Source organism: Festucalex cinctus, chromosome 11, assembly GCF_051991245.1.
Source record: "Festucalex cinctus isolate MCC-2025b chromosome 11, RoL_Fcin_1.0, whole genome shotgun sequence".
In the NCBI taxonomy this organism is placed as follows: Eukaryota; Metazoa; Chordata; class Actinopteri; order Syngnathiformes; family Syngnathidae; genus Festucalex; species Festucalex cinctus.
Window position 1 is genome coordinate 16,978,367 of NC_135421.1, and position 66,424 is coordinate 17,044,790.

Here is a 66,424-nt window from a genome sequence, read left to right on the forward strand (position 1 = left end):
AGCTCATAGGAAGTTAGAAAGGCCAGAGGCGGGGTCGGGGGTTTGTGCCGGAGTGGTCACTATTTTTTAACAAGTATTTCGATACTGTAAATGTATCGGATCGTATGCTGAGAAACGTTTCTTGGGAGGAGCAATATGGCAGCCTCGCGACCTCAAAAGTCTTGGCCTATCGTCTATCCAGTCATATAAATATAGATCAGTGGTTATAACCTATTCAAACTATCGCAACGTCACGGTGCTCAGCTTATTCACGAAATCTTGGCAACGAGGATATTTACTCCATTCACGCATTTTGACAATGAAATTCACGGATTAAAATATTCTACATTGAATCTCTTCCTTTGACATTTCTTAACCAGTTCAAGTCTTTTCTACTCCAATATACTTCAGCTCTTTTTCTTTCACAGCTTCCATAACTGAACACCTAAATTCATGGATGGATTTTTTTGTTTTGTTTTTTTAGCTCCATGTTCTCCTTCTTCATCTTACTCAACTGATAGCAAAGCTGACGCGATTGTCAAGCAGCACATCGTCTGCCTTTGTCCTCCGCGAGTGACCCGACAGCTTCTGCAGTGGTCTTGTCCGTCTGTCACTTAGCTCTCCTGCCCGGAGCGCTCTTGTCAGACAGATATTGCAAAAGTGCCGGCTGGCCGGCCGCTTCTGCTGCTGGCTCACTCATTAACGGTGTCCATTTTCACTCAGCCAGACCCTGAAGACACACCACTGCGTATTGACAAAATGGCTACCGTGCTACATTCCGACTCGTTCTTATTCACTGAATGTATGCGTGCATATAGCAACGTTTGTTCACACTTCTCTTATCTTCACACTTCATGTTCATGCATAGCTGGCTGTCATAAATGGTGCTGTGTACAGTAATGTGATTTTTTTTTTTAAGTTACATTTATAGGGACCAAGATGCTCTTGGAATTGCTGTTTATTTATTTTTCAAATAAATTAATCACCTTTTGGGGGGGCTCGACATGCCAGCATAATTTTTGCAAATACATGTATCATGGAGAAAATGTGCCAGAATTAACTCAGTTATTATAGTTTGGGAATTTTTCATATATTAGTTTTGATTTCATTTTGAGTTGTTTTTTTTTTAGTTAAGTTATTTTTAATTAGTTTTCAGGTTGGTTCTATTATTTTTTTTATTAATTTTAGTTATTTAATAAATGCTTCGTTTTAGTTTAGCTTTAGTTAGTTTCAGTATTAGTTTTAGTTTAAAAACAATCTGTATTACTTGTGCACAATATTTTAAAAAAAACTTTGGGAGCGACGTCATCTGAAGGTGCTTTTCTATTGGCTGCTTCTAGATGGCGTCACTTCTATGTGACACATTTTCAGTCGTCCTTATTCCAGTTAATATCATTCAAAATAAATCTACTGTACTTAAAATTAATTTAAAATCATCCCCAAAGGCTCATGCAATAACTTAATTACCAAGTACTAAAACAAAGGACATTTTTGCTATAATTATGGTTATAGTTTTGTAAACATAAAATGTAGTTTCAGTTTGTTTTTTGTTTTTTAAAGCATTTTCGTTTTTATTTTATTTCGTTAACGATATTGTTTTTTTTTTTATTTTAATTTTAGTTTTTTTGTTAGTTTTAGTTGCTCAAAATTGAAGTGAATCGTGATTCATTTGTGCACATTTTAGAGCTTGTACTAAAAAGGTAATAAAAAATGCTAATAATTAGGACTTTGAGGACTTTGAACTTGAGTGAACTACGCATCCTGGTTGTGGGCGATTGGTAAACGCTCAAGAAACGATCAGGGTTTCGGGTCAAGGTCAGTCTGGGACCTTTATGAATAAACGATGATAGCTTTTCGAGGTGCGAGAACGGCTACATGTGAAGAAGACGGTCTGTCAGTTTTCTTTGACCTAAAGGTCTACCTACCAAAATAACACAATACGCTCTTGCAAAGCTTATAGCAAGGTATCCATGAATCTCATTATGAAACATACTGGACTATTTTTTTTTTCCCCCAAAAATGAGGCTTAAAAAAAAAATAAAAAATAAAATAAAAAAAAAGAGACTTCAAGCAGTTTCCTGCCACTCCAAATTGAAGTTTACCTTTAAAACTAGACATAAAGCAGTTAAAGTTATGTTTTTTCTTTTTTCAAACCACTGTACCACTGACACATCTTTGCTCTGTTTAGCCTAATGCTAACAAACAACGCAAAACTCCATAAATGTCTGAGTGGAGTCAAAATATAAAATAAAATAAAATAAAAATAAGCAATGAAGGCCCAATTCAAACAACTTTCTCAATCTGATATAGTAACGAGGCACCTGCAAAAATAATAATAAGTCCAAGAGTTCTGGGTGCCAAGTGGCGAGGTGTGGCGTTTATCACACAAATGATGGTGCAGAGACGTCAAGTGGCGTCGTAAAAATGACACTCACGCCGCATGCTTGGCTGCAGTTCAAGCAGCCGTGATTTATCTTGGGGCAAGCGGGGGAAGTTGGGGGGAAAAAAAAAGATTCACAAAACTAGCATCAGGGTAATTAAACCTTCAAACAATGTTTGTTTGTTTAAATGGTTATTTGGTTTGTTAAAAGCAGAAAAACAATTACATTTTAATTTAAATTAAAATATTGGGCAAATGGTGCTGCAAAGTATTAAAAAAATGTTACAAAAAAATTATTGGTGCTTTTTCAGGAGCTGAAACGGATTAATGGAATTCCCCATTTCCATTCTTCACAATAGGGTAGGATCATTTGTGAATGTGAACATGCCTATCCCTCATGATTGTCGTGTTTACGGTGTCGTAGTGGACCCAAATGCAGGACGGGAAGCAGGATGAGAAGGCAGAGGTGAAGTGTTAAAAAAAAGGAAGTTTATTAAACAAAACGAATGCAAACTCCAAAAGACAAACGTAGCACAACATGGGGCAAAAAACTGTCAGCATGACGTGAGGAAAACAACAAATCGACAGAGGGGGAGAGGGGAGACAAGAGACTAAACACACACAATAATTGACACATTGAGACACATCTGGGCAAGACACAGGTGGCAGAGGGTTCTGATAGGTTGACACACGAGGAAGTCAGGCAAACATAAGTGGGCAGGACAATGCTTGATGAGACAATGGGAGACACACAAGGAAAGCAGAACATAACAGATCATAACAGAAACTTAAAGGAACATGATGACAAACTCAAACTCACTCCCACTCGAAACTATAGAGCCCTGACAAAAGCAAAATATAAAAAACAAACCAAAACCCAACCCAAACCATGACAATAATTGATTTGAGAAGCTAAGAATCACCACCTAATCTTTATTTTCTACTTTATCTTCGACTGTGTTGTATTCAAATCCAGGCGTTCAATCCAAATCCAAGAGATGCAATGCCGCCATCTACAGCGATCTGTCAGTCATTACAAAGTTTCACAGGCAAGCTGTGTGAGGGTTTAATAAGGTTCTAAACGCTTCCGTCACCAGACTGGAGAAAGCCTTCAATCATGTTAACAGACAGCATGCAGCCGTTGCTTTGAGTGACCTCCTTGGAATGCTTGTAAATGAGCAAATTATGAAACACTGCAGTATTGACGTGCTTTCAAAGCGGATACCGTGGTAGCACATTTTACTGTATTGGCGTCTTCGCATTCCGCGCGCATGCTGTTTTGTTTCCTCGGACGTCAATATGAGGTTTGGCGAACTAATGGAGCTGATTCAAGTGTTTATAGCTGCAAAGCTTGGATATTGACTGCTCGTCATAAGCAGCTGGGAATTGTGGACCAACTGAGCTTCTGTGCTTAAATAACAATAAATACAAATATCGGCAAACATTATTGGGAGGTTGTGCGTGGGAATATGGAATACTCACGAGTTCCACCAAAAATCGTTTCTATGGTCAATGGGTACGAGTGGCAAAAGTACTTAGAGTAAAAAGTTAAAAGGTACAAACTAAAATGTACGTAGAATGATACCCTGTCAATTAGGCCACAATATGCTCCCAATTTGATAGCTTGGGCCATCATGGAAGAAAAAAATTCTCTTCTAGTTGATCATACTGAGCAAAAAAGGGGGGGGGGGAGGTATATATTGTGATATTGTAAGAGCTAGCTAGCATTAGCTCAATTTGTACGCTATCAGAATGTGTTCCCATATCTTTGCTAACTACATCGACTTGCAAAAATACTACAAAAAGCTAACTAAGCTAACTAAGCGTTAGCTTGCCTTTTATGCTATCAAAACGTTTTCCCATAGCTTTGCTAACTAACATCAATTGACTAACTAAAAAACTACATAAAGCTAACTTGCCTTTTATGCTATCAAAACGTGTTCCATAGCTTTGCTAACTACATCAATTGACTAACTAAATATACTACAAAACGCTAACTAGCGCTAGCTAGCCTTTTATGCTATCTAAAATTGTGGATAAAGCTCTGCTTGCGATACGATTTAAGCTTTTAACCTCGGCTGGCCCGATGGTGTTACAACAGCCTCCTGGTCAGGCAGTGTCACTGCTGCTGAAGTTTCTCGTCAGTGTTGAACCAGTGCATGTCAAGCCTCCAAACTAGATCGTTCATTTATTCAGAGCTCCGCTGGCATCCTCAAAATGTCCCCGTCTCTCTGCGTCAAGCTCAAAAGACACTCGGGGCGTCCTGTGATGTGGAGCAGAATGCTGATGTCAGCTTGCTTGAGGTAATCCGAATAGTTTAGCATGCGGGCTACCTTTTTAGTAACTCTGCGGATAGCTTGAATCTTTTTCCAGCTTCCTTTTCCTGTCACTGCCATTCCATCCATCTTTTACACTCAATCCACATTTGTCTTACATGGTTAATGATGCAAAGACGCAGTGCTTATTTGAGGTCACATCACCAGGCAGTGCCAAGGCCCTCTTGGGATCGTTTACTGATATTCGCTTGACTCAATGGGGGGCTTAGTAGTGTGCCTGAAAACTCAGGGTTTTTTTGTTTTTTTTTCTCGATGTAATGTATTATATCTCTGCGTCCACTTCCCAGTAGCGCTCATCTGAAAGTTTGAAAGAAAATCAGTTCTTCCGTTTTGCAGCAATTAGCATTAGAATATAGTTTCATCATTATTCACAAATCTATTTTGAATTGTGAGTAATAGAGCTTCTTTTTTTTTTCTCAACATGGCCCTTGTTGATCGCTTATACTCTGCTGCCACCTGCTGGCCGTTTTCAGAATAACTACCATTTCTTCAACCGTTCTTTGCAGTTGAGAGGCTGCATCAAAGCCTTCTTGTATGATCTAGCATAAAAAAAAAATATGTATAAACACGTCTTTGGGACTTAAAACATTTAAAACAGAACGTATTTATGTGTTTTTGCAGCAAATTAGTTAATATTAATTGGTTGTGTGTTGGCAGCCCTAATCATGATGTCCAGGACATTAACACATGATGTTTTGTATGTGAATGATTATTTGACTAAAACAATTTTAAATGAACTTTTAAACTTGTCCAGGGTGTACCCGCCTACTGCCCATAGCCAGCTGAGATAGGCTCCAGCACCCCCCGCGACCCTTGTGAGGAGCAAGCCGTTCAGAAAATGGATGGATGGATGGATGGATGAATGGATTTTAAACTAGTATGTTTTTTTTCCATCAGTACCTTTAATATCGATATCTTGAAGCTGATGTAATCTAGCTAGCATTAGCTCAATTTGTATGCTATCAGAATGTGTTTCCATGTCTTTGCTAACTACATCAATTGACTAACAAAAATACGACAAAATACGACTTTTATGCTATCAGAACGTGTTCCCATAGCTTTACTAACTAGATGAACTAAAAATACTACATAAAACTAACTTGTGTTAGCAAGCCATTTTATGCTATCTTTTTTTTTTTTTTTTTTTTTTAATTGACAAAATTGTAATCAAAAGCCAAACACGTCAAATACAACACAAAAAAAAACATCACACAAACAGTAAAGAAAAAGAGAAAAAAGAAAAAACAATAAAATAAAAGATGCCAGGGGTCTTAAACTAAGAAATATTAGAAATACCAAAATGAGAACATAAAATCAAAGTCTTGACAGCCTTCTTATTTTTGGAAGTAGAAATGGACTGAAAATATACATCAATCTCTTTCATAAACAAAAAAAAAATAGGTTTCGATTTTGCACATTTACATTTATGAATATAAAACTTAGCAAGATAAATTAACAGATTAATCAAATAATATTCTTTTTCAAATGAACTGTCATAGTTGAAAAACCCCAAAAAAACATTCGGCAAAGAAAGCACAAAATTACAATAGATATTGTCCAAAATAAATTTACAAGTGTCTTGCCAAAGCTTGCGAGCATAAGTACATTTCCAGAATAGGTGCACAAGAGTCTCTGATTGGGAGTCACAGAAGGAGCAGTGCAGATCCATATCATAACCAAATTTAACAAAAAATGATTTCACAGGATAACAACGATGAATCATTTTAAAAGACACCTCCTTCACTTTGTTGACCAAGAAGAATTTCTGAGGCAGGGTCCAAATTTTTTTCCAATATAAATTCTTTACACGAGAGTTCCAGTACGATATTACAGGTGACACAGACACAATATCAGATTGGAAAAGGGCACGAACTTTGCAATTGTTTCTATGACTAGAAGGATTAAAACATAATCTACCAATTGGTGATTCAGTAATATCAGCGATTGGAGTGTCAGTTGCAACACCACCTTTTATGCTATCCAAACGTAGTCCCATAGCTTTGCTAACATTTGCTGACATGCCTCCCGTATCGAATATCGGTATAATTGGATGTGACCCAGTGCACTGCATCATCAAGTGAAAAGTATCTACAGCCAATTTACAAAATTTTCAGGTCCTATATCTTTAGCACCAAAAAAAAGACTTAATCCAATTTCAGTTGAACTTGATACAATTTTAATATTCCCGTGATATAACGCCCCCCCCCTCGTGAGCAATTCAAAAGAGGAATTTGTTTGCAAGCACGAGTGGCTAAAAGGTCCTCGCTAATTTCAGCTCCGAGCAAGCAAAAGGCACACACACTATATTTATTCCAAATCTCTCCGCCCTTTTGGCCTCCGCATCAGTATGCAAACGACGGGCGGAGGACCGCAAAAGTTGACGGAGTGCTCAATAAATATTCACTTTACAGCGGCATGAAGGCGTAATCAGACCGTGATTGGATGGCAATGCGGGTATGCGGGGGAGAGGGAGGAAATGGTATTGTTTATTCAAAAAAAAACAAAAAAAAACACAATCACCCATATAGCACGTCTTTGTGATCCACACACTCAATATGCATTCAGGCTGCCGCCTCACACTTGCACTGATATGAAATGAAGGCAGCTGAGCCGCAGAAGTGAAATAATTAAGCCTTTTCCTTGTTAGTTTTCAGATTATTATTTATTTTTAGTTTTTTTTTTGACAGGAAGTGAGGAGGTCAGCTAAATGTGGTTGGCATCTTGCACCGCAAGCAGATTCCCACTTCAATACAATTTTGACTGAATTTAGATAAAGGGCGAAAAACGCATACGACTTGTAAATAATCGTCTTTTCCTTGGACTTGCTATCGTGACCTTGCGTGAATCGCAAATTTTCATACACAAGGTCAGGCAACACTTAAAACAGAAATGTTGCCGATCTACACAAGATGAAGGCTTTGTGTGCGCATAAAACGACATGTGGGCCTAACAGCCACACGCTTGAATGTCTTCAAAAGAATGACTTTCAGAAGTTTTGCGTGACATAACAATCAGACCGCTGAGAATGCGGTCGTAAGAACCTCAAGGCTGGAACAATTGCCAATTGTCATAAAGACGGGAAAAAAATCAATGCATGTAACAGAATAATGGATTCTGTATAGTAGTATAGTGAATAATACAATCCACATTGAAAACTGAATATCAACGAAGGCAACAATTAAGGCACCCGTTCGCTCAGCCACATCGTCAAAAAGTTGTTTTGACTTCATTAAATGCGAAACGCAAACATGTACCTCAATGAAAGCTGGTGAAATTTCATCTTGAAAACTTGCTACATGTCCTTCGAGATCCATTGCATATTGTGGGAATGCTTCAGCATTCCCACATATGTTATTGAGATTTTTATTGTCCACACTTTTTTGCCGCCTAACAACTCCCACATAATACTTCCAATTTACATTGTTCAAATTTCAACTAGCTTAAAAAATTAGCGCCTCCCAGGGTATATATCGTGTGATTCCACATTACTTACAGTATTTGCACAATTTAACATTTAATATCAACTTTTCCCCATTCATTTTCAATGGGAGAGGCATTTTCACATTTAACCTTTTATAAGTGTCACTTTCCACGCCCACTTCCATATATATAACTTATCATCATTACCAGGCGTGGCACAGTTGGTAAAGCACATTGACCAGTAACCAGGAGGTTATAATTTCAGAATTTATCTCTCAATTTGCTTTCAGAATTCCCACGCAATTTCTCCAGAAATCTAGTTTATTAGTATTATCCATCCATCCATTTTCTTGACCACTTATTCCTCACAAAGGTCGCGGGGGGTACTGGAGCCTATCCCAGCTGGCTCTGGGCAGTAGCCGGGGTACACCCTAAACTGGTTGCCAGACAATCACAGGGCACATAGACGAACAACCATCCACACTCACAAGCACACCTAGGGACAATTCGGAGCGCCCAATTAACCTGCCATGAATGTCTTTGAAATGTGGGAGGAGACCGGAGTACCCGGAGAAGACCCACGTGGGCACGGGGAGAATATGCAAACTCCACCCAGGAAGGCCGGAGCCTGGACTCGAACCCGAGTCATCAGAACTGGGAGGCGGATGTGCTAACCAGTTATTCACCGTGCCGCCCTGATTCGTATTATTATTATTATTATTATTATTATTATTATTATTATTATTATTATTATTATTATTATTTTAATTACTTCTCCTCTGCTTTTAACAGTATCACGCCAAATATTTCATGGCTGAAACTCCAAGGTTTTCAACTATATTTGAATTTGTCGCACTAGATTTTAATTTTGACGAGCCTCAGAAGGTCATAGGAAGACTGGATTTACAATTCCATTTTTTTTTTTTTGACCTTGACTGGGCAAATCTGATATCCCCCAATGAGTGTAGTGCAAATCCTGAGATCAAATACAAAGGGAGAAAACGTCACTATCAGCATCCCCTGACATCAACCCTATTGAGAACAAGTGGAATTGCGTTTCCGCTAACGCACACTAATCAACAACTAAATGGCCGAGTTATTACCTGGGTGGAAGAAAACAAATAATCCAATAGAAATTGTGATATTAAAGAGGGACTCGTCTCTTATCATTTCACTCCAAAGACCTGTTAGATGTCCAGGGTTATGCGGTTGAAAAGAAATTCGTTCTTTTCATGTACAGTCGAGCTGCAAAATGAAGGTGAAGGACAAGGAGGCCCTTGAGGCACTTGAAAACGCCGGACTTCAACACACACACAGCAACTGATGATAATCCCGCGCTGAAGACAAATCAATCTAGAGACAGACAATGGAGCAGACAGTCAAAGCCTACGGTGATAAACGGCAGACGGAAATCCCAGTCGGGGAAAAAAACGGGCAAATAAGGTCAACAGCAGAGTTCGGCAGCTTCCAAATTTAAAGGAGTTATTCTTTTGTTTTGTTTTTGCAATTAGGTGTCTAATAAATGCCTGACACGCTGTAGTCAAAACATTCTGTGGTTTGTGTGTGTTTTTGAAAGCCAATCCTCGGAAAGTGGTTTATTTTTCATGGTAAGATAAAATGAGTTGATATGAAAGTGCTTTGGGATGATGGTTTGTGCTATATTTGCAGATTAAAGCAGGTAGTTATTGTTTCCCTCATGACTGTGAAAATCATAAATACATAATCACCAATCATCCTACTTAGAGACACAATTGCCTCTTTTTTTATGTTATTGTTCTTATTTGTGAACAAAACAAAGTGAATTTATCATCAAAACTCATGGGAAAAATATAGAAGCCATCATTTAAAGACTTTTGTTTCAATTTGTAGAAAAGTCTCTTTAAAGTTAAAATAAATGTTTTCTAAATTTGACAAGCCACAGATGAAAGTCGTGTTAACAAACCTGCCTGAAATTGTTAAAACAAAACAAAACAAAATCTCCATATATTAACTGAGACTTCAAAATCAGGAAAAAAAAAATCAAGCGTGGTTTTTCTATGCCATGACAACAAGGCGCTCTAAAGCAACCATGCCAGTGTGAAGTCTCTGTCCACACAATGTCTGTCACATCGGACTTTTATTGATTTTCCCCCTCAGTCTTCTGCCTCATGCACTCATGGCCAACAATGAGGCACTCTAAAGTGGTCATGCCAGCAGACTATCTACAGGTACTATACATTTTTTTGTGGTGTAGGTTTAGCGAGGTAGCTAACTACTGGTTGCAAATGTGCTGATGCAAACTATGGCACTTCGATTCGTATATGGTGGCTAGTGGGGAAGTTGTGACTCATGTTAGGGTCCAAGTGCCTCACTGGGCCTCATTGTAGCTAAGCCCATGAGCAATCTGTTGTCGAGACAGTCTCGATTTGAGCCTTGAGACCCGTGTCCTGGTGGATTTCGCCAACGCCATTGTTTTTGTCCCTATAACCCGATATTAGCCTACACAGTAGGGGTGTTAAAAAAAATTGATTCGGCAATAAAATCGCAATATTACGGCGCGCAATTTTCGTACCGATTCAATATGCAGCCGAATCGACGTTTAAACATCAATTTTTGATTGGAAATTAAATATAAACGTCTTACTTAGGGTTCACACTTTAAGCGTGGAAGAATGTTATATTAATGGAGCATTAAGCCTTAATATTTTTATTTCAATGCTGCTGAAACCTGAAACAGATTGCAAGCTTTTTAATACATTGTCTCACAGCCTGAAGTACATTTTCATACAAATCTTACAGTGTACATGTATAAGTTTACTGAGAGTTTAAAAAAAAATCACAATAATAGACATATGGCTTCGTATCAGGATTAATCGGTATTGACTCGAATCGACCTATAAATCGTGATACGGATGGAATTGACAGATACTATAGCCAATTCACACCCCTTTGTCCTGCAGGAACTAAAACTGCTTCCTGCTTCCGTGTCTAAGAATGGGAAATTGAGTCCTCCTGCTGTGGTCACTGGTCAGAGCCAACTCAAGCTTCTTTTTCTGGCGGGATGTTTCCGATGTGGGACCTGGTGCGAGGTAAACGACACTGCTTCCAGCCTGCTTCCAATAGCTCCTGGAACTGAGCAAAAAAGGTCAGATAATGATGAGTGCATTGACTTGTTTAGTGCTCTTGAACTGTCAACTAAGATAGCATTTAGCATTAGCTAAAAATAATACCCCAGCCAGCTCAGCAAATAGACCCTTGTCACTGCTTAGCTCCTGCTCCGCCTCCTGGGAGGCAACCCTCCCATAACAAATGAATGTAGAGAGCTTGATTTTCGGCGTATGTTTTGGTTAAAAGGTGGGAAATACGTCAAGTGTCACAAAAAAACGTCCCAAGTACGACAATACACTCTGCGACTCATTGAAACCAGCTGTTTGGAGCCACTCGCTACAAAGACGTTTGTTTGTTTGTTAAATTAACTTGGTTTGCTCGTGCCCGAGAAGTCGCGCACGCTCATGCCCGTGTGCGCGTCGCTGGGGTCCATTCCACGTTTCGCCAGAGGTTGATCACTACTTTCATGGTGTAAATTGTCATTAAATCGTTTGTGTCCGGATATACTCATCTTGCTGGATATGGAAGTTTTCAAGCTATCTTAGCTTGCTAGCTGCTAACAAACAGACCCCACGTTTACAACACATTCCTCAGCAGAGATCACACCTGAGTTAAAGTGTTAATTGTGATAATTGTGTTAAATCGTTAACTTTTTGTTCAAAGTTACTTGAATACGTATGCAAAAAAGGTATGAATAATGGTTTCACTCAAGATAATATGGTACATTCATCACGTCTGCCTGGAATATACAATCAGAGGTTAATGTTACGAGCCACTGTATATGAAGAACAGAAAAACTAACGATATAAAATGATCTGAGGATATCCTCGTACTTTTTGTGGGTGCAAAGCAGTTGCGTCGTAGTTTGGCGCTAGCCACCGTGCTCGTCTTTCACTCCTTACTGTCTTCCGCCTGGTTTAGAATCACTGCCGGCAGCTGAAAGAATGATCTCATCTCTCTTCGAGCCATTAGAGCATCCGTCGGCCGCGCACAAGTTCACCATAGCGTTGATCGTTGATTTATCAACTGTTTGATCTGTTTTCTAGCTCACACTGATTGTTTTCTAATTCACTTGCATTGACGCCCTGCCCTCCACCACAAGGGGCGCACTTCAATGTGACGTCATACTAGAAGGGTGTATACCCAAGCTAGCTAAGCTAATTTACTGTATAGCATCCCAGTTTTTAATTAAGAAAGAAATCTAGTCAGGGCTTAATTGAAGTGTCCATGACAAACATTGATCAAAAAGCTGGCTAAAATATGCCCTTGTTGGGGGGGTAGTCATAAGCTCAATTGGATTCCCATTCATTTGAGCCAGGCTAAGATACGGCTTCATGTCATCGTTGTAATGGAAATGTTTACAGTGCTGTTAAACACTGGCGCGCCGTGCATTTAATTAGCCGCTGTTTGAACTCCATCACGGTGGCGTGGCGTCGAGCGGGTGCTTTGCAGGAGATACAAACAGCGAGCGCAGAGCATCAGCCAGGGCTCCGATAATTGGCCTGATTGTAGCGCACAGAGCCAAAAAGGTGATTAATAAACACAATCTCATTTAGTCTGCAATGAAATCATCAGTCAAGCGAAGCGGCTGCAAAAGGATTCTTCTGCATACATAATACACTCGTCTGAAGCTGTATCGTTTTCTTTGTGACACTTTTGTCGCATAAGTACAAGAAGATAATGATGATATCTATCAAGGAAATTTTTTTGGTTGGCTTTTGTTAACATTTGACGACATTTTGCACTTTTTGTCATTTCTGCTGCATTCATTGAAAATGCTGCCAAAGATATGCAGAAGGCACAGCGTGTAGATGAACTATCTTACAGGGATGGGCAACTGAAATGCCTTCCTTCCTCACCACTATGACAAAAATACCATTATAGACAAAATATGTGTTTTGTATTCAATTTTTCACAATACATTTCTCACTGTATATCAAAGCGTCACTATCCGAACACAACAACAAACGGTTTGAACTGAAGCAAACAACAAACTGATGTTTTTCCCCAATGCATAAAAAATGACTATTCAAGGATGGCACAAAACTGATAAACAGCAAATCAAAATTAAGTGCATGAATTAATTTTGAGCATTTTTTCCCCTACAAAAATCAATTCACTCAAAATTGTATTATTGTGGAACTGTGTTTGTCCTGCGTGTTTTTCCTTTTTTATTTTTTTATTTTGGTGGGGTTTATATTGATTGTTTTAGCAGCATTTGTTGAAGTTCTTTGGGGATACATTAAAAAAAAGTTAAAATAATAATTCAAATATTTTTATTTTGTTTATTTATTTATTTTTTATTTATTTATTTATTTATTTATTTATTTATATTTAATCATTTGCAACCCCGGGCCGCTAGTTGGCCCTCTCTGCCTTATTTTGAACAACAACATATTTTAATTGAAGGCCAACAACCTCGCATACTAAATATTACATTTTGTCATTATATTTATATTTACAGAGTCAAAATTAGGTGGCTCAATGAATCATTTAAATTTGAATTATGCAGACCTTTTTAATACCGTGATGACATTGTGAGCTTATGTTGTTTTACCTTGAGCATTTTCAATCCAGCCAATTTCTAATCTTTACTTAGCGTTTGCCCTCATTAGGGTTACATGTGAGCTGACTTTTATTTTGGCTTTATGTTTGAGGTTACTCGAGGTCGGAGATACTATATTGGGGTTCTCCGAATTTTTTGGGTGCAGGGTAATTTTTTTTCCAAGGACTCCTATATAATCATAGCACCAATTAGCTGTTTGTTTTTTTTTAATTTTAGACATGCTAACTTATTGCATACCGCCAAGCTACATCTTGCGGACGCCAGTTTGAGGACAACTCACTTAAAAGCATCACACAATCCGAAATGATCGCAATCCTGGACTGCAGTGTTAATTTCGTCAACAAAAACTAAACAAAAATAATTTTCATCAACACACATTTTTCACAAGACTAAAACTAGACTAAAACTCTCATTAATAAATAATGACTGGGACTAAATCATAATGCATTTTTGTTAACTAATGAAGACGAGACGAAAATGTACTTCACTTAATAAAAACTGAACTAAAATCTTTGGACATTTTAGTTCATGAACAAAAATGAGACAAAAATTATGATTTTGTAAAATCTTGTCTGTGCTAATCTGTCACGTCTGTGACACTGTCATGTGACACAGAGCACAAACACATGGGACAGACAGGAGGTGGATTCACAGTGAAAGGTTAAAAAAGTAAATTATAGTTATAACTTAGCATTAATCCAACGGCTATAAACGTTCCAACAATAATGTCAATGCTAGGTAATGCTGGCTAACTTGCTAGCTTATAGCATGGAGCCATAGTAGCCACTGTAATTGTGTGTCAAGTTGTTTTTCATCAAAAAGATGAGAGAATGTTATGTGAAATAGTTTTAGAGATGAAAAGATTCAATATAATCTGTTGGCAAAAAAAATATGCAGGGGTAAAATGGCTGTCCTGACTAAAACCAGACTAAAATGTTGACAGTTTTTGTTGACTAAAACTAAACTAAAACTAGACAAATTAAATTTGCTTTGACTAAAATAAAGACAAAAATGCTTGATTTATAGTCGACTAAAAATGGACTAAATAAATAAAAACGGGATGAGGTTGACTAACTGTGATTAAAAAAAAAAAAATTAAATAAAATAAAAACTAACAAGAGTGACTGAAATTGGACTAAAACTGAGACTCAATTTCAAAATGGCAGACAAAATTAACACTACTGGACTGCTAAAGCATTTACTACTGATGTTGAATCAGTGCTGCCGGTGCCTAAAAAGCAGGTTAAAAGAGACAAGAGCAAAATCCATCCGTCACCTTCATGGAGGTCATCGCTCTATCACAAAACACAGCAGACGAAAATGGCGCAATTTCCCATTATCATCCAAACATTCAAAGTCACGCACGCGCGCGTGTGCGCGCGTCTCTGTGGTCTGTCAATGTCATTTTGGCATTTCAGACTCCATCTTTTCATTTCAAATCGGCCCCCTCTGTCCCTCGTCTGGCGCGCTGACAGATGCAGGTGCGCCCGTTGATCCGAGGTGACAGGTGGCCTCAGAGCTGCTTGGCTCCGCTCCACGCCGAGCCGAGCCGAGCCGCACAACACCCAGACCAGGGACTGGGCAAAATTGGCTCCCGGGTGGCGTGAACTCCAGGGCGGGTCAATTTCAATTTCAGTCTGTGTCGTGAAATCATTTGTGAGTGAGAAGTCAGGACAGGACGTATAGGAGCCAAAAGAAAAGGAGGGGCTGATATTTATGGGACTTGAACACAAACGGACGTGTGATGTGACAAATTGGATGTGTGTCGATTCGTTTCTGCTTGCTGACGCTGTCAACATTGCGTTGACTTTGGGATTTTGAACCTTTCTGGTGTGATCTTGTGGAAAAAATGACACCACAAGTGTCCATTTTCTATTTAGTCTGCAATTAACATCAGGAGCGTGCATAGTGGTGCCTTGACAAGAACAATTAAAACTAAAATTATCTCCATACTAATGTCAAGAATTAAACTTTGTTTATCATTACTTTTTGTGGAATCCTCCTGGTGTGCTCATGTTGACCACTAGTAGTGTGACGATATAATCGATATCGTTATAAATCATGATACTTTGTCTCCCGATAGATTATCGATACGCCTACGCAAGTATCGCGATATTTGTAATTAATATACAGCTACTATAACGGCTGCATTGTTAATTACTTATTGAGCAATTGCTTGGCGGGCCACAAGGGGCAGCGTCTCATAAGAGTGGTGGGGAAATGGACACAAGTCTTCAGATGAAGAAGACTCATCAGCTTACTTTGACTTGTGCAAGACATTTATCTGTCCAGCAACTGCCTTACTTTTGCATACATTTCTATGAAAAATGTGGATTATATACCTTTAATTTTAACATTTTAAAACATTTTACATTTGGACTTCTCGAAGCACACAATTTCTAAGGAATATTAATACTGATTAAATTGGATTTAACATTTAAGTCATTTTATTTATTTACTTTTGCAACGTTACACAAAAAAAAAAAGTGTCACGGTTTACAAAATGTAACAATTGACTATGTAACGGACTGACATGTTGCATGACAATAATGTTTAACTTATGTGCTCCCAAAAACGCATAAAAATGTTTTATTTTAAATATTGCCATGCTCCCAAAAAGTTTGTTTATGTTTTTATTTTTTTTATTATTATTTTTTTAAATGCTATTTCATACAGAAGGATTTGATGCAACCTCTGATGTGAAGAGGTCGCTTAAAGCAGTGTTAGTTGTTACAAAAAGCGGTCAGCAGGTGGCAGCAGTGTAGACGAGATCAACCAGGGCCATGTTGCAAGAAACTCTTTTCCCCGGTGCTTTCAACAGATTTGTGAATAATGATGAAATTTAACTATATTGTAACGCTAATTGCTGCAACGGAAACCAGATAAAAATATGCTTTTTTTTAGACTCTAATCTTTCTTTTGGTAGGTTCCAAGTTTTTATAGCAATGGACCACAATATTATGTGGGCCTTGCAAAATCAGTCAAAATCCAGTAAAACAGCCGGGAGTGAAGGGGGTTGCTTAAGTCGAAATGGCTACCAGTCAATGAGTTAAGACACCAATTTGTTGACAGAAAGTGGTCTCTGTTAAGAAGACAATCGCATTTGTTTAAAAAAAAAAAAAAATACACTAAAAGTACTCTTGTGAAGAAGACACCAGTTTTGATATTGTGTTTCTCATTGAAAAAACATCAGTTTATGTCTTGAGTAGTTTTATCGTAGATTAACATGGACTTATTACCTGACCGATATATCAGCAATTGTGGTATTGTCATATCGTGAGATTGTTGTTATCGTGAGCCTTGTATCGCATATCGTATCGTATCGTGAGGTACCCAGAGGTTGGCCACCAGTGGGCAGTATAATACACACTGTACATACAAGAAGAAGACAGTCACAATTGTAAGCTGCAGATTGGTCATGTTTGGAGAGGATAAGGCATGTGTCTAAAAAATGTAGAGATACATCAATGCTAGGTTTGTTAGCCAGTCTATGGTGATTTGCATTAAGCTAGCAGTCTCACTTTGTGGCTCATTTAAATACACAACATGAAATGAGATTGTTGTTTAGTTTGACACAGTAAATCGAGCGTTTGAATAAGCAGCTTAAAACCTCATTTTTGAAGAATTGTGCACTTGTTTGCTTGTTGTTTGCCACCATTATCTATTGATTGGATACTTCTTAAAAAAAACAACAAAAAAAACAACTATTCCCGCTCACTCCTACGGACAATATGGAGTCTTCAGCTAGCCGCATGTATTTGGAATTACACTTGCGGGTAATTGGATCCAATCCCAGCTAATTTTGGTGTGAATGGAGGGGGCGCAGTTTCAAGGCTTCCGTGAGCCAACGTGGAAGTTTTTGGGTTGTGGGAAGACCCGGGAAAAACCCACGCAAGAAGAGGGTGGGCTGGGAACTTCTCATGTGAGGCTAACATGTTAATCAGTACACCATTGTGTTGCCACCAGCGCCACATATTGAACCCATTTGCAATCCATCAGGTTTATTCATTCCATTCTAATGCTAAAGTGTATTTCTGTTTTCTATTCACTTTGGCTTTCAAAAGCTTTTTTTTTTTTTTTTTTTTTTTTTTTTTGCATTCCTTCCTCGTATTATAAATTGATCCTTTTGAATCAAAAACGTTGATGACTTCATTGCAAGTGAGTGTGAAAGCCATCTGAATGTGTTGCATTACTGGATAAAAACAAGAGTTACACTTGATGTGTCGTAGACTTAAACGCCTGCATTGAGGGCCGCGGGGGTCTTCCACTTTAAACAAAGAGCCACACACGCACACACCTTCCCTCCATCTGCTCCGCTGCACTTATTGCCAAAATGCAGACAACTGTGAGCACCTTTGTGGCTTGAGGAGCGCCATCTGCACCTGCTAATGGGGATGGGGTGGGAGGTAATGTCGTGTTAAATAACTGCGCTGCGCAACTTGACAGCAGCACCTTGCCCACCACCCAAAAAGAAAAGACCTGGCCCCGATCCCCCCCGTCCAGTTTTCGGATCTCGTTAAATGCTAGTCAGTCATCAACAGCCTATTAGACAAACAGCCATTCACGTGTACATTTTTCTCCTATGCGCAACACAATTTAGTCTTTGCATAATTTTATGAGCATGAGCAAATGTCGGCTGATGCTGATTTTCAATATACAAGCACAAGGCTCTCCGCGTGTTTGCTGTTTTGCTGCACAGGTCTCCACCAAACTGGGCAGCATGTTGTTGGAGATGCAAAGTGAGTTTGGTGGCTGAAAGTCGATCTAAACTTCGGCCTGCTCAGACCACGTCTAAGTGCTGGTGCAGGGTAAACAAATGGTCTGATATGATTTTGGTGAATTTTGTGGACATGTGCTGGATGTCAGACAAGTCATTCAGGAGTATGTGAACGGCAGGTATCAAACGCTCTGAATCGTTGTAGAAATTAGGACTGCACAATATAGCGAAAAAATATCGATATTGCGATATTTGGCCATGCAATATGCATATCGCAAAGACATGCGATGAGTTTCATATGGAATTTTATACTTTTTTCTGCATTTGACCAATCAGACTAAAATGTGCACCGCCATCTAATGGATGAACATTATTGAGTGATAATTACAATTAATTGACTAAGAATACATTGAATTAATTATTTCATTAATTAAAAAGAATGTAATTTCTTTAGGTACATGTTAAATATCGCAATAATATCAATAGCGCTATATTGAGAAACTATATTGCATATCACGTTTTTCCAATATTGTGCAGCCTTAGTAGAATCACTTCATTCATTTAATGTATTTTGTCATTATTATTATTATTATTATTATTATTATTATTATTATTATTATTATTATTATTATTATTATTATTATTATTGCGGCAAAGCCATGAGGGACAAAAGATCAGTTTCACTCTGCCATGTCAAGACTCTACACTGAAAAAAATGGGGATTGAGATTTTCTAGAAAAAAAAATCAAGTAAATATTTTTCACATCAGAAATTGTAGTTAAACTCCTTGTAAAATTTACTTAGAATTTCTGAGTGCATCAACCTTTACTAGGCGCTTTCAAGTAAATATCATTTCACATTTTTTCAGTGTAGTGCGCAACATTAAAGCATATGCGAGGAGCTATTTCAAACTTTCAGTCCAGCAGCCTCTGCTCAATTGCAAAAGTACCAACATCGGGTCTAACTTGCCTCTGCGTAGTTATGCCATGCATGATTCACACCCTTATGGAAAATAGACCCCAATATGTCTTTTGGCAAGAGAAGCGGAATACAGTAGTACATCTTGGATTGGCCGGCAGCCAATTGCAGGCGACCTAAACAAAAATCATGATCGTCGTGATCTTTTTGATCTTGTATAGTTATATATCATTAATCGTGACAATTATTACTCTCTCACACGATTATGTACTGAGTGCAGTAGTGGTGTTGAGTTTCCATGCGACGGGGTTGGAAGACGACAAGAATCTCCTCCAACCCAGGAAGGAGAATTCGCCTTGATCGTTGGCATCAATTTTGCGACAGATTCCGATGCAGAATTAATCTGTAAACACAGATTACCTTGACATGTTTTGACAGCAGTCTTGGCAAGTGAAAGCGGACTTGAGGTTATCGAGTAAAGCCAAGGCATTAATAACAGCGGCGCATCAAGGCGTGTTTACAAAGTGATGAAAAGCCGGATTGCTTCGAAAGCCGCTCACACACGGTACACAAAAAAAATAATAATAATCAAAGGAAGCAGTAAAATGTGATGGACACAACTTTTCTTTCATATGTTAATGGTTTGGTACGGAGCTCCAGACGAGACTTGGGGCTGTGGAGAAGTACAGTGAACCCCCATGGGCCCTGTCATGAATAGCAAAAATCTGTGAACAGTTGACTCACCCGCAAAAGTAATTTCATAATCACCATAGTTTAAGTAGCACTTAAAACAGAAAGGATCATAAACTATCAACACCATGCACCTAGCATGTACGCAATTTTGAACACGTTACATAAATGACTATTCAATAGTTGTACTATTCAACAAAACAAAGCATCTTCTTATGAGGCTTGTTGATAGTATGAGCTAGCATGCTAGCCTTAATAACTTGCTAGCACAAATATGGGCACTAGTACACTGAACTCATTCACTCCCAACCATTTTTACTGAGGCAACCCCTTTCGCTCCCAGCTGGATTTTGACTGAAGGCCCATAGAAGATTGTGTTGTATTGCTATCAAAACATGGAACCTACCAAAAGAAATATTAGTCTCTTCTTTCATTGGGGGGAAAAAAAAAGTATATTTGTATCAGTTTCCGTTTTGCACCAATTAGCATTAGAAAATAGTTAAGTTTCATCATTATTCACAAACCTGTTGAAAACACTGGGGAAAAGAGCTTGTTCAGAACATAAACATATAAATATGTTTTTGGGACCATGGCAATATTTAAAATAGAACGTTTTTATAGCAAATGAGTTAACATACCTTTTGGTATTTCCACTCAATAATAACAGTTACGGAATGCAGGCAAATTGTAACAGCAAAGTAGGCGATACAATCTTGCTTTGGCCTGAGCACAAAACCGTCGATACACAACATTTTCCGCAGTTACCATAATTAAAGCAACAAATTGTCTGAACACCAGCTTGTATCTAACAAAACTCATAAGTCGGGTCATATCTCAAGGCACTCTCTCGTCTGTATGTTCCCCGCGTGGCCCGCATCTCACCTGCAACACTTTTTGACTACAAACAGCTACTATTAGCGGCAGTTTCAAAACACTCACAAAACAAACTCGCCTTCTAAAATTGATGTGTTTTTTTTTTTTTTTTTTTTTTTTTTAATATATAAGAGGATAAAACAAAGTCAGCCTATGATGGTAGTGACACCAAATGAAATGCCAAACACTTCTTACTGAAAAATAATCCCGAGCAAACTGGCTTTTTACCAAACGCGTTGCGCAACACACCAACTTTTTCATCCTTAGTGGATTTATTGACAGCCAAATAAACAAAAACCAGAGACAAGTTATTCCCTCGCCTCATTGCCTTCAAAACAGCTTGTAATCCAATTTGGCATGAAAGTCTCAACTATTATACGCTGTTAGTGTTGGACTATCTGAATGTAAACACAGTACAACAAGCTGTTTCAAGAATACAGCGCTGGACATGAATGAGTGCTGCTCGCTTGCTGGTGTGGAGCAGGATGTTTCCGTCCATTTTCAGTGAACACAACAACTATTCTTTTCGGAATTTTCATGATGCTGAGACTCGCACAAAAGTGGCTCCCAGGAGTATTGCCTTCCAGTCAGATACGGGAAAGGAGGTGGAGAATTTGCCTAAAAGCCTCTCATGACCGCTTCTACTCCTGGATGGGAGGAAAATCATAAATTCCGTGGCTATTAAAATGATAGCATCCACAATTCAAGTGGTATATGCCCACTTGGTCCCACATCCCCGGTAGTTAAAAAGCTCAAGGTGGACATACGGCCATATTGGATTTGACCATCTGGTCATGCAGATGTGGAATCTCACTTGGACCCCACTTTTCTTAACAGCAGCAAATTTTGAGGCAGAGAGAGAAAAAAAAAAGAACAAAATCCCCCAGATTGAAGCAATTGAAGTACGTTGAGCACATGGCTGAGCTAAGCCGACTGAGCCGAGGCGGTACACCTTCCTCTTTTGGCGGCGCTCGCGCGCGCGTGAAGCAAGCATGACCGCAACACTTTGGCTGGATGGCTCCCACGTGCCGCCTTGCCTGTCAGATTGCTTTCACCTCTACCTGTCAGTCGGGGCCAGACGCTCCCGCCTGACCCACGTGGCGAGCAACAAGACAATGCAGATTACGGCCGCGCATAAATATCAGCTCCAAGGCCGTGCTAGCGGTGACGTTCGCGCGTCAATTAGCATTGTGGGAAGACATCGCCTGACTGTTGCAGCAATTAATTGTGCTACAGACACCATAGGGGGAGCTTTGTCTACTGGTAGCCGGTAATAGCGGATAGCATAACAGGCACGGATTGCGATTCAATGTTACTAATAAAGTTTGCATCACCAAAATTATGAGACACTGACTGTGCAAGGTACGGCAATACAAAGGACTAATGAAATGAAGTTTTTAGGTATTATTATTGATGAACACTTAACATGGAAATCACATATAGAATGTCAAATCTAAGGTATCACAAATGGTAGCAGGTGTACACAAGGCTAAAGAATCATTGAATGAGAATGCTTTGTTATTGTTAAATAATTCATTGATTGTTCCATACATGACCAATTGCATTCAAGTGTGGGGGTATGCAACCAAAACCTACACCATCTTTCTTTTACAAAAATTGGCAATTTGTGTCGTTTGCGGTTGCGGATGCAGAGAACACACTAATCCATTATTTATACAACTAAAAAATGTAATGAATTTAATGAATTGATGGAGTTTAACCGTCTCAAAATAATGTTTAAACCCCATCATGAAATTTTACCAGTTAATATACAAATTAAATTATATTATATTAATTATTAATACAATGATGCGGCTAATTTATAGATTTTTATGGGCTAACACGCTTCTTGCAGCCAATATTTTCGGTTTCGAGGTATAATTATGTTGCGCAATTTCCCGCAAATGTGGGATACTTGTAAGTTGTTTTACATTCAATCTGCTGTCCAACTCATCCCAGACAAGCTCAATGGTGGGGTTAAAGCCTGAAGACTTTTTGCATGATTCTGAAAGCTTCAGTGTTAATCTTTTTGTTTTTTGTTTTTTGTTGTTTAACGTCGAGCAGTTCAGCACTTTATTTTGGTAATTTCCAGTTATTTATTGTACTTAAACCACTTTAAAAAGGTGGGCTGTTCTAAAATGTTTGCCTGATATTTTAGGTCTGTCTTATTGGTCTTCACCCCCACCATTGCTGCTAAAAAAAAAAAAAAAAAACTGCTATTTGTTCCCAAAAGAAAATCATGTTCCCCTCTTATTAAACCACTCTATGTCACTCAACAAAATCTACAAACTCCTGTTTCTGCTAATGGGAATTACTGGGGCGTGTTGGGCTTTATAAAGTCCTCTGGCTTAAGCCAATGATGGACCCACAAACCCCTCCTCCCCTCTCACGCTCGCGTCCACTGGCCATCAGATCCCTCAAAATCACCCGAGGCTTGTGAAATCCACAATTCAGTTGCCACTTACGACCCACAATAGACTCCGCAGTCGACCCGGGGGCGATCAACAAGGGGATGGACACGTCCGCCGGAGCGTAGCGACTTCATTAACACCGGTACATTAACTGCAAATCCAGGCAGACACTCCCCACCCGACACCCGCCTCCCCAGGTCTTCATCCGGACTATCAGGAGAGGCTCGAGCAGAGGGTCAATCTGCAATAAAAGGCATCCGTTTTCACGGGCTGGAGACCTCCCACACTCCTCTCTAAGCCATTAACTTCACCCTTTCCTGCTGGACACAGAGGCTATTCACTGAGCTCCCCGTAATCCCTCGCATTGCCTTCGCCTGACCTTCATACGCCCGCGGAAGGATGGAGGAGGCATGCCTGACAAAAAAAAACACACACACACAGAAAAGGCACCATGCTTATGCTAGATGACCGGAAGGTCGAAGCCAGATTTTAGCTTTCAAATTAACGATATGAAGTTTTGACTAAGTCGCATTGTTATGTACAAAGTTGTGGGTAAGTCACATTATTACATAAGAGTATATTGTAGACGTTACCAATTAGCTAACATTAGCTAGCCATATCACGTAGACGACGTATAATGTGACACTTTTTCAAAAGATGGCGCCGACTGCTCTTCAACTTGCTAATATCAACATTAACCTAACCCTATCGGGAGACAAAGTATCATGATTTATTGCGATATTGATATATCGTCACACTCCTAGTAAAGAATGTAGGCTGATTTCCGTTTTTAAAAAATGTGTAGAACAAACGTCTGAGGTGGAACATGTCAGTTTTTGTTCTCTCAATCCACACCGTTTATAGTCGTGCATTTATTTTTGCTGGTGGCGAACGAAACACTGTGTATTAGGCCAGACGCAAAGTTCTATTTTGAAAATTACAAACTGGCTTGCTTAAACCTTCCGGTCATGGAGGTGCGGCGTAAACATGCCGATGTGGAAGTGACTCCCTACTACACGCATACAGCCTTGCCACATTTTAGACCATCAAGGTTGCATTGGCAAGCCGAGGCCTCAACATCGACAAGAAATCTGAGCCCACCCCGCCGGGCTGCCTTTGCAGTGCGGTCGAGGCTCGGGAGTCAAAATGATTTGATGGACTGACAGCTCCGATAAGTTAAGCTCTCACTCCGTCCTCATGTGGGAGCAAGTTTATCCTAAATTAGCCGGATGCAGCTGCAGGGGGTTTACATTTACAATTTTCTAGCTATAACTGAAAATGCTTAAAATAACCGGAGAAAAAGATCTCATCTGCCTTGCATCAGAAGATGTGGGTGCAAATCTCGTGTTGTTTAGTCCGCTCTGGCTGAAGCTCTTGAGGATAAGTGCTAAAACATCACATATATGCTTACTCCCTATAATGTATCAGCTTGTTGGCGATTGGAAATGTCAAGTGCTTTCTCCTCAGTATAAAAACAAGTGCTAATAATTTATGAATGTAAGGCTTGGCTGACATTTTTCTACTACAGTGCATTCACGTGTCTGAATTGGATGTCACATTGCACATTTGGCTTTGTGTGTTGATTTAAAAGTAAAAATAAAATAAAAACACGGCCCGGAAGACCGGAGAGAGTACTTTGTTTATTTTTGTACTTCCCAAGGGTAGGGGGGGAAAAAAAAAAGGCCATCATGGTTTGAAGACGAGGAAAGAGAATGAAAGAGCAATTGAGTTACGGGCAAATCTGGATGTCCTGCAAGGTGGAAACACGCCGACGAGTCCCTGGACGCAACAAAGCACTTTGAGTTCCAGTTGGCACTGTTCACCTTGCGTTTACACAGACAAATGGATACGCATTAGTGAAAAGGTGAGTGCTCTTGCCTGGTGTGTGCGTGCGCGCGCGTGCGAGCGTGGGGGTCTGGCTGGAGTTGTGTTTGTCTGTCTGTCATGAAAACAAGGATTCCAAACATTTTCACCACCTCATTTGAAAAGGGGCGTTTTAAAAATCCTAATTTGAAAGCCTAACCCTAGCTTGAAGCCCTACTTTTACAAACCTGCTTACAAACCATAACACAGGCTTGAAATTATGTGCAGTAATTTGCTTGTAGTCATAAGTTGATATTAAAACCTTACAAAATTACTTGCTAGCCTTAAATCGCAACTGTTACCCTCCCTTCATACCAAAACATTGACTTGAAATACTAATTTGAAACCCTCTTGCTAGCTTAAAACTCTCATTTGAAACCGTACTCCTGTCTTGAAAATATAACCTTGTCTCGAAAGCCCAATTTCAAACCCTCACTTGAAACTATAACCCTTGCTTCAACAAATCCAGACTAAAACCCCCCAATTTAAAACCCAAGTTGTGTTTAGAACCCCAACCCAAGCTTGAAACCCTCACCTTGGCTTGAAATCTCCATTTTGAAACCCCCAAATGTGCACTGTCATGCACAAATATAGAAATATGGTATTCCATCATACTGTATATTCTTTTCAAAGTATCAAATAATGAAACTGTAGTCATGCTTTAATGAGTTCAACTATTTAATATTCACTCCAGCACGCCTATTGTCAGGGAAATGAAAAGAACCACTGCGCCCTCTACAGGAAAACAGGGGAACCTCGTGTCTGCTCTGAGAGGAATTGTTGATACACAATGATGTAATGCTCTCAACTAGAGCATTTTTTATTTTTTTTTTGTATGACTTTGCGTTGCATTAATGTCGCTATATGTACTTTCCAGGTTGAGACTATGAATTATGAATGTGAAGTCGTATGTTTGGTCATCCGATGCTGTGAATTGATAGTAGACTTCGTTTTTATGGTAAGAAAATGACAAGCTCATAAACTCCCGATTCATCTCAATGTGCAAAAAGGTTTTCATTTTGCTTTACTAATACAAATGGCTGAATGGGGAAAAAAAGTTTCTTATATTTAATAATAATTATCATTAGAGTTGTGACATTCACTTATAATTTGTGCAACTTAAGGAAGTTAAAACTAGTCATGAACACGACAAGAGCTCCTCCGCCTTAACAACATAAAATGAAAAGTATGTTCAATTTCAGTGGTTCCACTTTTTGTCATCTTCTCTCAAGAGCCTTGCCATCACAGCTTGTTTTTTTTTTGGTTTTTTTGCATGCTGTAATGATGTGATTTTTGCATATCTCCCCCGTGTCTATTTGAAAGAGATATGTGCTACCCACAGCCTCAGTTTTTTTAGCATAGGAATCTGAAGATGCATAGAAGTGTCGCGTCAGCAGCACACAACCTCCCACACTACTTTAAAGGTTTGCCGGTTCCGAACGTATCACCGTCGCGTCGTTTATTTTTTTTATTTATTTTTTTTTTATCGTTTCAAAACAGTCTTCCTTTTGTTACTTTAATGTTGACGTTTCTTCCCTCCTGCAGACCGTCATTAGACATTGCATTATTTTTTCACTGAAAGCAATAAAATAATCATGACAGCATTACTAATGAGGCTTATAGTCATCAGTATGTTTTGATGATAATAAAGTGTAAGCCATTACGTTTATTAAGTCAAAACATATCTCAAATCAACTTTCCCCAGTGAAATGAATGGAAATACCATCATTTCGTTCCACCATCCTTTTTAATAACACACACATCGCTCTATAATATTATATTTTATAAAAAAGTAATGAGCTAATAAAATAAAATGTAAAGAGTGAAACCATTTTTGCTTTAATTCAATGGACATTGCGCTGTGCCTTCTAGTTTGTGTACATTTGCCACCTGCAGGGGACAGTGTAATACAGATTGAGTAAATTGAAGTATTTTTTTAGTCTAAAGATTATACACCTGTGAGTATTTTTTTTTTTACATTATCTGTCTATATTTGTGTTTAAATATTGCTGATTTAAGGGTTACAAATCTTGAAGTCTCTTTATTGAAGTTGTTCTACCGAACTGCTGGTTGTTGTGGAGTGAGCAGAGTTGAGTTCACTGCTACCACGCGGCGCTTGTAGTGCCAATTTTTGTTTGCAAATTCAAGTAAAAATTGGCCGAACAACATCTTATATCTTAAAAAAAAACAAAAGAACAAAAACGCCCACGCTAACCATAACCCCTAACACTGTAACTCTAATCTCAACCTCTTATGCTAACTCTAACGCCACGGAACCCTAACCTCTAACCCGAACCACTTACGCACCCTTAACACTTACACTTTACAGTGTGTGTTGTGTAGTTTGGAGTAGTATGAGCCTGGAGTAGGTTGCAGTTCCACCCTAATGCTTTGTAATGCAGCAATGTCACGTGTGTGACGTGTGTGCTGTAGCTATCTACCGTTTTCATCACAACACAACACTTGCCACTGGGGTTACTCTCAGATTGAAATGGCCACAGTAACCTTCAGGGAGTCACAAATGGTAGCGGCAAACAAGGAGGACGGGTAAAAAAAAAAAAAAAAAAAAGGGGGGTAATGGATCCAGTGGAAGGTGGAAGCGGCTGAGGGAAGAATGCTGTTTGATTGATCGCAACATTGCGGATATCCACCACGAGGCACGACAGGCAAGTTGGACAATAGCTCACTTTGACGGGTATTTTCCAGACTCGGTATTCTCGCAAAGTTGATCACAACTGGTCAACAAATGTCCCATTTCACCATTAAGTAGTAATTCTCTAAAGGCTGTCATGTGATTTTGCTTCTACTAGATCTGGTCTGACAAATAGAGAGATAACAGGTATTTTGTGGGGCAAATACATAAGTGTCCCAGCACGGTGGCCAGCGGTTAGCATGTAGCGGTTAGCAAGTATGCCCCATGGTGGAGAAGTTGAGGGTTTGGATATTGACTCGGACCTTTTTGTGTGTAGCTTGCTTCCACGTTCCAAAGATTGCATGCTCGGTTAACTGAAGACTCCAGAGATCTTCAGTTAAAAATGGAGAGAACTGGACGGTCGCAAAGGATTTCTCAGGGCAAAATATTGTAATTTGCATAACTGGCCTGTAAAAACCAAATCAATGTGGCACATGTGATTTTCCCTTTTTCACAACTTTTATTTCTAGGTTTGCAAGTAGGGACACGTTGAGTGTTCTGTCCATTGAGTTCAGTGGATATGTTTGTTTGGAAGATCCTTGTTTGGTTTGGAGGGCCCGCTTAACCTTGCTGCTTTTTTTAAAACCGCAGTCTCTCCACAAATTAAGCACAGCGGTTTTGTGCTGACTTCTGAAAGAACAGGCCCTTCTATTCATTCTGAAAAACTCTGATTTCTGAGTCATAATTCAGAACTTTGAAACAAGCCACATCGTCACCAATACGTCAAATCTTTTTCGGTAACCAAACTGTTTGATTGGCTCATCATGGTCACGTGATCACAACAAGGCCTGCCATATACAGTAGCTACCGAAGACAAAACACGTACTATACTGACCAGGGGTTCATTCACCAGAAACCTTCGTCTTCCGGTTGACGATCACCTCTCGAAATTATCCATATGTGTGAATGGTTGTTTCATGTCTGACCTGTGCTGGACTACCAGTCCAGCATAACCCATTTTGACTCATGAAGCCATAACTGTAAGGGAAAATCAAACCAAGACAAGTCGTAATAGAAACGCGGCGCTAAAACTGCAACCAGCCGTTGACACGGTGACAAGTTAAATTCCCCTTTCGCCATCTGAGCTCAACATCTGTTGTTGCAAATGTAAACAGCTTGTGTTAAATGGTTTTGCCGCTTTCTTTTTTTTGCACCCACCCACCCTCTTGTCGTGATATCTGTATTCCGAGATAGCGTCGAGTGCAGCAAAGCGCTTTGCATTGCTTGCACATCAGCCCCGCTGCTGTCATCCTAAGTTATATAGTGCCATAACTGGCTTTCAGGCTGCTGAGTGGGAATAAATGAGCATAAATTCAAGCCGATTATAACTCAGTGTGCCATCAAGATGATGTTCAAGCTGTTGCTTTAAGTTAACGCAACGATCGAGTTCTACTTTTTTTTTGTGGTGACACAATGTGGCGGCTAAATAAATTGTCGGAGGCTTTTATATAGGGTGGGGGCGTTCCACCTGTTGGGCGATGTGGGTGTTTCAACATCCACATTTCTGTGGTGAGTGAGGGTTGACAACCCACACGTTCCACTCGTTCTGACAATAACAGCAGTTAGCAAATTGAAAATGCTACACAATTCTTGTTGCAAGTGAGGTAGGAGCCTATAACAGCTAACCTTTTGGTGAGAGAAGCAACCATTCCCAGCTATAGATGATATAGAAGTCCCTAATAATGTTGCCGGTAGGGACGGTAATCAATAACCGGTTCTTTTTGAGAACGGTTACCAGTAAGTCGATTTCAAGGAATCTTTTGTTTGCTGTATTGTTATTTTCGATTTCCTCGCCACTACTGAGGGACTCCTGGAATACCTTTCCTCCACTTAGTATAATATATAGGCCAATCTAGGAAGAGCAACCGCCACCCAGTCACTGAGGAGAGTTACCGTAATTTCCGGACTGTAGAGCACACCTGATTATAAGCCGCACCCGGTACATTTCTAAAGGAAAAAGTATTTTGTACATACATAAGCCGCACCTAACTATAAGCCGCACGTGCCCACATTAAAACATGAGATATTTAAAAAGAAAGACGGTACACAGAAAGAGTTTTCAAAGGTTTAATAATATACCTTAGCTTTTCTTTCTAAACAGTGCCTGTGACGCGGCAGTAACAGAGTAGGACTACGGTAGTAACACAGCACTAACAGGGCTGGTTAAAAATAACATACCGGTAAAAGTCACTGAGACTGAGACTTCTTGTATTTTCCATGATGAGGGTCTGTTCATGCTCATTTTATTCATGCACAAATCGCCAAGTTACATTAAACTTGTGTCTTCCTCAACATATATTCCACTTGTCTCACTCTTACATTTTCTGCTCGACCGCCCCTGGCGGCCGTCAGAAAAAGATGCATAAATTAGCCGCATCATTGTATAAGCCGCAGGGTTGAAAGCGTGTGACAAAAGTTGCGGCTTATAGTCCGGAAATTACGCTATATAAAATGAGAATGACATCAATCACTTATATTATTTCTATCCCTCATCTACTGTGAATCAAGAAAGAGACTCGAAAAGAAATCCGATTTATAAGCATTCTTGAAAATGGAATCAGAATCGCGAAGGTGAGCCTATCGTAGATCACTTTTGGCGAGAGAAGCTTGGGCAGTAATTGTTGATCTTTCGGTTAGATTGACGGAAACGTCCGACGTACACTGAAGATATATTTAATCTCATAATTTAACAATTAGTTTTTCATCTTGCCTTAGTAAGTGTGTGTGTGGGGGGGGGGGGGGGTAAAAAGTGAATAATGGGGGGGGGGGGGGGGGGGCAAAAAGTGAATAATAGGGTAGACCCAGTAACCTTTTTCAACAATGGAAAAAAAAAGTGTTTGCTGAAATAAGAGTGTCGAAAGCAAAAGTATCATACAGTAGTATTATGCCCATCATTTTGTTATCTGAAGGTCCAGCCGTCACCGCAGTCTTGTTAACCACCCGCTGGAACCACAAATGGGCACTTTGTCAGACACGGAGGCACATCGGCAGCTCCCATTGTTTTCTCGCACCTAGCCGAGAAGACTCGGGCATCAAACGGCTTCTCGGGCTCTCTGAAAAGTTCACATTTGCATTTTGTATATCAGTAGGCCACAGCTTCCCTCTTCCTCGGAGGGTGCAAAGGATGCCTGGAATTTGTCTGCACACAAGCTCAGACTTGTTGGCATGCAACTTGAAAACACACAATCAAGTAATAAGACCAGACGAGCAATAGGTTCTCTATAATCGCTCTTAATTAGTTTAATATGTTGGCGAGACATGTTGATACATTCATTATCTTCCTCAGAGGTTACATCTTTGTTTAGTTTTGTCTTTGCAAGCTTCGTAATTTAGCATTGTCCATCTGTCTAGGATGATCGAGCATATTCTCTCGTCAGGAGTCCAAGCCTTGGAATTCACCCAAAATGTTTTTTTTGTAAACAAAATGGCTGACTCAATTTCTGGCACGAGTGCCTGTTTTCCTATTATGAAAAGTGTGATTTTTCCGATTTCATGTTGATTGTTGGAACCAGTGTCCAATGTTGATTTAAAGGCCTGATATTTGCACATAATGTCGCTTCAAAACAAAATGCTGACTTCCTGTTCGATTTCAGGTATGCTTACTGGCAACGTTTTCCTACATTTTCCTCCATCCTGTTTGATAGACATGTCCACCCAAATGTGTAGCAATGGGTGATACATTTAAAGGCAGCTTGAAACCAAAATGGCCGACTTCCTGTGCATTTTACAACATGGCTTCCTGAGACCTTTTTTTGTGGGTCATGGTTGATCTGTATGCCTGCCAAATTTCATGTTATTGAAATAAATCATTTTCAGGGGCTGCATTATTTATTTGTTAAATTCGCTGCAAACGTCCATTTACGGAAAAGACAAGCAAAATGCAAATTGTTTGGCTAAAAACGATCACAGCGATGAAAAATCAAATGGATTCCTACCAATATGTTTTACTTCAACCAAGGCAATCGAATGTTGTAGCGATTGTGACTGATGGTGAGAACCTGCGTACACCAGTCACCAACATGAGGTAACTATCCTTAATGGTGGTGGATGAAGGAATCAATGATTGGTTCCTCCCCTCGAGGGCTGGCTTCAGCCAACTGATGGCAAGAGATTTTTCAAAGAGAAATTGCAGTTCTGTTTTTGAAGTGTAGTATGTAGCACAAGTCAGTTATGTGGCTCGCTTGAATGAAAAATAGTCATCAACTGCGGATGATGGAACTGCTTTCGGAGGTGTTCTTTTATCAATTCGACCAAAGGCTTTACACTGCGGGCAAATGCCAAAATGATTTTTCTTTGACTGAAAAGTTGAAAAGAAAAATGTTGAAAGTTAAATTACTGGTTACAAAAACTTTTGATCGTGGGCTGTTGGGGAGAATTTCAGGATAATGTGAAAATTCACTTTAGCGTAACCTTTACAAGTGCACTTAATTTGACCTCCTCTGAATGTCTGACTGCACATGTCCAACTCTTCAATGTTTCAGTGCTTTTCGCACAATCTTCTGTTCTCTAACAAGCAGCTGAAGGGCAAAAATTCAGAACGGGCATTTGATCCGTGAATGGACCGGTACATTTTCTCTTTTAATCAGAATTACGACCAAGAGATGGGTGAGTCACAGAAGCACAGATTGTGAATTTTGCCGTTCAGCTCTTTCGACAACTTACAAATACATCCAGTTGAATGGATGAATGAATACCAAGTTGACTATACAGTAAATAAACCTGTGTTTACATTTAGTTGGCCGTGCAGTACTGAGAGCTATTTTTAAGATACATGGCCCGCCTTTTGAAAAGTTGCATCTCCATCAAAATCACAGTCTTCCAACCTTTTGGTATTGTAGCGATAATTGGGTCGTCTTTTGGACGAATTAATAATCTGGACGTTACAGAGGTAAATTGTATTTACCTCAATAACCTCTGGGGCACCACGTTTGTTTTTGCTTTGTATTAACAGGAGCAAACAACGACCAAAATCCTTCTTTCATCAGTCATTGATAATCTAAAGTCGCCACACTCGATATTCAGTGGTTCGTTGTACTAACAAAAGAATAATAATCCACTCGGAAACACAGATGACTTAGGCGGAATAAAGTTTATAAAACATGCATTTATTCACGATTGCTACACTACAGAATCAAAATACTGCCTATCTAACTATTCTACCGTCAGAAGAAAAGAAATAAAATAAAGCGAATGAAAAATAAGGAAGGAATGCGAATGAATAAAGAAACAGGGAAAAGAGAAAATTTGACCTGCCAGATTTGTGATGTTTCAAACGTAAGTGGCACACAGTGGATACGCCGAGGTAGAAATCAAGCGCACTTACGAGCCCTGGAGTTGCGTAGCAACGAACAGAAGTGGCGGCCTTTTTGACAAGGGGGAAAAAAATAGTCAATGTTCGTTGAAAAAGGCAAGAAAAAAAATAAAAAGAAAAATTATTCCACAGGTGAGCACGGGGAAGCCGCAAAGGGGCCTGGCGTCGTTGCGCGGCTCGTGCCTTGATTGGTCGGCGATCCGGCGAGGTTGATCCTCGCCGAGGTTGGTTCTGCTGGGCAGCTGTCCGAGCTCAGGTGTTGCAGCTCGGTCAGTACGCGCCTGCGTACGGGGAAGGCCAGCCGTTGGAGGTGAGCTAGCACCGCGGCGGGGCACCACCGACTAGCAGTTGAGGTGCTGAGCGGCTGAGGTGCGCAACCTTGAGTCCGGGGTACGTTGCAAGTGTACCCCGGGGCCGCGAAGGTCGGGCGGGTAAGCACCGATAGTGGAACAAAAAAAAATAAACAAAAAAAAACCAAAAGAGTCTTTAGTCAGCGTTGCAGTTTGCACTTGCTTTGGCGTGGCGTGGCGCGAGGATCCGATCTCGTTAACGGATACTGCCAGGAAAGAAAAAGCCACGTGGTTTGCAAGTTTCTTAGACAAAAGAGTTCGAGCAGCCTGGCTGGCCCACTTGCAAGTCGGGCCAGAGTTTTTGGAAGAGGCTTGTGAGAGCAGGAACAGGCAAGAGAGCAGGAGGGCAAAAGAGTGGGCAAAAAAAAAAAAGAGAGAAGAGAACGGGCAGTGGTCTGCTCGTGTTTTTATAGTCTCTGGGTGGGGCGAGCAGGTGAAGGCACACCCTTCTGTTCGCTCGCGCAGACTCTCAGAGGAAAATTATTAAAAAGATTAATAATTTGGCATTAAATTTGGTCAGTCTGGCAAATCAGTTTTCCCACACAACCCGTTTAACACACATTGTAATTAATGCATCATAAACTAACTTGTGAGGTAACTTCTACTTGTCTAATCTGACTGAACTGAGAGACATTGATTATCTTTCATTCTTTATGGAGTACACATGAAATAGGATGTTCATACACACAAAGATATAACATGAATCATTCGTAGTTCAGTTGTCTGTCAAGAATTATCATGATATAAATGTGTAAAATGCGGTTACTTATGTGAATTGTCACTAAGGATAGTTCCAAGTTTCGCCACTTGGAGGTGTTGTTGCTCCATCTAGACGTTCCAGGAAGGGCGAGGCGCCAGAGTATCCTTTTGTGATTGATAAGAAGTCATGAACATTCCTTTGATCGGTCATTTGTGTATTCCAAACCATTGGAGCCATTTGTTCGGGCTCCGAGCAGACTGCTGGAAATACACTCCTTTGGCAGACGCATAAATTCCTTTGTCACCTGGTCAGCGGCTTCAAAAGAGTTTTGTTGGTGGCAAGGACCACCTGTAGAGCTGACCAGGCTGGATCCTGTCTGGGCATTGGCATATTCATGCACTGCAGAGAATTTGCTTCAAGAGAAGCAAACTAAAAAAAAATTAGAGGGTGGAATGGACCTAGGCAATAGTTGTTACAGACCCCCCTTCGTCAAGCGGGATGAATCTTCAGGATGTCCAGGTTGGCGGGTCCAGATGATGCGTGGCCAGGGTCCAGGCCACGGTCAGACGGCCGGAGTCCCACTCACGCTCTGCTGCAACACTCAAGACATACCACTGGTGCCACTTTTCCCTAACCTCTGCCTGGTTATGTGTATGCAGGGTACGTCTGTGTGTTTTCAATGTGTCTCTATGTGTATTCAGTTAACAGTGTGTCTAACTTGGTACTGTGTCAGCTAACTGAGGGACTCGGGTCCCAAAACAGGCGCGGGCCTGGGAAAGACGCAAGACGCGAAATTCCAAACAAAAGAAAAGGAAGAAAACTTTTCCTAAGGCTATAAGGCTAGTATCATATTATGAGTAACTAGGGGAAACGAACAGCAAATTAAAGAAAAGAGAGAGAGAACGAGAAAAGAGGCTGTCGCCTTCTAAAACTCAAAAACCCGGGACTATACTCAGGCCATAACTCTCTTATAAAGACGGGGAGGTTGTCTCAGGCACCTGCGTGTCGGTGCAAATCTCCACCCCTGGGGGTGTTCGTCAAAAAAAAAAAAGTCTTAGGTCGGTTAGCGCGACACTATCGTTGCTAGGTACTTAGCTATCGCGTCTTCCTATGGCGTAATTAAACACCCAAAAAGTCGTGCGTTATCCAAGAATAACTGAAGGGAAAAGGGAAAGAAAGGGAGGAGGGGAGAAAAGGGAGCAAAAGGAAGGAAAAAAAAAAAATAAATCAGAGTATCCTTGGCAGTTGCGCTAGACTAAGGGAAGGAAGGCAAAGGGGCTTAGTTAGATTAGCTAGACTCACTAACGCTTTAAAAAGAGTACTCTGACCTGCTTTTGAAGGCCTTAAGTACGGGGGAGCTTTTCATGGCTAGCAAAAACTGATTTCACGCAGCATACCATTCATAAGTATCATAACACCTTGAGTGTACATAATCTTTTGAATTTGAGTTGCAAATCATTTTGTAGTTGTCTAGTCTAGTTCTGCATAATGCTATCGGTGTTACAGCTAGGACCGTATCCTTAAGTGTTGCACCAAGCGTCTGCAAATAAGTAGCAAAACACAGTATACTAACCTCTCGCAATCAACAAAGATAAGCGGATTAGCGTCGCTCGGTATGGTATCACTGAGGGGTTCGGTAGGTGCAGCGGGGTGTTGACCCCCCTTTTGCACGTGTGATACTTTCAAACATCGTAGTCAGCGAGGTCGGTCGGCGGAATTTGGCACGTCTGTCGAAGGTGGCGGTTGGGTCGCTGACTCGGAGTCGGCTGGTGACCCCCCTTTGTCAGTTCCGCACGTATGCTGGTCCTGAGATTCGCTCGATCGCGTTCTCAGACGTTCAAACCCGCAGTGACTTTTGATCTGGTTTCGGTGGACCCATCTCAGTTGGTCCCCCTGACGTCCTTTATTCATCCTAATTTGATAGGCGACGGGTGACAGTTTGTCGACGATTTCATGTGGTCCTGACCACCGGGGAAGAAATTTTCGGGCGATGCCCCTCTGGGCACGCGGAGTATTAGCATTTGGTTGCGCGAACAAGTAATACCATACTCGATCACCTATTTCAAACTCGGTTTGTGAGGCTTTCCTATCGTAGTAGGTTTTCTGACCTTCTGCACTTTGCTTAAGCCGTTGTTGGGCAAATGCAAACGTGGCTCGGAGGTGGGCTTGCAAGTCCTCCACGTACTGGGAGGCCGTGTATGCCGTGGCTAGGTTTGTTTCGCCTGGCTGGTACATCAGGTGCAGGGGGAGCGTCATTCGCCGTCCGGTCATCATTTCAAAAGGGGCCACCCCTGTGGATTCGTGAGGGGTGGCTCGAATTGCCATGAGGATCAGTGGGAGTCGGGTGTCCCAGTCCCGATGGTTGGAAACAACAAACTTTTTCAGCAAATTTACCACGGTGCGATTAGTCCGCTCCACCTGTCCTGATGACTGCGGGTGATGGCTAATATGCAACTGGGCCTTGATTCCGAGCATTTGCCAAAGTTGTTGCATCACCTCGGCTGTGAAGTGGGTTCCCCTGTCTGAGTTAACCCGTGAGGGCAACCCAAAACGGGAGAACACGTGGTTCATCAGCAGGCATGCAGTGGTGTGTGCGGTGTCGTTTGGAGCAGGCAGGCATTCTACCCACTTGGTGAACGCGCAAACTACTGTAAGAAAGTATTTGTTCCCTCTCAGAGATCTGACCAGTGGTCCCACCCAATCAATTTGGAGATCAGACCATGGGAAGTTGACTCCTTTCTGTTGGAGTGGTGCTCGGTGACTCGGGTTTGCTGGCTGAAACTGGCAGCAAACCAGGCATCCTTTGATGTAGGTTGCTACATCATTATGCATGCGCGGCCAGTATGCCACCTGTTGTAGTGCGGTGACAGTGGCCTTGAATCCGCGGTGGCCTGCATAAGGCGCGTCGTGGGCGTATGTTAGCAAGACCCCCCTTTGGCTCCGTGGAACCACCAACCGCAGGGCAGGCGGAGACGCGGAGTCATAAACCAGAAGGCCTTTAACGAGACGCAGCCTTTGCAGCACGGAGAGCAAGTCTTTGAGGTCGCTGTCGTCACTCAACGCGTCAGGCGACACGGGGTTGGCGACAGGATCAGAAAGGTGCTGAATTATTTTGAAAAGCGCGGGGTCGCCGGCCTGTTGGGCGACCAAGTCGGAGGTTCGGACGGGCGGTACGTACGTCACGGGCCCCGTAGGGGTTTGTGTGGGGGCGTCGCGAGACTCAGCGGCGGCCGCAGCGCGGCGGCGCGTGAGAACGTGGACCTCCAGGGTGGGCTGGGTGGGCAACCAAGCTATATCAAATGTCCAAGGAGTCCCGTTGAGGGCCCCTTGTTTGGCTAACGTGTCCGTTAGGTCGTTAAAATGTTTGTCAGGTCCTGGGACTTTTGAGTGTCCCCGGACCTTTTTCCAATAGACATGCATATCATTGGAGGAAACCAAATGGTCGCATGTCAAGATGAGGTCGCGGTGTTTAACGGGTTTCTTCGCTGACGTAAGGAAACCATTTCGACGCCACACCGGTAGATGACAGGTGAAGGCGAGGCGGGCATAGTTTGAGTCAGTGCAGATAACCAGCACCGCGACACCGTTTCCAACTGCCAATTTGAGTGTAATCAGGATGCCAGCGATTTCCGCATATTGAGAAGAGTGGGGGCCCAATTGGAATTGCAGTGGTTTGCACGGTGTGTCATTGACCCAAGCGATGCCCACCCCAGCCTGCAGCTGGGTTTGGTGGTGGTAAGAGCAGCCATCCACGTAAGCTGTAGGCATGTCTTTGCAGACATGTTCCTCAAAATAGCGGTGACGCGTGAATTCCGGCATCGGTGCCACGGCGACGTCTGTTGGCGGGGTCGGGTAAGTTGACACACAGTTCTGGCAAATCGCTAGATCGGTACCCAGCGGTAACTTTGCGTTTTTCGCGTACCGGACTCGAACATCGTAACTTTGTAACGCCATAAGCCAGCCGGCAATGCGCGCGTTCGTTACGACACCGTCTCGAATGCGTTGGTTGTTAAGAAAAGTAACCGGATGATGGTTAGTATCAATCGTTACTTTTTGACATCCAATGTAGTTTGAGAAATGTTTGATTGCCCATACTGTGGAAAGCAGGGCTTTTTCGCAGTCGGAGTATTTCAACTCAGGGCCGTTCAACGTTTTACTGGCGTACGCCACGACGCGTTTATCCTGGTCGTACATTTGGTATAGACCCGCACTCAAACAATGGTCGGAGAATCCTGCTTCCAAGAAAAATTCCTTGTTGCTATCGGGGTACGCGAGACAGGGAGCGGAGCCCAGCTTTTGTTTTAGCATATTCATCGCGTTGTTTTGTTCGTCACCCCAATCGAAGGGCGTGTCTTTCTTCAGCAGGTTAGTAAGAGGGCGTGCTATGTCAGCAAAGTGTTCAATGAACTGGCGCGAATAGTTGCACACGCCAAGGAAGCTGCGCAATTTTGACACATCGGTGGGGGTTTTGATGTCAAGAAGGCCTTGAATACGGCTGGATTGTGGTTCAATCCCGTTCGGCCCAACCAAGATCCCCACGTAGTTGACCTTCGTGCGACACCACTGACCTTTCAGGAGGGACAGTTTGGCACCTGCAGAAGACAGCTGTCCAAGAACGTGGTCGATTTCCATCAAATGGTCATCCAAAGAGGAGCTCCTCATCATAATGTCATCGACATAAATGAGGTTGCCCCTGGCGGCGGCATCAGGGCACGCCTTGTTGAGGAAGATGTTAAATTCGGCTGGCGAGTTGGCGTAGCCGAATGGACACCGGTTGAAAGTATACTGTTTGTTGCCAAAGGTGAATGCCAACTTGTATTGATCCCTGGGATCTACGGGGATCGTCCAGAACCCCGAAGCCACATCGATGGTGGTGAAGAATTTGGCATCTCGAACCTTGGGAAGTTCCTGTTCAAGTTGTGTCATGGGCCATCGCGAAAGAGGAACCTGTTGGTTCAGTTTGCGATAGTCAATGGTTGGTCTCCATGTACCGTTTGGCTTCAAGACTGGCCACAATGGAGCCGAATAGGTGCTGTTACAGGGGCGAATGATGCCCTTTTCCAGCATGGCGTCGATAGTCTTCTGTACTGGTTCGTAAGAAGCTATCGGAATCTTGTACTGGCGCACGAAAGTTGGAGGAGCGCCGGGCTGAGTCGGGATGCGGACTACATGTAGTGCCGTCAACCCGCAATCCAAAGAGTCCTTGGCAAAAGAGGGTGTGTATTTCATTAACACGGTGCGCAAATGTTCGCGGTCCTGTTCGGACCGGAGCGCGTCGGCGCGGTGCAGAACTTCTTGGAGGTGCGCCTCGAACTCTGGGTACGGTTGAAGGTCCCCATTTGGAGTCGTGGTTGGTTGAGGTCTCTCTGGGTTTCCAGAGGGAATGCTGGAGGGCGTTGGAGGCAACGCGCTCAAGGCATAAATCACCAGTTGTTGGTCTGTCCCCAGGTCCACTCGGACGATGTCTTCATCGTTGGTGGGACCGGCAGGGTTGACCGTAACAAGCTGAGATGGCCTGGTGAGTCTTCGGCCACCGGTGTCTTCAGTCAAGAACAAGTCCGATGGGATGTGTCCAACCACAGGCACCGTTAGAGTGAAGTCGTGGAAGTCGGAACGGATGAGCAGGCCCAGACGGGTCGCTTTTGGTATGCGAACGTCGTACGAAAGGGGGTTGTGAACCAAGATCAGAGTGGTGAGGGAGGCGTCCACGATGGGCGTGGCCTCCAAGAGTAACGACAGGTTCATGAACTCCGAAGAAGGTTGGAAGAAAGCGGAGCGAGCATTCAAGACCTGGTTAGCTCGTGTCACCAAGCGAACCGGAATGTTGATCGTGGTCGCCGGAGCGATCACTTCATCCTCATTTAAGACTTCGCAAGCATCTGGGACGGTCTGTCCGGACTTCATGTTTGGAAGACTGGGAACACAAGCTAGAGGTTCCGAGTTGGTGAGGGACCACAGCACGTTGTTGATGGTGTCCACCTGGGCGGCAAGACGAACAAGCAAATCTGCACCCACGAAAAGGGTGTGAGGCGCATCCGGGACAACCAAGAAGTAGTGGGTCAGTGAGTGTTGCTTCCACTGAAGGTTTAAAGCGCACACGCCCACTGCGGTTATTGTGAGAGGAGGTTCCGTGTTCAACGGAAACCGGCAAGACTTGGAGACGAAAAGAATGTTTGGGTCAAGATCTCGCAAGTTGTCAGCGAATGCTGCAGAAATGGCTGATTTGTCAGCCCACAAGGCGAGGACGGCGTCAAGAACAGGTGCACCTTGCACGTGGACACCTCCGATGATGCGCGGGGCGTACCCTGCATCAGGCGGGGGTGGGTCAAGGTCACAAAGAAAGGTGTCGTGGCTTCTCAGCCGGTCCTTTGTCGGGGACGCGAGGGGTCCTGCCTTGGACTGTGTCGTGTCCCAGCTCCCTGTGGGGGCGTCTGCTTCCCCGTGGGGTGGCTGCGCCCGAGTCACAGTGCAGAGCTGAGCCTGGTCAGGGCCCGAAGGAAATGTCGGCAGGGCCTGCCGCACCTGGGCCCAAATCTGGAGTCTCTGGTAGTCTATGATGGGTTGGAAGCGGAACAACAGGTCTTGGCCAATAAGAAGGGGGACTGACTCAATGGGTCCCACATAGACTGGATGAATGAATTCCATGGGGCCAATGGACCAGTGTACCATCGCGACAGATTCCAGCTTTGTGTTAGTAGGTGAGAATGCGCTAACGGTGAGTGGGCACCGCCGTAGGCGGAGCGGTCGACTGTTAGCTTGTGACGCGGAGCGGAGTTGTTCGAACACCGTGTTGGACATCACCGTGATGTCTGCGGCGGGATCTACAAGGGCTTCGTAGGTTAGAGCTCGCTCCAGGGTGACGCTCAGATAGAATTTACGAGCTATCCCCCTGGTGGTGAGATCACCTAAAAGCTGTTGGAACGGTCTCACGTCATCGGTTGATCGCGATACATGCGGGTCTGCTGTATTTGGATCAGCCTGCAGTACCAATATTGTTGAGTCAGAAGGCAGTTTAGTCGGTGTCTGAGTGTCGGCTACTGGAGGCCCCTCTGGTGACCTCTGTTGGTGGGTCACTTCAGTGGGCATCCGGCCGTCGGTTAGTCATAAAGGCGGGTCTTTTGACGAGTCTTTTGACGATTTCAGGAGTGCCTTCCATATGCCGTCGGCAACTGCGTTGTGGTCAGTCTCGGAGTCGGCTTGGCGGTTCCGGGACTCACGGTAGGAATCGGTTGCTGGCGCGCGTTCGACTTTATCACGTTTTGGATGATAGCGCGAATCGGGCTTACCTTTAGCAAATTTGGAGCGCCGGCGGTCGTCAGCTTGCTTTTCTCCGTCCGATTTCTCGTCACGCGAGTAGTCTGTTTTGGAGCGCGGTTTCCGGTTTCGCGGGGCGCGGGACTGTTTTGACTTTTTTGATTTAGTCTGGTCTTCCCTCGGAGCAAAGGAGCAAGCTCCCTCCAGCTCTGAAGGAGGACCCACGTCCACTTTATAAATTCCTGCGTCGCCTACCTTGGGGGCGGATAATTTTAGCTTTGCATAGCCCCTAGCTGCTAAGTCACGTAGCTGCGAGCTATTCAGTGTCTCAGGACACAAAGCCAGTCCCAAATAGTGGTTAAGGTTTTGTTGGAGGTTTCGGACAAACAATGTTTTAAAACCAGGATCTTCCTCCATGTTGGGCTCGTTACGAGTCCCAAAGTAGGCATCGCGAAGACGACTATAGAAAGCCTGAGGAGACTCCTGCTTTCCCTGTTTGACGAACATGGCAACTTCCATGCCCGACAACCCAGGAGAACCGTCAAACTCGCGTGAGATGGCTTTGTGCAGTGCAAAGGGGTCAGACAACACATCAGCGGGCTGCCGTTCCAGCAGTCTGCTGACTGCTCGGCTGGACGTCATTTTGATCAAGTACAACTTATCTTCCACGGTTGCCATTGGGAACCTCTGGAGATGATAGTTGATGTCTTTCAAATACTCTGTTGTGTTGTGGGACCCCCCTGGTTTCGGTTCGAATTTTGCTATGTTTCGAGCCAGCTTGTCCAAATCTTTCCAGGCCACGCCCATTTGTCCCTCCAACGGGGGAGTCGACATGGGTCCACGTTGGAAACTGTCATCACCTGATGGCCCTAAAGCGTGTGGGGAGGCGGCCATCGGCGGTGCCAGGCCTAAAGCGGCGGTGGTCACCGGCGGCGTCCTCCAGGCGGTTCCGGACTCAGGTGACAGTTTGAGCTGTGGTGCTGTGGCTCTGGGATCAGGAGGTCTGTGCGGGGGTGGAGCTCCCGGCCGGGAGGCTCCTCGGGAGACCTCATTCAACTGCTGCGCGCGTTGCAACTCATGTTTAATATGAGCTAACTCTGCCTCATATTCCTGCTGGCATTGTCGGAGGCGGGTAACCTCGGCTTCAGTCAATGCTAATTTAGTTCGCAGGTCATCTGAGCGGTCCACTTCGGCATTACGTTCCTCCCTAAAGGTCTGTACCTGAACTTGGAGGCGCTTCACTTCATCGGTTGACTGAGCTAGCGACGAACTAACCCGAAAGTAATTAGCTTCTGCTAGCCGAAGTTGGTCTTTTGACGGTCGTTCAGTCAAGTCAGTCACCTCTGCTTTTAGTTTGTGAATTTCATTTGCCGCGGATCTCAGCAGTTTTTCTTGCTCTCGATTTGTCTCTTCGACGGTCGCGAGAGCTTGGGTTAACTCACCAATCTTTTGATGGGAGTCGGGAGTGAAAGCAGACTCATCTGCATCACTGCCCAGATTTTCGGCTAGCGCCGCATCTGCGCGGGCTTCTGCCTCATCCAGCTGCGCTTTAACGTCATCCAGCTGGGTCTCCATGACCTTCACTCGGTCGTGGGCGGCTTCAAGCTGTGCCGTGGCATCACGGCTCTGCTGTTGTGCCATGTCAAGTTGGTGTTTCACTTGACAGTCCTCGGCATCGCTCAACTTCAAGTGTGCGGCAAGGTTCAAAGTCAGACATCCGAGCATTCGAATGAGTGACTTGTCCTTTGGGGCTTTGGTCTCAGCGTCACTCATGAGCTGCGCGAGGTTATCATTTAGCGTATTGACATCCGCATCCCTAATAGACTCAGCGTATCCAGGTAAGAAGTCCTTGGTCAGCTTCTGCACCAGTTGAGCCAAGGTATCTAGGTTCTCACAGGGGCTGGGAGTCTCTCGGAGTGATGCCATATTGTCAATAGCTTTTTAAACGATCACACTTGTACTAGCGTTTAATAGTTAGTTAATCAGCGTACGCAGTTAGCTAACTACCGCTATCAAGTATTATCGTCAACAATACACACTGGGTTCAAATTATCAAAAGGGGAATTGCCACAAAAGCAAAAGATTTGTAGTGGGCTATGCAACCCACAGCTTACACTATAGTTGGGAGAAATCAATTCCAGTTATCAAAACAAACAAAAACAAACGGCAACAAAAAATAAAATAATAAATAAAGCAAAATAAAATAAAATAAAATAAAATAATAATAATACTAACTTCAACTTGACTCACTCAGCAAAGAATAGCTTAAACGAGGGACAGGGTAACTCTAAAATGTTACAGCGGTCAATCCCAAAAGCTAAATCAAAAAAAAAAAATTCAAACAAAAAAATTTTTTTTTTTTGGAAGTCGAGTTAAAAGTTGAAATTAAAATTAAATTAAATAAACAATAAAACAGAAAAAGGGGGAAATAAACTTAAAAGGGGTTAATAGTCTTAGTCAAATGACTGGTTACAGTGTCAGTACAGTTTCATGCAAATGTCCTGTGGACGGGGTTTTTGGGACACAAAAACTGCAGAACTATACAGAAATATTAGAGCTGCCTCTCTAATAATAGCTCATTCGAACTCACACCTTCTTATTAACTAGACACAACCGAAAAACAAAAACAAAAGAACAAACAAAAACAACAAAGTTAAAAATAATGGATAAAAATGAGAAGAAAACAAATAAAAGGGAAGAAAATAATAATAATAGTACTAGGTCTACCAAACCAACTAAACAAACACAAAACCTGAAATTAAGTGGAATGTTACGTCAAGAATATAGCTAGTTAGCCTAGTATGAAACTGGATAAAAGGGAATACGAAAAAAAAAGAGGAAAAAAAGAAAAACACAATAGTGTAAATAGTTCCTTTGTATTAATTTGACCCAGCAGTATGTTTTGTTGATGCACCCGTAATTACTCTCACGCTAGGCAGCGTAAAAGGCTAGAATGCGGTCAGCTATTACTATAATCCTTAGACGCAAACAGTCAATTAAGCCTACAACTGCGTTTAATCGGACGTGGATAAATTTTTTATTATCCTTGTGTACTAACGGTGACGACACTCACTAAGTACAACGCTCGACACGGAAAACAATTCAAAAAGCAATGTGAAGTGACATTGAATCAGAATTATCGCGGAGCAAGGACCACCGGCGTTAAAGCAGCAGTGGGGGGGTCAGTTGTCTATTGACAGCTCAAACGCTGTCTGACAGCTGACAACCTGCGAGACCCGCTCCCTTTCGGGGCGTCTACAGGCGTGGCTCAAACTCGCCAATGAGAAGGGAGGGGGAGGTACTCAACCACGCCTCCACGAGCCACACAGCTCTTCACAAGGACTATGGCGCCACCTTGTGGAAATGCGTACACGGTACAGGTAAGCAGCTAACGTCTTAGCGCTCTGTTAATCCGCTCGCCACGAGCTGAAACTTTGAGTCGGCGGCTACAAAAGCTCAGTCACGACTCAAACTTCTCCCACAAGCTAGGTGTAGGAGGAACACGGGGAAAGTGACTCGGACGTCGTTTACGTTGCTCGCGGTTAGCTACTCCTAAGCACGTAACTCGAGTCGGGTCAACGCGACGCACGTAGGCTGTCACGTGACTTCCCACAATTTCCGGAAACACAACAACACAAAGACAAACAACTTCAAATTCAGCCAGCTGAAATTTAAAAGTTGCACAACTCGAGTTCTATCACGTACGTTTTCAAATACAAGCCACTATTTTTTTCAAACGGTGACCGGCTCTTACTTTTATTCCAACAATCAATCCCGTTACTCTCGTTTACTTATAGCACGTCACTCCGTGGTAACACACGCAAGATGGCGGCTAACCAGACGCTCGATTCAAAGCTGAAGGGGAAAGTCAGTGCAGTTCTATGTAAGAAGAAATGTTTACCTTTTTGCACAGAGACAAATGATTAGGTACACTACGTGAAATGCGTTTTACTTTTCACGTCCAAAGTCTTGTGTTTTCGAGTGGATCTTCTTATGTTTTGTAGCCTCACACGGGGCACCATTATGTAGCGATAATTGGGTCGTCTTTTGGACGAATTAATAATCTGGACGTTACAGAGGTAAATTGTATTTACCTCAATAACCTCTGGGGCACCACGTTTGTTTTTGCTTTGTATTAACAGGAGCAAACAACGACCAAAATCCTTCTTTCATCAGTCATTGATAATCTAAAGTCGCCACACTCGATATTCAGTGGTTCGTTGTACTAACAAAAGAATAATAATCCACTCGGAAACACAGATGACTTAGGCGGAATAAAGTTTATAAAACATGCATTTATTCACGATTGCTACACTACAGAATCAAAATACTGCCTATCTAACTATTCTACCGTCAGAAGAAAAGAAATAAAATAAAGCGAATGAAAAATAAGGAAGGAATGCGAATGAATAAAGAAACAGGGAAAAGAGAAAATTTGACCTGCCAGATTTGTGATGTTTCAAACGTAAGTGGCACACAGTGGATACGCCGAGGTAGAAATCAAGCGCACTTACGAGCCCTGGAGTTGCGTAGCAACGAACAGAAGTGGCGGCCTTTTTGACAAGGGGGAAAAAAATAGTCAATGTTCGTTGAAAAAGGCAAGAAAAAAAATAAAAAGAAAAATTATTCCACAGGTGAGCACGGGGAAGCCGCAAAGGGGCCTGGCGTCGTTGCGCGGCTCGTGCCTTGATTGGTCGGCGATCCGGCGAGGTTGATCCTCGCCGAGGTTGGTTCTGCTGGGCAGCTGTCCGAGCTCAGGTGTTGCAGCTCGGTCAGTACGCGCCTGCGTACGGGGAAGGCCAGCCGTTGGAGGTGAGCTAGCACCGCGGCGGGGCACCACCGACTAGCAGTTGAGGTGCTGAGCGGCTGAGGTGCGCAACCTTGAGTCCGGGGTACGTTGCAAGTGTACCCCGGGGCCGCGAAGGTCGGGCGGGTAAGCACCGATAGTGGAACAAAAAAAAATAAACAAAAAAAAACCAAAAGAGTCTTTAGTCAGCGTTGCAGTTTGCACTTGCTTTGGCGTGGCGTGGCGCGAGGATCCGATCTCGTTAACGGATACTGCCAGGAAAGAAAAAGCCACGTGGTTTGCAAGTTTCTTAGACAAAAGAGTTCGAGCAGCCTGGCTGGCCCACTTGCAAGTCGGGCCAGAGTTTTTGGAAGAGGCTTGTGAGAGCAGGAACAGGCAAGAGAGCAGGAGGGCAAAAGAGTGGGCAAAAAAAAAAAAGAGAGAAGAGAACGGGCAGTGGTCTGCTCGTGTTTTTATAGTCTCTGGGTGGGGCGAGCAGGTGAAGGCACACCCTTCTGTTCGCTCGCGCAGACTCTCAGAGGAAAATTATTAAAAAGATTAATAATTTGGCATTAAATTTGGTCAGTCTGGCAAATCAGTTTTCCCACACAACCCGTTTAACACACATTGTAATTAATGCATCATAAACTAACTTGTGAGGTAACTTCTACTTGTCTAATCTGACTGAACTGAGAGACATTGATTATCTTTCATTCTTTATGGAGTACACATGAAATAGGATGTTCATACACACAAAGATATAACATGAATCATTCGTAGTTCAGTTGTCTGTCAAGAATTATCATGATATAAATGTGTAAAATGCGGTTACTTATGTGAATTGTCACTAAGGATAGTTCCAAGTTTCGCCACTTGGAGGTGTTGTTGCTCCATCTAGACGTTCCAGGAAGGGCGAGGCGCCAGAGTATCCTTTTGTGATTGATAAGAAGTCATGAACATTCCTTTGATCGGTCATTTGTGTATTCCAAACCATTGGAGCCATTTGTTCGGGCTCCGAGCAGACTGCTGGAAATACACTCCTTTGGCAGACGCATAAATTCCTTTGTCACCTGGTCAGCGGCTTCAAAAGAGTTTTGTTGGTGGCAAGGACCACCTGTAGAGCTGACCAGGCTGGATCCTGTCTGGGCATTGGCATATTCATGCACTGCAGAGAATTTGCTTCAAGAGAAGCAAACTAAAAAAAAATTAGAGGGTGGAATGGACCTAGGCAATAGTTGTTACAGTATTTAAGTCTTCTTAAGAAGGCCTTCCAAATGTGCAAGCAGACAAATGACACAAGGGTCGTCATATCCCAGGAAAGCTGGTGTGGGAGGGTTTTTATTCACTTGAATTAAAATCAGTTTAAGCTAAAAAAAAAAAAAAAAAAAAAAAGGCTGGCAGAAAATCATCTGCAATTGCGCAGTAGGACGTCGTTTGAAAAGACAATTGATCTCAGCTGAATTTGAGATCTGTGAGTCAGAAAGAAACGACTGGCAGCCATTTCGCCAGTCAGTCAACATCCGATCTCCAATCGCATTGTCTGTTGAGCATTTTTAACAAATAAACCGAGAGAGGCCGGTGTTCCTTTTCCGCCTTTTTTTGCGTGCCGTCGTTCCACTCAGCGTTTTATTCCCCACGCTCCAAAAAAGATGAAACGCTGAGTGAAATATCGCAGGACTCGGCAAAGACAGGTGGCTCATTATCCACCTCATCAACAAAAAAAGGGAAAGAAGAGGACCACCGAGGTTTTCTTTTTTTGAAGTCAAGCAACACCCCGTCTCCCTTTGAAATTTCTTGCCGTGCGTAATTACCTGCAAGGACGACATTGAAAAAAATCCTAATGATGCTTTTGCACTTTGTTCCTTCTCCTTTTCGCACACTTTTCTCCTTCTGCTTCTGAGATGTAAAAGGTTGGAAAATATCGAAAAGGCTCCTTGGGCCTTCAGAGAATTACTGCTGTTTTTTTTTAAATGTCACTAAAGAAAGAGAGGGTGGGGAGAGTCTGCGGAATCTTTATTAATTGGACAGAAACAAATTGGGATGGATTTGTCTGGAGACGCACAAAATGGTTGGAAATGTTTGCTTGTACGTGTGCCATTTAGAGATTGTTGTACCTGAAACCAAAACAAAAAAATGTAGAAATAATGGGCAGTCAAAGGGCGAATCCATATTTTATCTCGAAAATGAGGCGACAGAGCAAAAGTGCTTTTCACATGGCTGGTTTAACATCCTAAAAAACACAGAGTGGACTTTGCTTTCATTTAGAAAAACATGTTACCTTCAAATTGCTTGTTGGACGCCATTACAGTCGACAGTTTAAGTACATGGACGAGGTCTTCCTCTCACGTAAACTGCACTGAAGACAAATCCACTCAGCTCGCTTGTCACTCCCACGTTGCTCTTTTGAGCCGAGCATCTCGTGTGGCATTGATCGAGGACAAGTTTGAACCGGAGGACGCCATCGTCTTGCCAATCGGACACGTCTCTAAAGAAAGATGATGCGCTTTAATAACAAATTGGGAGGTCGGTTTAAAAAAAAAAATGGCAGTAAAAGCAAACCCATTACAATGGATTGTAGGTGGTGGGGGTGGGGATGATGCTTAACCTTAGGCGGTACAACTCGGCACAAATAAAAGCACCATTAGTGGAAAAAGTGGCGTAAGGGAAGTTGCGGGCAGACAGGTAGAAGGGCACTCTGTTCCGTTTTCATCCTTCAGTGTCAAATAATGACAACCCATACGGCTGAAAGCATTTCCAAATGGAACTGAAAATCCAAGATGGCTGGGCTGCTGCGTGTGTGTTAAAATACGTACCAGTTGTCAGTTATGGGACAACTTAAAATCTTCAGTTAACTTGAGGTGACTTTTGACAAGAGAATTACTGGACTGGACTGGAATTCCTGATCCTCACAGCATTTTAATGAAAGTGTACCAAAAGACAAGCAACCACTCATATGCACAAACTCGCACCCAGTCAGTTTGAAGTCTTCAGTAAATAAACCGAATATGACTCGACTGTGTTATAGACTGGACTGGATAGGACTGTATTCGGCTAGAGACTGGGCCAGACCAGATTATACTAGACTAGGCTAGACTAGAGTACTCCAGACTAGATATAAAATAGTCTAGACTAGACTAGACTATAGACTGAACTGGACTAGAATAGGCTAGACTGGACTAGCGACAGGACTAGAGTAGAATAGAGACTGGACGAAACTATACTTGATATGGTTAGACTAGACTAGCTCCTGGACTAGACTAATTTAACCTAGAGACTAGACTAGAATAGACTGGACTAGACAAGGCTGGAATAGTCTAAACTAAAACTGGACTAAACTAGACTAGATTAGGTTAGACTAGACTAGAGTATTCTAAACTAGATATAAAATAGTCTAAACTAGACTAGAGACTGAACTAGACTAGAATAGTCTAGACTGGACTAGCGACTGGACTAAACTAGGATAGAGAATGGACTAAACAAGACTAGAATAGTCGAGACTAGACTAGAGACTGGACTAAATTGACTAGCTACGGTTAGACTAGATCCTGGACTAGACTAATGTAGCCCAGAGACTAGACTAGAATAGACTAGACTAGAGACTTGACTGGACAAGGCTAGAATAGTCTAGACTAAGACTGGACTAGACTATATTAGGTTAGACTAGACTAGACTAGATAATGGACTAGACTAGTCTAATGTAGAGACTGGACTACAGACTGGACTAGTGTAGACTAGACAAGGCTATACTAGAGATTGGACTAGACTCACCCGTTTTAAACCTAAAACATTCAGAATTCCAGGTAATGTTTCTCAAATGAATATAAATGCAATTCTGTTCCAGCCTCAAAACATTTTTCCCCATTGTGTGGTTTAAAAAAAAAGTATAATGCAGTATAGAAATAAGTGAAAATATAGTAAGATAGAAAAAAATAGGACACTAATTTTCCAACGAAATTTTTTGTGTGAAGCCGGAATTGTTTGTAAAACTGGACGAGGTTCCACTAGATGTGTACTTTAACGTCCAATAAAAATGAAAGAGTCTAAGTAACACGCGCAAGTCATGGAAACTGCTCTTAGCCGGCGAGTGCAAGCAATCCATGAGAAATCTGTTGACTGCTCTCGTCTCCCGACGTCTGTCACGGCAATAACAGCTCTATCTAATATTGCCGTTGTAATAACATTAGTTTTCCTGACATGCCGGTCATTAGAGCGAGCGGGGGGACCACTCTTTGCCGGCCCCAGTAACGACCAGGATGCGTCACCAAATGACATTAGCGTCATATTGATGCCAGCCATTCCCCCCATTCATCCCGGCATTGCTTTATGTGCACTTGTTGTGACCTCCGAAGAGCGCAGCCGGGCCAATAAAGACCACTTGAAATGATCTATTCTCACAATTTCAACCATTTTACATTTAACCGTTTTAGCTGCTCCAGGGGGGGAAAACCTAATTTGTCCATCAAATATGGTTTTAAACACATTTCGCTTCAGGTCCACTACTAGCCGGGGAAATGGTGTTGATGGGAGAATTTTGTGAGGCTGAAAGAAAAGCTGAAATACATGTTTTAGTAGTTTAGAACAAGACTGCAATTTTGACTAAACATATCAATACAGTTTAACTCTGTATCAGGCAAAGACATATGATAAATTAACTTTTGTAATTTTTTGGTTATACACAGTAAAATCGACAATTTGAAATCAACACTTTTTAGAATTTTACACTTCAAAAGTGGTCCACACTAAATGTATTTAAAAAAATACTTTTGAAAGTGTTACATTTTTTACACTGAGATGTAGTTAAAACACTCTGATGGAAGTTGAAATTTAACACATTTGATTTGTTAAAATATTGGTGGGAGAATTGGAAGTTTAATTTGACTCTGTACTCAGAGTTAAATATTTAGTTATTAACATTTCTAGTGTTAATAAAAGTAACTAGTGTCATGACTAGGGTCATGCAAGGGTTATGCTTACTGTCGTGACTAGGGTCATGTAAGGGTTATGTTTGGGTCATGACCCCGAGGTCAAGTGTCTGTTTTGAACTGATGTAACCAGCATCAACCAGCATCGTTTCAACTGGTAAGATGCTATGTGATGTCAGGAATCTTTAATCTCTTTATCTGCCAATCAGATAATACTATGTCAGTCCTGTTACCCACATGTCTAGCCACAGCCAGTCAGATCGATTCGTGGTTTATATAAGAATAGTTTATATATATATATATATATATGGTTTATATAGGCGGCACGGTAGTCGAGTGGTTAGCACGTCCGCTTCCCAGTTCTGAGGTCTCCGGTTCGAGTCCAGGCTCGGACCTTCCTGGGTGGAGTTTGCATGTTCTCCCCGTGCCCGCGTGGGTCTTCTCCGGGTACTCCGGTCTCCTCCCACATTCCAAAGACATGCATGGCAGGTTAATTGGGCGCTCCGAATTGTCCCTAGGTGTGCGTGTGAGTGTGGATGGTTGTTCGTCTCTGTGTGCCCTGCGATTGGTTGGCAACCAGTCCAGGGTGTCCCCCGCCTACTGCCCAGAGCCAGCTGAGATAGGCGCCAGCAGCCCCCGCGACCCTTGTGAGGAATAAGCGGTCAAGAAAATGGATGGATGGATGGATGGTTTATATATCTGAATAGTGTGTGTTTTTGTCAGATTATTACCTCTGTACCTCTGTGCAACTCTCGTTGTTTCTCGTCTAGTCATGTTTGTTCCACGCCTCTCGATGTGAATAAATAGTTCAGGTCTTATTTGTTGTCTGTGTTTTTGGGATCCAACCTCAGAACATAACTAGTTTTTGAGTGTAGTGTAAAATCAACACCAACCAGTGTTGGCTATTGTTAAATTTCAATTACAATCAGAATGATTTTAGCTCCATCTCAGTGTTACATGGTTAACACTTTCAAAAGTGTTGTTTTATCTATATTTCGTGTGGACCAATATAGACAATTTTGAAGTGTTCAGTTTAACTCCCCAGGTGTTGAATTAATGCTGCATTCGAGGATGGTCGGAAGTCGGAATTTTCCGAGTTCAAATCAGGACGTGTGTACGGGAACGCCCCCTTGAACTCGGAAATTCCACTTGCAAAGTCGGGAAAAATCCATCCTCGAATGCAGCATAATGCCTTACCTGTCAACGTCTTGCTGTCTAACGCTCCTGTTATGTTTCTCAGCAACAGCAGTATTCCTGTTACTGGATTAATTTGAGACGTGTTGAATTAACGAAAGTGACAGAAGTACAACAATTTCAGATCTCATTATGAGCTCCATTACATACAATTTAGTGCCTTACCTCTCAAATGATTTGCTGATGAAATCCTCCTGCTTCATTCATTTGTCAGAAACATGAAACCAAACTTTGCCTGGGCCAATCTGACCTGGGGAATGTTTTAAGCATCAGAAAGGAAGAAGAAAATAATAATAATAATGTTGCCATTAGTAACTCAATAACTTCGGATGTAAACAATATTTAATGCATTACCTCTGAAGATGATGGGAAATAAACAACTTTTAAAAACGGGTGAATTTGATGGTTAAGAAACCGGCGAACTGTACTAAATTGTGACAAGAATTCCAAAAAATGTAACCTTGTAGTTCTTGAAGTGATACAATACTTACAACTCATTTTCCAGTATTGGATTAAGCATTGTGTATAAAGAATAAAAGTGAAAATATCTCTGGCATCTTTAAAGCGATGAAGTATCAGAATTCTGCAAGAACAGAATTAATTGTAGCGTCCATTCGTCCATGTTAGGTTTGTTTGTTAGCTCCGGCGTGGGTGCTGGCTTCCTGGTTTCGTCACAGTTGCATATCCCGCCCCAAACACAATGTCGCTCAGTGATTGGTGGAAGCAAGGTTAGTGGGGCGTGGCCGCTCCTAATGTGGGCTAAAGTGTGCTTAGCACACAACATATAGATTAGCCAAGCAGAGTACAAGTCATCCGGATGTTTACCATCCACTTGGACTCACCAGCGGCAGGATCTGCCAGTTTTATCCGACTTTCGGTTGGAAACAAATCTTTGGTGTGTCCTCCATGGCTGTACTGCTTTTGAAGAAGTGCTTCTTTGTTGTTGTAAGGCATAATTCCACATTTAATGTTCGCCCTGGGACGCGCTAATTCCTCGTGAGTTCTTTGTTGTCATTCATTCAATGTGTATTTTACGCACGCGATATGTCACAATGATCACGTGACTGTTCAAAATGCCCGATACAGTACTTAACGCAAAAATAGTCATAAAGAGAGCTGTAAAAATCATAATTACTCAACATAAATTGGCATTTTTTTTCAGGGAAGAGTTTAAATAAACCAATTTACAGAATAGCTGGTTAGTTTTTCATAAGTCTTGTGTTCCTTTAATCTGTAAAAGTAAAATGAATTGAGTTTCTGATACCATGTCCAAGATTCTGCTGTGATGCTTTTTAAAGTCGCAGCAAGTGTGAACGGAAACGAGGGCAACAAAGACTCCCTTTGCTAATTATTTGCGACGGCACAATGAGATCCGACTGCATCAGAGCTGCTGATTAATGACCGCGGCAAAACTGTTAATGGTCCCATTAGTGCCTCGCTCAGCTGGGAGACGTCGGCAAAAAGTTGCAAAAAAAAAAAAAAAAAGGTATGAGAGGATGGAGAGGGTTTCGGTGGGGGATTGAAGCAGACGAAAATGAAGTCTCCAGACAGCTCTGTGCAATGCATTATGGGATGTCCCGGTTACCATGCACCGCCAGACATTAATCAAAGCCCGGCGGCCTTCTTATGCCCCCGCAATGCTGTGTCTCACCCCCCCCCACCCCCACCCCTCCTGCGCAAGAGATTCATTGGCATTCATTATCCATCGATTGTAGCCTTTTCCTCTGTAATCGGCTGTCTCCAGTCATATCTGGGCCTCCTAGGAGATCATTATTTGGAGACGGGAGCAGAAATCCTAATGGCGGGCGGGCGGGAGAGAGCCACGCGGGCCAAGGTGATGATCAACTGCAAAAACATCAGCTCGTTCTTGCCCAAATAAATCATTTACCTTTACAGCTCTGCCGTTTTTCAGAGGGCGCTAACGACGTTGAGGATTGATTTGGACGCCAACCGCGGGGTCGGGCTTTTATTGGCGTTCTGGAGACATTTGTCATGGGGAGAGACGCTTCTCAAACTTGGGGGTCACGGAATCCTTTGCAGGGGAGACATTCGTCCGTCCATTCATCTGCTCTATGTAACACTTATCCTCATTTGGATTGCGGGTAGTGCTATCATTATTGAATAGTTTTAGAATTGATAATAATTGGATAAATTTTATTTCTGCACTTAAGCGTATTACAAAAGCACTTTTCCCTGGTTACTGTTTATTAACCAGTGATTGTTCTTTATTACGTATTTCGTATTTGTATAGTGATTAAATATTGGGTGGTTGATGTTGTACTCGTCAACTTTTTGAAATTGATTATGTTACCGGTTCACTTCAGACATTGCTTTCCAAAGTAAAAACAGATGTTAAGAAAATAAGATAATTAGTCTTCTTTCGGGGTGTGAATTGCCTAGTAGGCCTACCGGACGATTCGAATCGTATCACGATTCATAGGTTACGATTCGATTCAATACCGATTAATCCCGATACGAATTTATAAGTAGATTGTTGCGATTTTTTTTTTTTTTTTTTTACTGAAAATGTATTATTTATTTATCTGAAACTTCAGTCTTATAACTTAATTAACAAACAGGTTGTAATCTGTTTCATGTTCGAACAGCATTGAAATAAAATATTAAGGCCTAATATTCTATTATGATTACATTCTTCTGTGCTTAAAGTGTAAACACTAACCCTAAGTAAGAGGTTTTGTTGAATATTTTACCATCAAAAATTGATGTTTAAAAGTCCATTCTATTGAATCGATTCGAGAATTTATATATTGCCGAATCGTTTTTTTTTTTTTTTTTTACACCCCTCGTCTTCTTTCATGAAGATTACAGAAATCAATGATTAATTACTGTTGTGATGTTGAAATTAGAGCATTTGGACCATTTTAAATTAAAACAAAAATAAAATATAAACAATAAAAAATAAATAAAAATAAAGCTCCAAATGATTACTCAACTAGACTAAGTGAAATTTCTGGAGAAATTGCGTGGGAATGCTGAAAGCTGAATGCTAAGATTTGAATGCATGTGAAATGCTTTTGAAGTAAATTGAGAGAGATAAATTATGAAATTATGACCTCCTGGTTACTGGACAATGAGCTTTACCAACTGTACCACCGAGCAGTGTAAGACATCTGGTAATGATGATAAGTTATATGTATGGAAGTGGGTGCGGAAAGTAATACTTAGAAAGAGTTCAATGTCTGTCCCATTGAAAATGAATGGGGAAAAGTTCATATTAAACGTTAAATTGTGCAAATACTGTAAGTAATGTGAAATCAGACGATATATATACCCCCGGAGGCATGAATTTTTTTAAGCTAGTTGAAATTTGAACAGTCTAAATTGGAAGTATTATATGGGAGTTGTTACACGGCAAAAAAAAAGTGTGGAGAATAAAAATCACAAAAACATATGTGGGAATGCTTCAATTATTAAAATAGTTGCCGATTAGCTTCATAATCGATTACTTGTTGATTATTCTTGATAGCTTCAATTGTGGGTGTGCTGGAGCCTATTCCAGCTGACATCGGGCAAAGAGGTGGGGTACTAAGCCGTAGAATGGCGCATGCAAAATAAACGGCAAGACCTCCCGTTGTGGATGATGTAGTCGGCCGCGCATGCCAAGTGGCCGATTATCGAAAATTTGTCTCTGTTGTCACAAACTTGTCCTGGTTATGTAAGCGATGGTTCTGCTAATGACCTCGCATCTGCCAAATGATGCACCTGAGGCAAAATACAAAAAGAAAGGACGTTTGGGATGCCCGTGCGTGTCTTTTATAAAATTACCTTTTACAGCTAATGAAGAGTTTATGAACGACCATACAACAGAGTGGTGCACTAGACAGAAAAAAAGGAAAGTAACATAAATAATGATAATGTTTTCATTTACACCCCCCCGCCCCACCATAATAAAGTGGCTTTACTAAAAGATTAATTTCCACCTTATTATAGTAACTGGAAGGAAAACAGTGACAGATGTGGAACTAATATTAAAAGTTCCCCGCGAGTGTCGTGATTAAAGTTCCCCGCGCCAACATTAACTAGCGTCACTCAAGGATAATGTCTTCTTACATGGCGCAGGACACCCGACACACAATCCGATTAATGATTCCGCCATCGGATGCGTAATTGAATCGCGTCGCGTTGGAGGTGCGAGAACAGCCGAAGCCAGCTGCAGTCCAAATAAGCGTGACAATGTGGGAGCCGCTTTTATTTTTTGTGGGGAAAATGAGGCAAGGATGATTCATTTTTAAATGAGGATGAGTTGTCACTGATATATTGCGAGGTACACTTGCGGGAAATAAACGAGGTTAATAAAGATGTAACGTCGATATATTTATGTTGGGAATTGTTGCAGTTTCATTGATTGTGTAGACTCGACCCTGATGAACTCGCTTTCTTGGAAGCATTTTTCCATTTCATTAACCAACAAAACTTAAGACATACAATTACAAAACGCTTGATCAAGATATGCAATTAGTCGGGACTAATTTAGTCCTCGCTACCTTAACTTTGGGCCAATGAAAAAAAGCTCTGCTGTGACTATGATCATTGATGTCATCACGTACAAATCTGACATCCCTGCATCAATATACAGTAAGTCGGACGCACAATCCGATACTTTTAATTATCAGAAACTAGAAATATAAAGAATAGAAAATTAAATTTAATCATTTCATACAATTTTAAGAAAAATGCCAGTGTGTGTATATATAGGTCATCATCATTATTTCATTTGCTCCCAAAAACGTATAAATATGTTCTATTTTAAATGTTTTAAGTGTCCCAAAGACGTATTTATACGTTTTTTTTGTTTTTGTTTTGTTTTTTATGCTAGAGCATACAGAAAGTTTTGATGCAGCCTTTCAACTGCAAAGAACAGTTGCAGAAATGGTAGTTATTATACAAAGCAGTACAGCAAAGGAAATCAACCAGGGCCATGTTGATAAAAAGCTCAATTACTCACAATTCTAAATAGATTTGTGAGATAGCTATTTTCTAATGCTAATTGCTGCAAGACGGAAACGGGAATATATATTTTTTTTCCTGATGAAAGAAAAGACTTGAATCTTTCTTTTAATGTGTTCCATGTTTTTATAGCAATAGAACACAATATTCTGTGAGCCTTGCAAAATCAGTCAAAATCCAGTAAAACAGCCGGGAGCAAATGGGATTGCTTTTGTGAAAATTACTGGGAGCGAATGAGTTGTTATTATTATTATTATTATTATTATTATTATTATTATTATTATTATTATTGTTTATTGTTATCTGTAAACACGATTTGTCATTTCTTTTGCACGTGCAGGTCAATTTGGGGACACATTTGGTACACGCACAAGACAGACTGCAGTTCATAATTAATATCTAATGTGAATGATCACACACACAAAAAATTGGATTTCACCCCCTGAAAAAAAAAAAAAAAAAAACATCAAAAAAACAAATTGAGCATGAAGACCTGTATGAGTGTGTGGAACCTTGTATTAGTGTTAATTTTATCCAGCATTTTTAAATTTAGTCTCAGTTTTAGTTTAGTTTCAATCATCCTTGTAAGTTGTTATCATAGTTAGTCCAACCCATCCCATTTTTATTGAGTTTATTTTTAACTCAACTATAAATCGAGCATTTTAGTCTTTATTTTTAGTCCAAGAAAACATAATTTTACTCATCTTTTTTTAGTCAGCAAAAACTGTCAAGGTTTTAGTCGGGTTTTAGTCAGGACAATCATTTTACCCCTGTATTATTTTTTGTCAGCAGATATGTTGAACATTTCGGATCTAAAACTATTTCACATACAATTTTCTCTAATCTTTTTGATGAAAAACAACTTGACACACAATTACAGTATATCAACAAGGGTTACTATGGCTCCATGCTACTAGCTAGTAAGTTAGCAAGCATTAGTTAGTGGTCAGATTAACATTATTGTTCGAACGTTATAGCCATAGTTTTTGTTTTTTGTTTTTGTTTTTTTACAAAAACAAATAATTTTCGTTTTTGTTCATGAACTAAAAAGTCCCTAGATTTTAGTCCAGTTTTTATTAAGTGAAGTATATTTTCGTCTTGTCTTCATTAGTTGACGAAAATGCATGCTGATTTAGTCCCATTATTAATGACAGTTTTAGTCTAGTCTAGTCTAGTTTTAGTCCAGTGAAAAATGTGCATTGACGAAATTATTTTTGTTTAGTTTTCATTGACGAAATTAACACTACCTTGTATGTAGTGCATGAGGCAGACATCGTCAGAATCTTACGTACTGCGTTTCAGGCAAACGAGGCAGAACAGTGGCCGCCGGGGACGGAAAGTCAACGTGACACCTTACGGCACTTCTTACATTTAAAACTAGATCAGAACTTGAACAAAGCACGTCCACAGAGGCCGTTGTTGGCTTTTTGGCTCTCTCTTTCTGACAGATATTTACACAATGCGGCCCCCGTCTCACATTTCATTATCATTTTTATTGCCACTCGCCCTCCCACCAACTCCATTAGAGTGACTGCAATCGTCCAAAATTCGCACATGGAGCAGGAGCGAGTCGGGCGCATGAATTAAACATCTATTGTTGAGTCACTGGCTAAATGCTGCATTTTTTAGTCGCACGGTTGTCCCTAGTTACAGCCTATCATTTTAATTATTGTGAAATGTGAAGCATGACGAAACTTTTCATGAGATTCTGAGGACCTGCAAAAAATGACAAACACAAACGGCAGAATGGTAGCTGCTTTTCCCAAAGCCTTTTCCATAATTCCACGGACCGGTGTTGGGCTCAACGACGACGCAGCACAGCGCAATCACATTTTCTCACTTGTTTGGACATGAAGTCGCTCGACATTATGTCACCTTCTTCTTATTTTTTTGATAATAAGCAGAAGGAGGAATAGAGAAGCTGCGAAACGGTTCCATCTGATTGTAATGGCACAGCTGGATCTAGGGGAATTTAGGCTTGTCCATGAGCTACAGCTCCATGTAGACCACTTCAAGGTGTACTTCAGACTGAGCAGGCAGCAGTTCTTATTGTATTTTTTCTTACCACATCACACTATGCCATCTGTCTTGAGTCCCACAGCTCAGGACACTGGGACACCACATTTATTATTGATTCCCCCATTTCCTTCTTCACCGTCGAAATCTCTGACAGTTGTCACTCGGAAATCACTCCGCCACCATCTCTCCCATTGGATACGTCGACATGTCATCATCACAATGCACTGCTCCAGAATTGAACATGTTACAGTTTGGGCGCACCTGTCTCAACGGCGTACGCCCACCTCATGGTAGAAATCGGCACGGCACCGCCGTAGCAGCACGTACACAATAAATGGGTCAGTCGGTGACTTAAGATCTTTTGTAATAATGTGATGAAGGTCAAGTCGAAGTCGATTAATCGATGTCATAATTAGAATTTTTTATTTTTTTTCTCCCAGCACGGGTGCCCGCGATCGTTCCTTGCTGCCAGCCCTGTGTTCTTGCAGGTAAGAATATTTCAAGACTAGCGGCAATCGGAATACCCGCAGCGAGCGAGGCTAACCACTATTCAAGCATCATCTTATGTTGGTACTTTCAGACCCGCACAGACGTGTGAAGGCTGCTTTGTTGCTTTGATGGCCGGATATTTCACTGCGCCGTATAGTGTTACAGTCTGACAAAAACGGCAGACCAAGTGAGTTGAAAATCCTCTGTTGGAAGATGAAATGCAAAAAACATGGGCAACTCTAGTTCAGGGGATTATAGATTAGATTACGTTAAGTAGGTAGGTAGGGAGCTAGATAGCTAGGCAGGTTGCAAGATAGCTAGCTAGGTAGGAAGACACTTTTTTCGTCCCGTGAGGGAAATTGTACGAGCTTTATGATTCTCTAACAAAAATTTAACAACTCCCAGTCTAAATCCAGACATAGTGTGTCAATATGTGTCCTTTTAAATCATATCCACATTTCGAAATCCGTATGGGAATCCCATCCGTTGGCGGTTGATTATAGATTAGATTACATTAAGTAGCTAGCTAGGTACGTTGCAAGCTAGCTAGTTTAGGTTGCGAGCTAGCTTGCTAGCTAGGTATGTAGGTTACGAGCTAGCTAGCTAGCTATATAGGTTTCGAGTTAGCTAGCTCGATAGGTGGGAAGACACTTTATTCATCCCGTGAGGGAAATTGTATGAGCTTTATGATTCTCTAACAAAGATTTAACAACTCCCACTCTAAATATAGACATACTGTGTCAATATGTGTCCTTCTTTTAAATCATATCTGCACTTCGATATCTGTACGGGAATCCCGCCCGTTGGGTGTTCATTTATTGGCACAAACCCATTTGCAGTTATAAAGCGTTGCGGCGAATGGCATTCGGCAATAAAAGCATCGCAACGTTAGCCGGGGATAATCTATTTTGCAGTAATTTAATACATTCATAGGCGGCAAATGATGAAATATAGTGGCGGCAGGACGAGCAAAGCACATTACACAGGCCCTGGGTGACGATTTGTTGCCTAATGAAGCCATTAACCTCACACCACCAAATCTTATACTGGCAAAAATAATGGCTTCATTAGTGGAAGGAATTGGATTGAAGTGTGTTTCTGTTAGGAAAAGCGCGTAACACAAATTAATATGTATGTTGGTGGCGCAATGCCAACATCCTCTAGAAAAAAAAAGTACTTATCTATTGATAAAAAGACACAAATGATCATATTTTGTGTTTATGACTCATATTGTGTTTGTAAGGAATCAATACCGCACTCACAATTTTTCATTGTGTTTGAAAATAATGATCAATATTATGAAGTTTCAGTTTGTCATCCAAGATTATTTTCAGGAAAATAAGTGTCTGAGATTTGCTGGTTTGTTTTAGCAGACATTTTGCCAAGAGAAGCAGGTACAAAGTACTATTTTCACTTACAGGCAATCTAGACATCATTTGTGGTCTACAAAAAGGATGGCATTCCATCAATATTGGTCTGTCAATGATGGACGCACATTTTGTTGACGATTAACAACTGATGAGAAACTTGCCGGAAGTGGGTTTTTGTTTGTTAATGTAATCATCAATACCAGGGTAGGTAGAATCTGGGCATTCCGTCATTGACAAATTAGGGAGGTATTGACGGATGCCCGCTTCAAATGATGGAAACATTGACGGGTGTACATTTCGCTGACGAATTATGACATTTTGACAGGTTGACGATGACGGAAGTGTGTCCCGACTGTCGACAATTGACGGAAGGTCAAAATTCATTGATAAACCCACCTTCTGTTGGTTACGCCTCCAACTGTAAAAAGCTGGTAAAAACCTGGAAAATAAAAGATCACATGCTGGAGCTCTTGTCTCCTAAAAATAATGGACTTTAAATCTAGTCGTTCCAAGACGGGGAAGTGTATGTGTGCAAACACATAAAATCAGTGTTAATGGTTTTTCCCGGAGTGTTTCAAGAGGTCCTTTAATCATGTCAGTAGGACAAGGAGCCTTGGGAAGGCCCTATCATAAAAGTTTATGATTTGAACGCGCATCTCCACTATTGCCTTCGCAACCACATATCCCCGGCAAGCAACTTCATTAAAGGATGGATCTCACCGCTAAACAAACGTGTTCATTGACTAACCGATGGAAGTCATTCATCTCGTACCCTAACTGCTCACCCCTTAACTTCATTCAGTGTCTTGTCCCTTGCATTTAGGTTAACAACCTTTTCTTGCACTGTTTATTCTTTTAGTAATTTTAGAAAACTACTTTTTATTTATATCCTTTGTTTTATATATCTTTAGTTCTTAAATGTTTTTATGTTGTAAATTATGTCAAGCACAACAAGTTAGTGTGCTCATAATGTGCTAATTTAACTCCTTTGCTCCCAAAAACGTATAAACACGTTCCATTTTAAATATTGCCATGGTCCCAAAAACATATTTATACGTTTTTTTAATTTTGTATTTATTTTTTTCATGCTAGCGCATAAAGGCTTAGATGCAGCCTCTGACCTGAGGAGGTCGCTTAAAGCAATGGTAGTTATTACAAAGAACGGCCAGCAGGTGGCAGCAGAGTACAAGAGATCAACCAGGGCCATGTTGCAACAAGCTCTTTTCCCTTGTGTGTTCAACCGGTTTGTGAATAATGATGAAACTTAGCTATATTCTAATGCTAATTGCTGCAAAACCGAAACGGATACAAATATAATTTTTTTCCTGATTAAAGAAGAGACTCTAATCTTTCTTTTTGTAGGTTCCATGTTTTTATAGCAATAGAACAAAATATTCTGTGGGCCTTGCAAAATCAGACAAAATCCAGTAAAACAGCGAATTGGAAACTCAAAGTACAGTAGCAAAGTAATTGTATTTCCTTGCTTGCCACCACTGGTTGTTACCATGACAACTTACAGTGAATGGCCCTTTTAGTAAAGGCATGCGCAACCCAGTACTGTTTTACACTCTTGTGATGTTTACAAGGAGGAAATGGAGTGAACTTTTTATGATGTTGTACAATAGCCTCTTATCTTTTGTTGCCGTCAGAAATTAAGGTTACGGCGTCGGACGGGCGAGAATGAAATATTTAGCCAGCGTGGTCTTGTTGTATTCCGTGTTGCATGATTTATTCATTCACACGGCCCGAAATGGTTCCATGACTTACAATCTGCACAGAAGGCAGCGAGCCCCTGAAGGCCCCGAAGCAAGTGGGTTAGCGCAGCGCTATCTTTCTGCCGTGCTATATTCACCAGAGACACGCTCGAGCTATTCTTTGCCAAACTTTGTTTATGTATAATAAATAAAGTACATCTCTATCAGGAATTCTCATTTATCAAACTCAAGCCACACGTTTGTTTCCTTATTCTTTCACATGACTAATAAAGCGGGGACAGTCCGATACGAGCTAATGATCCATTACGCAGCATAGAGACAACCATTTATTTCACAGACGGTCTGAAAAGTTTTTTTTTTTCTCCACACTGTGGACTTCTATTCACTTTTTCTGTGTGTAATTTAAAATTTAAAGTTAGGCTCTCGAACCCAACTCAAAACCTCAAAATGATCATCAAAATTTGACACCATGCTTCACCTACATGCGATGGCAAATGAAAAATAAAATATTTTAAATTGGAGTCTAGGATGCCTGATTCCGACTCCATCCATCCATCCATCAATTTGGGAAAATTCCTATGAAGGATGGAAAGAGTTCATCTTCTCAATGTGAAAATTACTGTATGCATTTTACAGCTGGAGTAGAGAAGAGTTCTGCCTTGGAATTCATTCCAAATAGCTGCCTCATAACAAAATGGCTGCATTCCTGTTCATTTTCGGGCATGTGTCCTTGAGCCTTTTTCATACCTCCCGTCATGGAGACGTGCTCACCCAATTTTGTGTGCTTTGCATGGACTTTATCATGGTCTCTCACGTGCAAAATACATGCATGGTGGCTTGGCTTCATTAATTAAAGACTTTAAATCAGCGATGGGCAACTGGTCGTGTGGCCGCGACCACACTCAGAGTGGCCCCTTGATTCATTTTCAAAGAAGAAAATGTTGTTATTTAAAAAAAAATAAAAAAAAATTAGTCATGTTTATTTATTTAATTTTTATTTATGTATTTATTTATTTATTTATTTATTTATTTATTTATTTAACAAACCCAAGAAAATTTCCCAAAAACTCTGATAAACATCCAAAATGTTTTCCACCAACTGTGTGGGAGGTAAATGAGGGGCGGAAAAATCCAAGAAAAAAAAGAATCTATTTTCAGAAAAAAAAATGTTGGGAAACAAAATTGTGAGTATGCAAATTTGCAGGCCCGAACTGTGCGCATGCATCGACTGTAATTTGAAGTTGTAGGCATAAATGTGAGTTTGAATGGTTGCTTGTTTCCATGTGCCCTGTGATTGGCTGACGAGCAGTCCCCAGCCAAGGTTATTTTAGTTCACTAAAACTAACGAAAAAACTAAAGCAAAAATTTAAAAAAAAAAAAACATTTCGTTAACGAAATAAAATAAAAACGAAAACTAACGGAAACTACATTTTATGTTTACAAAACTAACGCAAACTAACTATAACAAAAATGTCGTTCATTTTAGTCTTTGTAATTAATTTCATGCATGACCCTTTGGGGGTGATTTTAAATGTGATTTTTAGTAGATTTATTTTGATATAAACCGGAATAATGACGTTGGAAAGTGTGTAACACGGAAGTGACCCCACCTTCAGATGACGTCGCTCCCATGGTGTTTTTTAAATATTGTGGAAAAGTAATACACATCTTAAAAAAAAAAAAAAAAAAAAAAAAACTAATACTGAAACTAACTAAAACCAAGCATTTATTAAAGAATTAAAATTAATACAAACTAACAGAACCACCCTGAACACTCTAAAACGAACTTAATTTAAAAAAAAAAAAAAAAGCAAAACGAAATAAAAAACTAAAATGAAAAATTTCAAAACTATATAATAAACCCTGGTCCCAGCATCTTGCCCAAAAGTCAGCTCAGCCTAATGAGGACAAGCACAATAGAAAAAAGGTTAAAAATGTTCATTTTGGCAGTGGAGAGAAACAGTGATTGAACATTAGAAAATTGATTGCTTATTTGATGATGGTCATATATGGTGCTACATAAAAGCAAAAACTTGTGTGTGCATCTGACTCACTAGACACTCCGATATTCCATGTTAGAATAGGCTTTGACTGTTATATAACTTTAAGTCTCTTGTGTTTTGTATAGCCAGGGGGTGCAAACAGCAACTGCCGTACTCTCACAAAAGTGGAGCTGTAGATACCGCTGGCATGCTCTTACAGAGAACCTTTTTTTGCACGAGAAGCACTTGAACTTTTGAAAGAAACCTCCCCGAAACCCCTCCTCCACCACCACCACCATCACTGTGTGCCGTCAACTTAGTTCTAATAAAACTCAAACCCGATTCTCTAAATGTCATCCAACATCATAAGATACTGTGAAGCAGAGTGTCGTCGTGCTTGAGGACTTTTTTCTTTCTCTTTATCCAGTTTTTCTCGTTGTGACAAAGCAAACTCACCCGAGGCGTAAGCCATATAAGCTGCTGTTCTGGGCCATTATGCAAATCTCATTGTTTTTATTACTCCTTTGGACCCATGTGCGCCTTTGTGAAATGTTTTTGCATTGAACGCATAAGGACTGTTTCCTTCATGATAATTGTATAATTAGACAAGAAACTTGGATTTTATTGATGCAAAAATGCAATTTCATTATTATTGTATGAAAATGTTCAGCAGTCATATGCCAATGTTGGATTATCGCATGCTTAAAAATGAAACCATTCTACTTTCAATGTATCATGATCGCTACAACAAGACAGATGATGGGCAACATAGACCATTTTGTGTGTTGATGCGGACGTATGCAGCGTCTGTTATTTTTTGTGTATGTTATTATCCAGTGTCTGCTGATATCAAACTTGAAACACTAAATTGCTGAGATGACCCCTCTTCTCACACACACCCCCGCACACACGCACCCACACACACCCCCACAACCACCATCACCACCTGTATTTGATGCTCACAGCTAAAGTCAAGTTGTTCACATCCTAACAAGGAACGCAAAAATCATTTCACGCCATATTAGCTGACGAATTGCTCAGTGCAGCGCGTGTCAATCCATTGATTACTTGGATATGGTACATCATCAGTCCAAAGTAAACAAAAAGAACTGCGAGTGGCGATGTCGATGGGAAAATCGATTCAGACTGTGCTCAGTCATTCTTACGTTATTTGAGAAGAGATAAACTTTTTTTTTTTTTTTTTTAGATATTCACCTTTACCGTCATCTTTCCCATGTCTTGCTAACTATCCATGCAAATGTGAATAAAATGAGCTACCTTTGTAGCTACCCAGTTTTAAAATATTGGTGATTAAAAATATTGGTAGAAAAAAAAAATTAGACATTTCTGCAATCATATTTTCGCAAACAAACTTGATTAATGTGAATGTTTGTGCACTTTCATACTTTATTGTGAATGTTACAGTGTAAAAA

At 41.4% G+C, this 66,424-nt stretch overlaps 1 long non-coding RNA gene across 3 annotated transcripts; it reads right to left on the reverse strand.

The window, feature by feature from the left end:
• Nucleotides 1-11,102: 11,102 nt before the first annotated feature.
• LOC144030980 (uncharacterized) lies at nt 11,103-54,086 on the reverse strand. Of its 3 annotated transcripts, XR_013287397.1 has the most exons (4): nt 52,614-54,086; nt 52,452-52,514; nt 48,611-48,817; nt 48,329-48,446 (listed from the first exon to the last, which is right to left on the reverse strand). It is a non-coding gene; the product is annotated as an uncharacterized LOC144030980 (long non-coding RNA). The 3 variants fall into 3 exon arrangements; XR_013287398.1 differs by lacking the exon at nt 48,329-48,446 and adding an exon at nt 11,103-11,225 and having other exon boundaries at nt 52,452-54,086; XR_013287396.1 differs by having other exon boundaries at nt 52,452-54,086.
• Between the last annotated feature and the right edge of the window lie 12,338 nt (nt 54,087-66,424).